The sequence below is a fragment of the Peromyscus maniculatus genome, chromosome 3 (genome assembly GCF_049852395.1).
Source record: "Peromyscus maniculatus bairdii isolate BWxNUB_F1_BW_parent chromosome 3, HU_Pman_BW_mat_3.1, whole genome shotgun sequence".
NCBI lineage: Eukaryota > Metazoa > Chordata > Mammalia > Rodentia > Cricetidae > Peromyscus > Peromyscus maniculatus.
The window spans coordinates 139,485,160-139,557,248 of NC_134854.1; the positions used below are offsets into that span (position 1 = coordinate 139,485,160).

At 44.6% G+C, this 72,089-nt stretch overlaps 1 long non-coding RNA gene across 2 annotated transcripts; it reads right to left on the reverse strand.

Moving 5' to 3' along the window:
- Nucleotides 1–11,521: 11,521 nt before the first annotated feature.
- Nucleotides 11,522–40,369, reverse strand: LOC143272481 (uncharacterized). 2 transcript variants are annotated; one of them, XR_013050097.1, is made up of 2 exons: nucleotides 39,560–40,369; nucleotides 11,522–14,191 (listed from the first exon to the last, which is right to left on the reverse strand). It is a non-coding gene; the product is annotated as an uncharacterized LOC143272481 (long non-coding RNA). The 2 variants fall into 2 exon arrangements; XR_013050098.1 differs by having other exon boundaries at nucleotides 39,536–39,623.
- Nucleotides 40,370–72,089: the final 31,720 nt, after the last annotated feature.

Here is a 72,089-nt window from a genome sequence, read left to right on the forward strand (position 1 = left end):
CATAGTTAAAATTCCTTGATTTCTATTACAAAGTAACCCTAAGAATGCTGTAGGAGACTCACAGACATTGCTTCCTAGGTGTGATCCTTCAGGCTCATCCTGATCTCTCCATCACTTATTCACTTGGCAAGGTTGAGGGCTTCATCTCTATCCAGCATCAGGACCATCCAAGGAACTCACAGGAGATGTAGGACTGTGATTTCATTTCTTGTAGTCAAAGGTCAGGTTGTGAGTATCCATACTACAGAGTGGCAAAAAATGGGGGGGGGGGGCGGGTGCCGGGGGCAGTGATGGCTTATAAATAGCCTCCAACCATCCTGTCAGGCTTCCCTCAGGAGAGACTGCCCATGGCCTCCCTGGGGCTGTTGGTCCTCATTCATGTCTCCGAGGGAAATAAATAGCAAACCACCACAGCAATAATAGAGCTCACATTCAGAACATTTCAGTAAGTAATTCGAATGCACAGGTACATAACATAGCATAGTCCTTGGTGAGAGATTAAACCTCACACTCACCATCCACAGGAAGATTTTTACCTCAAATACTCAACTCCTAAAGAGCTGAGCCTTTCAGAATCAGGTCACTGTGAAAATTCTTCTGGAATTCTTTCCAAGGTGCCAAAGCTGCTCTGAGAAAAGATTCAAAGTTTGGGTCAGACTCTGGGCAGGTGACTGCCTGGCCCCAGCCACCAGGTGGGCGCCAGCAGTGGGTAAGAGTGCTAGCAATCACCTGTGCATGTGCCAAACACCTGAGCTCTTTGTCCAGGGACAATGAAGGCCATGAATTATGTATGGCTCATGACGTCTCACCCCACCGTTCTGCAGTGGGAGAAAGGCAGGCACACTGTTGGGGAAAAGATTCACCTTGAGCTTCTCCTCTCTCCTTGGTCTCTTCGGGTTAGCATTTTCCTCAATTACAGTCATTATCACTCTCCCGCCCGGTGCTCTGCAAGGCCCTATGGCGGCTTAAAACCACATATGGAACCACACTCTCTATACAGTGCTTTTTCTGTGAACACACACACACACACACACACACACACACACACACACACACACACACACACGATAAAATTTGATTTACAAATATGGCAAATTAAGAGATTAACAATGAAGTAGAATAATAACAATAATCAATCAGTTGTAAGGAAAGTTATTTAACACTTGTGAATTCTTCATTTCTGGAATGTTCCATTTAATGTCTTTGGATCTTGGTTGACAGTGAGTAACTAAAATAACAGAAGGCTAAATGGGGGGTAAAGGAGAATTTTGCATAGAATTAGCACATTACCAGAGTCATGGGCTAAAATGACCCCTCCTCAAATTCATGGGTTGAATCCTAACACCCAGAGATCTCAGAGTGTGGGGGCATTTGGAAACAGGGTCCTTACAGAGGAAAGTAAACTACATTTGATTGTTAGGGATGGATCCTAATCCGATGTGACTAACGTCCTTATGAGAAGACAACCACCAGAGAGAGACTGTACCTGTTACTTTTCTCATTGCTGTGATTAAATACCAGATGAAAGCTACTTAAAGAAGGGAGGATTTTTCCTGTCTCATGGTGGAGACTGTGGGGGCATCCTGGCTGCAGGAGTGTGAGGTACCTGCCATCAAGAGCCAGAGAATGAGGAATGTGGTGCTTACGTCATTCTCTCCTTCCTGTTCAGGACCCCTGGACCCCACCCCACCCAACAGTGCCATTCAGTGCCACTCAGACTCAGGGTGAGTCTTCCTTCTTTAGGTAAACCTTCCTGGAAATGCCCTTATAGTCACCAGGCATGTTTCCATAGTGATTCTAAATTCAATTGAGTGGGCACTGAAGAGTAACTATGGAGACCAGGGCCAGGGATATGCATGCATATGCAAAAGACCATATGAACACAAGACACTCCATGTAGAGCTCCAACTGACAGCCAAGCGGAGAGACCACAGGGAGAGTAACTCTTCCCACACCTCCATTGTGGGCCTCCAAACCCTGAGACCTTGCACTTCTGATGCTTAAGCCACCAATATGTGATATGTAGCTATGGCATCCCTACTGACTAATGCAACTACCATGAAAAATTAAAAATACAGCCAAATTTAAAAGAATAAAGTAATTGCTCTAAATCTCTCCACAGTTAATATTTTAGTGTTTTTCTTAAGTAAATTTAAAAACCATATTGTATAAGGAGATAAATTAGCCAGTAATGGCAGCTAGAAGTAGAAGTCAACATCCAGCCTGCCTTCCTATTTTGTACCAAATGAATGCTGCCTCAGAGCAGTGTGTAGCCACCCACACAGCACCACGAGGCACTGTAACTCGAATACTGATCATGCTTTTCTAGACAGACCCTCATACTCAACTTTTTATTGTATGGATAAGTTTTCATATTAATAAATAGATGTTTATGAAATATGTAAAAACTGTGTTATATTTAAAAGAGATTACATGTTTCCCTTAATCTTAAATTGATAACCACTTAAAAGTATTTCTTTCCCTTTTTCAACTAAAAACTCACCCCAAAGCAAACAATGGCCACCCGCATGTAGCAATGTGCATGGTGGACCTCTTTCATAGACCAGGCCTGGGACAGTGGTCAGCTGGCTTCTGACATCCTTGCCATCATCCAGAATAGTGTGGTGACGCTGTTCCCAGCAGTTTAAGAGCAAGGACACCCAAATTCCATGGGGACATTCAGCATTAATTTTAGATTTAGCTGACAGAGCGCTGTCAGTCATGTCTCGGTCATTCCTTCCTGGTCATTTGCTTTTTATTTTATTTGAACTTTCTTCTGTATTCTCTCTTTGCTTTAGAAAATTGTGTTCTCTTTTCTTGCTGTTTAGCAAGACAGTACTAAGCAAAAGTACTGACAATTCCCCTCTTGGCCAACTTCTTCCCACCTCCCCCGTTTCCCGTGTATCTAAACTTCGTATATGGCAGGCTTCTGGTCTACTGCGAGGCACATTTTAAATTTTTATGTATTAACATCTATTAATCTTCCCTTATGTTAGTTCAGATTTTGATTTCATGCTTAGAAAGAACTTGGTCATACCATTTCTCACTCTGTATTTCACTCTATTGCCTTTACAATTTTTTATGTTAAAACCTTAAGAGCATCTGGAATTCATTTGAGAATGAGGGAAGAATGTAACACTTTCCCCCTAAGATGAATAGGAGGCTGACGTGGCACATTCATGGTTAATTTGTCCTTTTCCTGTACATTGAAAGAGATGTCTGTATGGAGCCGGGCCCTTGAGCATCTGTGGCCTGTCTCACAGGTGCCTCATCTCTGTGGCCCGCTGAGGTTCAGGAGCCCTGTTCGGACAGCCTCTCCAGATCTAGATCCTCAGTCCAGCAGACACGTGGCTATTTAGACAGCCATCAACTCAGATGCTCTTGGAAACACATGTCTTTGGAATATGAGCTTTGCTAAATTATGGATGAATTTGGGGAAAAAAAAGTTCTATGGTGCTGGTTTTGAGATTGAGCAAATGTTTTGTGCCTTCTTCTCCAGTATTTACATGAGAAACACGACACACCCTGATGACCAGCCCCACACTTTCCCCCGTGAAGTGGCCAGCACACAGTTGTCCAGCAATGCCGAGTCACCGTTCTGAGCACAGACATCCCCGCTTCACTCCCAGCCTTTCTGCCAGGCTCTCTTGTGCCTCACCATGGAGTATGATGCCAGCTGCACGTGTCTAACAAATGTTCTCTGTAATGTGAAGAGATCATAGGAACAACTGTTTATTTCCTTACAAGCCATTTAATCGGTACACTTGATAATTGCTTAGATTTTTCTCCCTTGGCAAATTACTATAAATTATACTAATATATTTCATGCTAATAACTTATTTCCACATTCCTAGTAATAAATCTTGGGTAGTTGATGGCACATTATCCTTTGAATTTATTCCTTTGTCCAACGTGAAAATATCTTATGAATATACCTTACAGTAATACTACACCAACACTCTCAAATGTAATAGTTCTGTAAGTGCATTTCATGGTTGTTTTTTTTTTTCTTTGTTAAGTTCAGGTTTAAGTGTGCTGCCAGCCTTGTATAACCAGTCGAAGGCAGCTCGTAGCCTTTCTGTGCTTTGGGATATTCGCACCACCCCAGCTCTTCCGTACTGGGGATCTTTGGTAGAAAGCCTGGTTTTGTATTCCCTGTGCTACAAACTCTTTCCCTTGGTCATTGCAGCCCAAGCCATTGCGTTGCAGTCTGGGCGCAAGGGTTTTAGAACTTCAGCTTTGCTCAAAATACCCCAAACTGTCAAAGGCTGAAATGGCTTATAAAGGTTACTTAGTAATCAACGTGTATGACTATTGCGTTGACTTGGGCTATTTTAAAGAACGTGTTTCATCCCCTTTGTAGTTTACAACATTGTGCCTGTAGCTGACATGTCAAGTTCACTCAGTCTGTTACTCGCCTCTTCAGGCTTGTTAATATTATTCAGGTCTCCTGTGTCTTTGTATTTTATTTCTTTGATATTCAAAATCCTGTTCAATGGGTTAAAATTCCTCAAAACCAAACAATTTTTTATCAGATTCCCTTGTGTGTTTTACTTTTGCCTACTTTCTTGGGGGCTAGTATTGGAAGTGCAGACACTCCTGACCACGCTGCCTCCACTGTGGATTGCACGTGCTGTTAAGAAAAATTACCCTTTGCCCCGTTCACTACATTTATTTTTTTTCTGGATTTGATACCAACACCTGCTGCACTGTTTATGCTTGCACTGTATCTGTTAGACTCTGACTCACTCCTGACGGCCAAAGCCTCACACTCCTGCATGCTTTTCCTGCAGACAACTCCTTGTTTGCCTTTCCAAGCACCCCACGGTACTTCGGGCTTGGACTTGGAAGGTCCATCCCTGTATTTTGGCCGTGTAATGACTGACATGTTCAGCCATGAACTCACTACCTTCCTTTTTCTTTTGCGTATATCACCTTTCGAGCACTTCCGGTCTTATCCCCACCTCTCCCCCAAACCCCCACCTCACAATGGCTGGCCCACTATCATCTTTCCTTTTGCTGTCTTCAAAATTTGGCAAGTTACATATCCAATTTCTGTTTTCCAGTAGTACCTTTCAGCTTTTTAAGATAAAATACAAAAACGTCCTTGACCTTATGTTTTGCTGTAATTGTTTCCATGCGGTAAGTTTTGAGAGAGAAAGCCTGTACTGGGTCTCCTCCCCCACGACCTTTCCTTATCAGCTGTGGAGAGCCCAGAGTCACAGCGATGGCCAGAGAGAAGTTTCAGTTTGCTCTTTCTGGCTTTGTTAGTGTGGCTTGGTCTGCGCCACAGAGTCTACTCAAGGAATGGAAAGTGGTGAGCTGAACACAGGAGCACAGGAAAAGGGTATTATTTGGTGCGGAGGGGAAGTGAACCCACACACTGAATGTTCCTTTCACTGATGTAGGTTTGAACTATAAAAGCTCTCTATTTCTGGATGGATGTGGTGAGCATGCATGGTAACGCCTGTGGTGCACGCTGGGTATTTGGCATGTGTGCTTTGCGGTCAGGTAATATGTTACATGATATGTTCTATCAAAGGCTTCTTGATAGCAGAGAACCCACTGGACTATTAATCAAAGTGACCTCTTTCCCTCTTTAGCAATGGAGAATGCTTTTGCTATTGTTTATTTCCATATTGTTTCCTCTGTATTCTCCACCATCTTACCTTTTGAGCTTCATTAGATATGTTGAAGACCTAGGCAATTATTCACACTCCTTAACTTTTAATCACCATGCACAACTTTCCCTTTTTGTTCCCTTCTGGGGATACTTCAGGATCCAACTTTTCTTTAGTTATACCCATGGATGGTGCAAGATGCTGCGTATGTATGCGACAACAGCAGTAGGCGGTGTGTGTGTGTGTGCATACAAACGCACACACATCCGCATCACGTATTTAAAGAACTGCGGCCCTCATTTTCATAACAGCCCGTGCAAGAATGCGATTTACGCCCCAACAACAATTCCTCGGTCTTGCTCTTGAACTTGACTCCCTTCTCACTGGGACTGTACTCCCCAATAGCTGGTGGGTTGGGGTGATTTCTAGCACTGTACTGCCCAATTTTTGATGGGTTTTGGTGTTTGATTGCCTTGAGATCTGGCATCCTTTATTCCACAGAACTTTTTTGCTATGACGCAGCAGGGGTCTTGGTGACTTCATACACCACGCTCCCGGGTGAGGGGCTTCCTAGCTCCTGCTGAAGGCTTCCAGATCTCAGACCATTACTCAACTCGTGGGTTCAAATCCACACTCACCATCTTCACTAACGACAGCAGTATGTGTGGGTTTATGTGAGTGTCTATCCTCCCGGCTGCCCTGCCATGCACACCCTGCCATTCCCCAGCTCCTTTCCTGCCCCTTCACTCTCCATGTTCAGGCCTGCAGCACCTACAGAGCCGCTCTCCATTTTTCAAGTCTTTCCCTGTGTGAATCTGATGGATGGTTTCCTTTTTCAAGTTGATCCCATCTGCTTTCTATCACGCAAGGCTTCTTCGGAGTTCATTTTATTGATGGGGTCTTGTTTCCAGTTGTATTATTGGTTTAATAAAATTCTTATCTTGGATTTGCCCAGATTCAGAGTGGGAGGTGGAAGCAGCAGAGCACAAGCCATGTTTCTCTCGTTCTTCTGTTGTCTTTAAGATGCGTCCAGGATCAGTTGCCTGAATCTGTTGGCCGAAGCTGGCCCTGCTCCTCTCGCTCGGAGCCACTTCACAGATGTAACATTTGCCTTCACTGAAAAATTTCCATTTCATAAGTTATAGAAGATTTATCTCTAATCTCTCCTCTCCCTCCTGTTTCTTGTTCTGTGTGAGTCAGATTTAGACTTTCTCTTGCATGGTTATTAATTAAAGTAGATTGGACAAATGTGGGTCTTATCTACCCTGGCCCAGTTGAGTGGAATACATATAACAATCCATGGAATTGAGCCAAACAGATACAGGCAGCACTGAGAGGAGGCGGTGTGTAATTGACAGGCTCAGAGGAAGGATGTCTGGCTGATGTCCTAAGTCCATTTTGAGTTGCTATGACAAATATCCAAGGCTGAGTAGTCTAAAGTGAAAAGGTTTATTTGACTCATGACCCCGGTGGTTGAAAGGTCTAGATAGCATGGCAGCATTCTGGCAGGGTTGTCTGACTGTGTCATATCACAGTGAGTAAGGAAGGTGTCAGCCACATGAAGAAGAATCCAAGACTGAGGTGGCTTATCTTTCTAATAACCCTCTGTTCTGAGAATGGACCTGGGCTTGTGATAACTCTATTGGTCCCTTCTGCTGCAATGATTGAATGCATGACCTAATCACCCCCCCACACACTCCCCCACCTCCCACGCCAGCTAAGCCATTCCTTAAAGTTCCTGCACCTCTCAACACTGTCACCCTGGGACCTCATTTCCAGCACACAAACCTTTGGGGACTAAACATAACCAAACCGTAGCAGTTGGATACGAGGAGCCACACCCAGGACAATGAGCTCATCGGTCTGTTCACAGATGCTGTGGCTTGGTGACTCACTAAGTACCACAACTAAGCATGATCTGGTTCCCACAGACTGTGTCTGGGCAGATGGCAGGGTCAGTAGTGAAAGCCTTGGTCTCTAACACAGTAGTTCTCAGACTTCACCATGCACCACAGTCACCTGCAGGGCATGCTGCTGCCGCAAACAGCTGACCCTGCCAGATTTTCTGAGTCTGTAGGTCTAGGATAGGGCCTAAGAATGTGTAGTTGTAACAAGTTCTCAGATGATATTGTCTCTGTTCATCAGGGACACACTTGCGAGCCACTGAGCCAGACTTGGTGGATATCAGATTCCCGCCCATTCCCAAACACTTCTTTTAAAAATTAGTTCATTATTTGATTGACAGCTGATAATGTATGTATTTCTAGCCTATAGTATAATATTTTGGTTTATGTGTGCATTATAATGACTGACTCAGGATATCTAGATTACCTATCATCTAAAACATGTATCATTTATTTGTGATGTTCTTCTAGCTATGTTGTCTTATATAACACTGTCAACTATATCACACTTATGTAACATCTCTTTATAACAGCTCACTGGCTATTGGTATTGGTGTGATGCCTTTAATCCCTTCTGATGGTGTTCTACCTATGATGCAATCATTTCTTAGAATCCAACCCTCCATCCGTTTGTGTCTCTGCAGTCTTTAACACATCTTCCCACCCTCCATCTCCCTGACCTCCCTACTCTGAATCCACGGTCAACTCCGTCTCCATTCATCTCCAGCATTCTCTACTAATGTGAGCTTGAGCAAGCTCCTGGATGTGACCCAGCCTCGGGTGCTTCACCAAGGCCCCAAATAGCCTAGAACAATAGAACTCCCCATACAGGGTTCGAATAAAAAACAAACAAAATTAGTGTTTGTAAAGCACTGAATGCATTACCAAGTTGCAAAAACCACTCACGTTGTTCTTTGACAAAGTTAAGGAAAATCATTTAGAATTTTAGAAATTTCATTTTTTCTGTTGCTGCCATGTAGCTTCAAATATTCATGAGGAAGGCTATTGACCTCATATCTAGCTAATGTGGTTCCTTCCCCTGTTTTCTTACCATCCTAAAACTGAAAAAAAAAATCAAAACTTGAAACATCTTAAATAGAGAACATCTATAGTTTCCTCTCTAAGATGTTCAGAGAAGTGCTCAAATGTTCTCACCTCCCAGCCTGCCTTGGAGAGGCAATGGGCCTCTATGTGTGGTCTGGACGTTCATGAGCAGGCCCTCACCCCACGTCTCAGAAGTTGGGCTACATCCTTGAACAGTGTTCTGTGTTTTAACAGCTTGCTATCTCTGGGTTGAGTGTGAAAATTGATCTGGGAAGGTAAGATCCTCCTTAAGTCAGGAAATCCACAGGGCAGCCAAGGAAAAAAGGAGAGAGGTGGTCACAGAGCACCGGGAATTCCTTGCTCCAGGAAGAGGGAGCTGAACAGTGTGGCACAGCTGGGCAGTGTGTGGCTTCTGCCTTGATCTTCAGCTTCATCTCTTACCATGTCAGGCCTTTGCGCCATGACAGACAGAGGCTCTGAAGCATGATGACAGTGACCCTTTGCTCCAGCCTGTCAGCTGATGGGTGGACCTGGGATCTCGACAGCTCTCCCCTCAGTGATGTACTGTAGTGTGTCCCTATTACTCTTATTCTGTGGGAGCCCTGCATCGTTTTGGAGAGGCCTCTGCAGCGGGAGGAAGTAGAAGGGGCACATGGAGCAGTAAGCTTCGACACTGAGGACTCTGGCTCCTACCTTGACCAGTCAGCAGAGCTCACCCTCGGCAACATGTGAGCGTCTAATTGGTAACCCCAGAGAAGTCATTTCTTGCCTGTTGGCAGTGTACAACACTGCTAATTGCTTCCTTCCTGTTTTCATCCTCCTGCCTAGCTTTGCCTCCTCTTAGATTGTCAGTGTTGATAATCCCCTAGTTCCACCCCTAGTTCCACATTCACGTGGATGCCACGTGATTATCTCGGGGATGCAAACAAGGTACATACTCCGAGAAGAGGTGATATATTTTAGGCTATTTGAGATAGGCTCAGAGAAACATCTGAAAGACCACATAGTCCAGCCAAGCAGGGGCCTGGGTAGTGTGTCTTGCCATGCATATCCAGCTGCACAGGATGGGTGGGGCTGGGGGATTTCATGCTCCCAGCCTGGGCTTCTAGGATGCATTCTTTGTGTCTCTCCACCCACAGATGTTCATCAACAACACAGAGAAGTTCGTGTTGACCAGTGCCAGGTGGGTGTACAAAGCAAAGCCTGAAAGATCTTTGTCATTTTTGCTGGTAGGTTCTTGACAGGTTTTTGACCGGCTTAGAACAATTTTCAAGGCACCAGTCCTTAGAACAATTTTCAAGGCACCAGTCCTCAGTTCAGCTTGAGAAATGGCAAGTTTGCGTGTTGTTTCATCAATACCTTATTATCCAGGCATGGCAATACGACTTCCGCTCAGGAGGAACCACTCCAGAGCACATGCCGAGCTCCTGGGCAGTGGACCATTTTGTTCATCAGCATGCTTTTTGTTGAGTTTTATGAGGCAGGCAGCATTCCACCCATTGCTTCCAAAAGCCGCAGCTCAGCATGTTTTCCAGAAATCATTTTAATAGAAGACACATGAAAAAGTATAAAACCTCTTTAGCAAGTGTGAAATGAAATTAAAAAAAAAAAAAAAACAGTTACAAAAACATCCAGGAATCTCATGGGTAGACTCACCATCAAGAAGACCCTAGGTCTTCTTCCTGGGTGAGATGTCAGCTTCCTATGTGGACACAGTGAGAGCTCCTTCCAGAAAGATTCATTATAAAGGGGAAGCAATGAATGCCAAGGCAAACAATTGGACTTGCTCTCATTAGCTCAGTTCAGTGTCCATTTTCCTTCTGTCATGACAGATAACTGATGGTTTCTGGTTCGAATCCTTATACCCTTCACTCCGCCACCATCTAAACTTGCAATGCTACAGATCCTGTAGGAAAATCTCCACCATGTGGGCCCACCAAGGATCCTGATGCCTTGTCTACACCGTACAAGTTCCTGCAGGTTGGCATTGGCTCTCTGAGTTTCTGGAAATGCCAAGCTGAAATTATCTTACCACCATCGGATCTATAAACTAGTGAAAAGTTTATGGAAGAAAAATGGCATCAAATCTCTTAAGATATAAAACTTCTACTCTCGCCAAGATTTCACTGTTAATGAGCTTATAATACAAAAGTGTGCTCTTAGGTCCAAAGAATGTGAAAATGCTGCTTGACTTACTTATTGATAAACCCACTGCAAATTGAAACTATCACACCAAAAAAGCCCAAACAAAACAAAAGCATTTAATACATAGCTTAGTGTACCTTAAATGTTCTTAGAACACCTATATTAGCCTAGAGTTAGGTAAAGTCAGGTTATACATTGCTTTATGTATAACTGTATGCTGAACTAGAAGCAAAAATGGTACCTTCTGCACTACTGTAAATTCAAAAGTCATAATCAAAATCATTGTGAGACGGGACTGTCTACATTACAGATACATTACAGACTTATTGGCAGATCATGAACTTTTCATGAATAGAGTACATGCTCAATAAATTGTAAACTAAGTTACAAATGAGCACTGGAACAATACAGAACACTATGAGGAATATTAAACGGTCTTAAGAGACTACCATGATTGATTTATATGGACTGCAGTGGGAAGATGCCAGTTGGATCTCAAGTGGAAAAACTCAGTTTTAGCGTAGCACACACAGTAGACATTATCTGCAGAAAGCAGAATATTTTCATAGCAATGCAGTGTGAAAGAATATGCCTTGAATGCTGGCGGTGGTTCTGAGAGCTAGGGAAAGGCATAGAGGGTTGTGGGGGATTTTCCCACTCCCAGTACATCTGAACAATTCTGCTGCTAGAATATGATCGTGTATTGGTTAACTCAGTCGGTAGAGCATAAGACTCTTAATCTCAGGGTTGTGGGTTTGTGCCCCACGTTAGGCGCCAGATATTGGTGAAATTATTATGGCCACTCCACATAGTTAAAAGGAAGATTTATTTAGTGGGTAACTTACAAAAAAGGGAAAGGTAGGTTGTGGGGTCTGGGGAAGGTGTATCGAAGTCCAACAGTGTTCTCTGGAGCTCTGCTCGGTCAACCTCCACCGTCTAGCGTTCTGAAACCGAGAGAGCACTGGCCCATCCAGATCTCCGGTTTCCAGGTGCCTCCCCTGGCCCTGCCTCATAGGTGTGACAGTTGCCAGAGTCTCAATGGGGGTTGGAACTTCTATATCAAAGCTGGAATGGCTACCCACTACAATCTTGTCAAGGTATTTCCACTCAGCTCTGCTCAACTGTTATGTAGGGACCCAGTCCAGAAATTTCGGCTGCCTTTCACATCCCTTCCCTGATGAAATAAGTATGTCTGAAAAGAAGAGGTAAAACCTGGAGGAGAGGGAAGGGACTGAGGAAGGAAGGCAAGCCGCTTGGATAAATAGTTCACATGTATGTTTACAATGTTTTGACCATTTTTAAAATCATCACAAAGATCAGAAAACAGAAACAAGAAGACAAAATAGAAACTGCTCATTTACAAATGATATGAGCAGTTTCCCTGGACACAGCCATCTCCAGTCTTGGTCCTCGCAGCCCTCCTGAGGAAGGATGGCCAAGGAGTCTACAGAGTAACTTTGCTGCACTACTATCCCTGGATTCTGCACCTGCAGATTCAGCCTGCCCCAAATACTCCAAACACATGTGCATGAACACAGTGGTTTACATCATTAGTGTTATGCCCAAACAACAGGATACAGCTAGTGTCTGAGCAGCACCCACATTGGATGAGGCTACACGTCCTCTAGGAGTGATTTGGAGTGTACATGAGCACACAGAGCCATCTTAGACCAGCCACTTGAGCCTCCTCAGGTTGGGGCATTTGTGGAAAGTGAGGACTAAAGTCAACCCCACGCAGATACTGAGGGGTGACTCTAATTTAAGCCCCAATCACATGAAGAATCCCATGAAGAAGATACCACCACCAAGGAAGTGAGTCACGGCAAACACCAGAGACCTGTGACACCAGGGGTAGGAAACCCAGAGCAAAGCTTTGACACAGTGAGTCTGTCGACAGGCCCTGGTGTCCAGGAATGTTAGAAGGCCAGAGGATCAGATCTGAGCATCAGGCTGTAGGCTCCTGGTGGGTGCTGGAAAAAGTCAGCGTACAAGGCTAGCCAGGCAGGAGACCCTTGAGGGGCTGCTGGGACTGGAAGAGTGCAGCGGTTGATGCAGGCGTGTGTCAAGAGTCCACTCTAGGAAACTCCCTCAGACAGGAGCTTCACCACATACTCACAGAGATGTACAAGCTTTAGGTGTCAGCCCAGCCAGTACGGCTGAAATATGCTGGTGTCAATAACACCCTTACCCATCACTCATCTCAGGGTCTCAGGACACCTGAGCCAACCTTCATGCCTTGTGATGGTGTCTCTGGTCTCCAAGTCCCCTTTCTGGCTTGGGGCAGGGGCACATATGCACCTGAGCAGTAAAAATTGTCTCAAGTTCATGTCCTGGCCCTTTTCCCTCCTGTGACTTCCTGCCATTCTTAGTTAGGCTACCATCTGATACCCCCCGAGTAACTGTTTGCATGTGTGGTCTGAGGCTTTGGCTCCCTATGTCCCTTTGTTTAAATTCAATGTCACATTGACGAAATCAGCATTTCTCTGAGAGAAATGTGCTCTCTCCACTTTTCATGAGATGTTCCTGCTTCTTGCACAGAGACTGTCACTCACACTGTTTTAGGTCAGTTTCTGCCTGTCAGCACAGTCTTTGCTAACACTAATCAGCCCAAAATTAAACAGACTTCCCATTTCCTTCAGGCTTTCTGCCATGAGATACTATGTAGCCAGTACAAGGAATGAGACGGAGTTTCCTGCCTAGAGAGGAAAAATGATCCCTGAACTGTGTTCATGTTAAAACAGAGCTGTGTGAGAGCATGTTCAGAAGGATCTTGTTTCCTCAATCTCCTCCTAGCACTCAAACCTGGGTGTCTTGATCTCTAAACTCTGGGGACAGGGTCCTGGGTAGTGCCTCCATGCACACTGTGGTGCTGTCTGGGTGGGCAGTTCGTTATGATGCTGGTCTGGGGCTGGACTTCGGGGCCAGATCGGGGGGCCGCTGTGTGATTTCATTTCTTTTCTCAGGGTTGTGCAGGCATGCAGGAGTAGGCCAGGGCAGTCCCCTTACCAGGTCAGGTTAGGCTCTGGTGGAGACGAAAGCTTTGCCCACCACAATAGTCTCCTGGGGTGGCTGTGAGAAATGGCCACAAGCTCAGCAGCCTGTGACAACGGATGCTTGTCCCTCGTAGTCCCTGAGGCCAGGAGAATGAAGTCAAGGTGTCGGCCGAGCCAGGCTTCCCACTGAGGCTGCTTTGGTGACTATCATTACACTCCTGGGCAGCAACTGCAATCACTCCAATGTCTGGCTGGATCTCCACAGGGCTGTGTTGGTCTAAGGACAGATTTGATGGCATTAGAGCCACCTGGTACCCTGGGGTGAGCTCCTCTCAAGGTCTTTCTTATGTCTTTAGTCACGCGGTGCTATTTACAGGCTATGGGGATCAGACACAGATGTATCGCTGGGAAGTTACAGTATACCTCAATACAACTCCTGTGACATCAATGCCGTGGTGTCGGAAACACAAGCCATACTAGGTCCCTAAAATAGAAAGTCCAGCAGTTAGTCAATGGCCAAATGAGTAATGCGTCCATGTGCTAAACACAGAGTTACCTGGACTCTGTCTTTCTTTGCTGCTCTGATCTCAGTGTGTCCCTGCTGGGCCAGTTCCAGATCTCTGTGCCAGGTCTGGCCCCAGTGGTACCCCAGAGGGAATGGTCACAGCTCTCTCTCTCTCTCTCTCTCTCTCTCTCTCTCTCTCTCTCTCTCTCTCTCTCTCTATCTCTCTGTAGAGGGGAATCCGGGCCTTAGGGATTTTGTAGGTACATTTTACCCTGGCGTTTGGCACAACACCCCCAGGTAGGAAGGCCAGGTGTTCTGACACTTGTCAGTGCCAACTCTGCTCTGACAGGCCTTGGCTTGCACTCTGAGCCCAATTCAGTTTGTGAAGTTCCAGGGATTCAACAGGCCCTTTCTCCTTTCCCTAATACAGCATGGGAGAGGGGTAAAAATCTGGATAAGAAGCTGGGTGCTAACAAAAATGTCCTGTGATGGGAGGTGACTTCTCCCTGTTTCCCAATTCTCTAATAAACTAAGTTGCGGGCCACCAGGTGGCCTGGAGAGCTGAAGCAGTAGTGTACATGTCGGTGATTGTTGCATCACTGAGACCAGAATTTCTGACAGAACATGAAAGGAGAAGAGTTTATTTTGTCTCAGGGTTTCAGTAGGCTCTGTCCGTGGCTGCTTGGTCTCAGGTGCCTGGGCAAAACATCAGATCATCAGTAGAGTGTGGCATGAGAGTCTCACTCCGGGTTGAAAGCAAGCAGAGGGCATACAGAGAGAGTCCAGGGCAAATCTAGCTCCCACATTTACCCTGGTGACCTACTTCCTTCACCTACTACCTCTCAGTAACTCTCAATAATGTCATCATATTATGAATTCATCAAAGGATTCGTTCATTGCTTAAGTCTGAGCCCTCATGATCCAGTTGTCTGTAAACACTGGGGTCCTTGACATGGCCATGCTAATGTCAACAATACACATTCATTCAGGATTTCATTGGCTTCCCACACTTGTGAGCTTAGATCAAGGGACTGATTTGCCCTTGCTTGCAAACCTTTCCCGTTTTGGTTACTACCTCTATCACCACTGTTACCATCATAATTGACACATTAACAGACTAGACACAGTGGTGGCGCACGCCTTTAATCCCAACACTTGGGAGGCAGAGCCAGGCGGATCTCTGTAAGTTCGAGGCCAGCCTGGTCTACAGGGCAAGATCCAGGACAGGCACCAAAACTACACAGAGAAACCCTGTCTCAAAAAACAACAACAACAAAAATAGACTGGATGTGGGACACAGACCTAAGAGGCAGTTGGCTTCCTTCTGCCTCACACCTCCACCTTTGAGGCCCTCTGGGAGCCTTTGTTTGGATGTTTGGAGTCCTCATCCAGCCCTACATCAGTCTACACACACTCTTGTATCTACCAGGCTTTCTGCAGGCCACCAGCATTAACTGAAACCAACCGAACCTGGTGTCAATAGGCAAAAGCCTTGGGGTATTTTGATTGAATCCAGACAGGATCTGTGGCTTATTTATGAACTCACATGGCTTTTGACTTCTGCCTTCTTCTTCTTTTTTTTTTTTTTTTTTTTTTTTTGCCAAATTGCTGACATGTTCTTAAATTACCCAGTTTGTATTTTCCTGTCTTCTTTGTTGCTTGGGAAGATAAAGCCTCAGGCATGTGGGCTTCCTTTGCTTACAACAGTGAAGGTTTCACAGGGCTACTGTTACCCACCCAGACCACAGGGATTCTTTGAGCTCAGCTTCTAGCTCCGAGGAGCATAGACAAGAGCATGGTGAAGAGGAGAGGCCATGTTTATTGTTTAATATGCATAACGATGTAATATAAACTTTTGTGAGAATTAAAAGAATTCCCAAACATCATTTGTGCCTTGGCAGGTTGACCTCTAATGGTCTACAGAGATCTAAAGAACTATCAGTTGCTTTAAGGGTTGACAAGATGGCGGGCACTGGAGATGCTTTTTTACAGTTATTTTACAGCACAGAAGTGGCCTATAGGTTCAGGGACAGTGAACTTTGTCTTCTTAAACACATTCCAAAAGATTTTGCCTGTGGCCTGTCATCTAAACTCCACCCAAGTCTCCATAACCCGACCCCTTCTGGAAGATACTAACCATTCCCAAATTTAGCACTCCTTCAAGGTTCAGACTGGGCCTGATTAACACATTGTAACTTTCTAATTAAAGACAGGGATTGCTCCGTCATCCTTCTGTTTCCACAGTTACTCAGTGCATTACTCACTAGAGAACATCAAAAGGAGGTAGAGAGAAGCAACCTCCCAACACTGTAGCTGGGATTGTCACTTCCTAAGAGGAAACTCACACTTGCTCTACGTAAGCCTCCTTAGTTGACTCTTGTGAGTTTGCTCTGGATGTTAAAAGCATCAGCCCTTGGCCTCATTTGCTTTGGATGTATCCACACAGCCCTAGGACATCCATTACTGGACTCTGATGGATCAAAATGGGTCCACAGATCTCAGGACATTCCCTTCAAATGGTGGATCCCTCCACTTATGAATGGACTTAGTAGTAACACACTTTGACCAGATAAAGAAAAGATGGAGTAACGGGTGTAACCTAGACAGTTATCAGCTGCGTAATGAATTGCCATGAATTCACCACAAATCTAAGGGGATTGTCTCACAGTTCTGTGAGCTGGAAATCCATGCACCATATGGCCAAGTCTTCTACCTAGAGACTCCCAAAGCTAAAGCCAGGTGCTGGTTAACACTGAGGTCTCCACTGTGTCTAGCTTGGATTATCAGTAGAATTTGGGTCCTACAGTTATAGTCTGACAGCTGCAGGAACTCTCGGCTCTCAGAACCTGCTCTTAGGACCTTGAGAGCTGAATCCCATGCACAACATGAACTTTGCTTATTGAATCAGCGCTTTTACCTTCAAATTCCTCTAGGTTGTGTAAAAAGGTTATCTACCAAAACAATCTCTCCTGGAGTATAGGGGGCTATCCTGGAACTCTGTTTGCCACAGTAAGTCACCAGGATCTCCAACTCTTGAGAAGAATAGCTGCCATACACTGAGGACATCCAAGCAGCCTTCTGGAGAGGCCCACACAGGTGCAGTCAACCTCTAATCAAAAGCCGTATGAGAAGCTTCTGGGAAACAAATTCTGTAATCCCTGCTAAGTCTGCAGATGGCCCTTCCTCAGCATCCATCCTCCCTGCACCCTCAGTACAGGCCCTCATCCCCAGCTACTCAGCCTGACTGCTTCCGGGTCCCTAGCCCATCAGCTCACGTGCAGCTATATGTACTTGCTGACTGGAGATGCCGTAGTTAGAGGTTACGCAGTACTAACTCAAGTACTGTCTTATGCTTTAGGGAAGCAATTGCTGGCATTGGGGAAATGCTGCATTGCAACACGGGAAGAAACATTTCAACAATAGTGCTGTCTTCCTGGACTCAAAGACAGAGGTCTCATCTGGACCTTTGTCACATTCTCAGTTATGCTGTGGTCACCACTGGCTCCCATCCCTCTTCTGTGGGAGATGACAAGCCATATTGCTAAATAACCAGCCCATTCCCTGGAGCCCTGCTGCCTCCTGGTTCATTCCAAAGTCTTCACAGCATCTTCCCTGGTTCTGATTTGTCCTTAGCTCCACACTGAGAACCGAGCTTACCATCTGGTTATCCTTCTGTGGGCTCCTTGCTCTCCTCTTACTGACGGTCCCTGCTTGTGCCATTGCGCATGGAATGTGAACTGCAGCCGGCATGATGAGTGAGAAGAAGAAGGCTGGGACCGCCTAGCCTTGGTTTGAGCGCCATGGCTTAATTTAAGTCATTTCACAATAGGAAGGGAAGCTCATGACCTCATGACGCTAGGCTGCTCCCCACCCCACCCCCAAGCTGTGGATGCAGCACAGGATACCAAATCACAGCATCTCCGTATCCTCCCTCCTCTGTCAGCTCCACACCCTCTAGAAATTTCCAGATAGTGTGGCGGATGCCTAGACTGTACCCTGTGCCTAGAAGAATGAATGCACAAGACTTGGCTTCAGGACGTCCCTCCTTACAGCCCAGTGGAAACCTCTGCCAGCCCTATGAAGAGCTGGGAACAAAGGACTCTTCAAGCTCCCCTTCCACCGTGCACAGAGCAGGGAGAAGCTGTCTTTCTGAGCAGTAGCAAGTCCATGTGACATGCCACTCCAGACAGAACAAAGCTAGGGCCAGGACCATTATTATTTCAGGTCAGTTCATCTTGAGCTGTCAGTGGCCAGAAGGCACCCGGTAACACAGTCCAGCTCTTGCCTCTGTGAATCATTAGCACTAACATGAGATGTGCCTGGATCTAATCTAGCCCAAGCTCAATTACTTCACTCAACTGATTGGAACCTGCCTGGATCCTATTCTTCCCACCTTGGCAGGTGTGTGGAAAGCACCAGGGACACACTCCCTGTCCAACTGGGACCATGTGTCTGGAAAGCAGCTACAGGAACCTGTGAGAAACTAGATTCTCCAGCTCATGAGTCACTTTCCTACCCACGACTCAACTAATTTTCAGGCCAGAAGTGGGATGCTGGGACACACACTGTTACAGGAAGAGAGAGGGAGGTCCCAAGACACAGCCACCCAGCTGTTCCTTCCCATGTCACTGAAATAGGGTGAGAATCAATGCCCAAGTACCCTGGAAGGAGGAGGCTGACCAACAGACAGAGGCTGTGCAGGAGGCCAAGTTCCATCTCTTAGCTACAACTGCACCTGCTCTTTCCCCCATCTGCACTTTCCAAGGCCAGCATCTACCTCTCCATGAGAATTTCCCTCTCACTTTACAGTAACCTGGCACCTTCTTTGAAACAACTCAAACACATCCCTTCACCTTCCTTCTGCACCGTCTAGCCTGGCTGTAGAGCATCTCTGCTCCGTCAAGTCTATCCTGAGCTTAGACCTTGTGGCCATGGAAAGCCCTTTAGCGCACATCCTGCTGGTGGATGTGCCCTGTCTGAGTCTGTACGAGCAATGTGGTGCTTTCTCCTTTGGGCACTACTGAGAGTGCTCGCAGGGAGCAGAGCCCAAGCAACCCTAGGTTCTCAGGGCTCAGGGCCTCCAGGTGAGTCCTGGCCTAGGCTCTGAAGCAAATGAGAATCTTCCAGGAGGGACCTGGAAGTCTCTGTGCCATCTATATGCTTCTGTGACATATAGGTACATGCAGGGTACAGTCATTGTCTGCTCCCTAGGGTTCCTGCCCTGAATTCCATATATGACTACACAGCAGGATTGTGCCCTACACTGACACAATAAAGACATATAGCTGGGGACTAAGAACATCCATTGGCACATTTGTTTTCTCAAAACTGTGACACATAGGCTAAGACGTTGTCAATGAGACACATCAAAATCATGCAAGTTGGAATCATTTAGAATAAAATATTGAAGGAATTAGTAACTTAGTCAATGTGATTCAGGCCAGTTAAACTCTCAGGCACCACATTCGATAAACTGTCATTTACATCACTTACTTCTTGTGCCTGGCTGTCCCCATCCATACAATGTGGACAAGGAAAGCACCTAGGTCACCTGGATGCTTTGAAGGTTGAGAGAATGTACAGGTGCAGCCTAGTACATAGCCTGATCCCATTGCATCCCCTAGGACATCTAAACTGGGATGTGGGGACAAGCAGTTGCATCAGAGATAGAGGCAAGTTCAAGACGATAGGTCAGCAGAGGATGTGACTGGCAGGGCTTTCCCAGGGAAAGATTAGGGCTGTCTTCAGGGAAACCTGGGCTCAGGAGTTATTAGGTAAGTGTATGCTGAGCTGTGGTGCATGGGGAACAATAGCAATCCATGGGGCTCAGCTTGGAGGCCAGCAGCTTCTCCATATATGCTAATAGAGATCAGGACTTGGAAAGATTAAGAATGTAAGACAAGGCCACAGAAAAGTGCTGCCTGCCCTACGCTAAGAAGAGGGTTGGTACCCTGCTGAGCTGGGAAGGTGAAATTCTTTGGGATGCTAGCACCCAGCCACAAGCATCTCAGAGGATACAAATCATCAGGGGTGAGACTCGATAAAGCAGAGGTTCTCAATCTGTGGGTTGCAACCCCTGTGGAGTCCAACCACCCTTTCACAGGGGTCGCCTAAGACCATCTTCATATCAGATGTTTACATTAAAATTCATAACAGTGGCAAAATTACAGTTATGAAGTAGCAACAAAAATAATTTTATGGTTGGGGGTTACCATAACATGTATTAAAAGGGTCACAGCATTAGGAAGGTTGAGAACCACTATTCCAGAGGACCTCTAGAGAGATGCCATCTTTGTATACAGACTTGAGATTTTCTCACTAGATACATGCCTGCTGTGGGATGTTCTGTATGTCTAATGTGTTGCTCTGATTGGTTAGTAAATAAAACACTGATTGACCAGTAGCCAGGCAGGAATAATAGGTGGGATGAGCAGAGAAGAGAATTGAGGGAAGTGGAAGGCTGAAGAGAGAGACACTGCCTGCCACCACCATGACAAGGGAGATGTAAGGTACCGGTAAGCCATGAGCCATGTGGCAACTTATAGACTAATAGAAATGGGTTGATTTAAGATATAAGAACAGCTAGCAAGAAGCCTGCCATGGCCATACAGTTTATAAGTAATATAAGTCTCTGTGTGTTTACTTGGTTGGGTCTGAGCAGCTGCGGGACTGGCGGATGAGAGAGATTTGTCCTGACCAAGGGCCAGGCAGGAACAAGAAAACTCTAGCTATCAATGGCACCCAATGTGTTGGCAAGAGTTTCCACCTAAAACCTGAGAAAAAAAGATTCTAAAACGGAGCTAAAAACAGCTTCCTAGTTGCCTCTCTCAAGTTAGCGGCAGCCTGAGGGTTTGAGCTGCTATGGTGGTTTCCTGGCATGTGCGTTTGACCTGCAGTATGGCAGGAATGAGGAGTCTACAAGTGGCACTTTACTCTGCTGCGTGGTGGATTTAGCCTTTGCTAGTTAAAAAAAAAAAAAAAAAGTTTCTGGGCTATGCGCTGCTTTGATAGAACTGCTTCTGATAGTTGATGGTACACATGGCTCCAGACCCAGAGCTGGCAGTAAACTGTACCACCACCATGTTGGGAAGCTGACAGGGGTGGAGCCAGCAGCCACAGCAGCCGTTTTGGTCTTACAAATGCTACAGTTTAAAGCAATAGGTTCACAATAAGACAGATTCAGATGGAATAGTTTACAATGTATATAAAATATACGCAGGCTTAAAAGAGAAAAGAAAAAGTTATATATACAGTTATATAAAGAAATAGATAGTTTTTAAAAATAAAGTTTTTAAAAAGACAATAAAGGTAGTATAAAAAATAAGCCATGTAAAGATGGATATCACACAGAGACTCTGGATTGTGTTGTCTTTGGTATTTTTAACTGAAGAGAGATATTTTATTGTAAAGGCAATGGAGTTAAACCAATATGTATATTTTAAAGATACCTTGACTTCAAAATTTGGATCTAAGGATATGTTGCTTTGGAAAAGAGGCTCTGCTTTTGTTTCCACAGAAAGCCAGAGGCTATGAATTTGTTCCAGATTAAGATATATCAGGTTTGACCAGCCAAGACCCCCAGAAAGGTCTCCAATGACACCATGGCCCAGATGATCCAACATCCAGAACAGTTTCAAGGCAACTGGCTCAGATGATACACCCTCACAGACTACTCCATAATCCTAAAATTTTCTTTGTGTCCCCATAAGATACAGCGCCCACCTCCAGCAGGAAGTAGTAAGAAAATTTATGCCCAAATTCCCAAATATGCCAAGCTGGCTTTGGAGATGGAATTGGCCCCTTCCTTTTCTAAACCCAAACATATTGCTACAAAAAAAAATGGTTAAAAGATTCTTCTGTCCCCTATCAGAAGAGTTCTCTGGTGTGGGACAGAGAAAAACCAATATTTTTATTTAAAACAGGTTGATTATAAATACAATCTCTTTCTAAAGAAGAAAATGGGATAGTTTAGATATGATATGATGAAAGGGTAGATTAATAAACCTACTTTTAAAGAGCAACAACTTGTTTGAAATGTTTTACATTGGTATAAATTTTAGTTTATTGATACAAGTTTAAACTTAATTTTGTTATTCTGTATATATATTTCTACACTCGTTTGAGGTATTATGTTTATGTAACTCATTTAGATTGTAATAGATAATTAAGAAATACAGATCAATTAGTCTTCTATGATAGTCAAACTTACAGCCATGTTAAGTTTTCTAGGTATACATAGATATATTTCAGATAGACAGGTAATCTTCAAACACTTCAAAGATCTACAGAATATGGCATTTAAAATATTTTTAAAAATTTAGACTTTCTGGACAGTGAGACATGTCTGCTCCTGGCAGCACTGATTTAGTTCAGAGAGGAGGATGGGCATTGAAGACACTCCATATGGAGTTTATCTTCATCTTGGCAAAAATAGCCATTTGGGCAAGAAACTGTTCTTGCCTGGACTGCTTGATCGACTAGACATGCAGGACCCATAGAACCATAGGTAACCACTGAACTTTGCTTGGGAAAATGGTCCTTCAGGTTCCTGCTTCACAGAGGAAACTGCCAGTCATTCTACAGGACACTGAGAAAAGTGACCGAGAGACTCTAGCCCTGTGGGCTGAAGACTGATGCCCCAACTTTACAAAGGAACATTAGGTGACTGTCCAGGCTGCCAGCTGTCTCTGTCTACCCTGCAAGACTCCCAAAAGTTGCTTACATCCTTCTTCCATTTCTCAGGTAATATTATATCCTTCTGAGGTCTTTGATGTAGTTGAAGACTAGTTATAATTTCCTCAGTTATGATAAAAGATAAGTTAAATATAAAACCTTAGACTCACAAATATAAGATAGATATCTTCTTTAATATTGTAACTGTAATTCTTGCTTGATAATTGTTTTGTTATATGTAATTTTACTATGTTAAAGTTAAAACCTTCCTTTAAAAAAAGAAAAAAGAAAAAGGGGAAGTGCTGTGGATGATTGTTTGATAAATAAAACACTGATTGGCCAATACCCGGGCAGGAAGTATAGGCAGGACTAACAAAGAAAAGAAAAGAAAGGGACAGGAAGGCAGAGAGGGGAGACGCCAGCTGCCATCCAGGGAGCATCATGTAAAGGCAACAGAAAAAGCCACGGAACATGTGGCGACACATAGATTAACAAAAATCGGCTTAGTGTAAGAGTAAGAGCTAGACGATGGTAGGCCTGAGCTAATGGCCGAACAGTTTAAATAATATAAGAGTCCGTGTGTTTATTTTTTAAGTGGGTTCCAGGACTAGCGGGGCTTGGCAGGAGCTGGAGAGAAACTCTCCAGCAACACATGCCAACCTTTGTTCTTCATTTTGTAGTCTTGAATTTGTAAAACTTAATGTTGGGTCCAGAGCTGGGTTCACCTCTGGCCATTGCTTACCTGTGGCTCCTTAAAACATGGAACTAGGTAATGGTAAGTACAATTTAAATTTAAATGTACATAGTTACATGTAGCTACTAGTTACCAGGTTGAACAGCGGTGTTTTGGCCAAAGTGGATTACAGAGAGATTGGACTTGTAGTCAACACTGGCTTATGCCTGAGTCTCAAATACAATATGTCTGTGCACATATGTTTGTGTACCTGGGGATCCTATAGGCTCAGGAGAGGGCCTCCTATTGGTCCCCCATGAGCTCTCACTTTCCTTACATGCTTAAAAAAAAAAAAAAGCATGCTTTAGCCACACTGTGCTCATCTAGCTGCAGATTTTCTTCATGGGCTGAGGCAGGTCCTTGAACATTCCAGGCAATGACAAAGGTATTTAGGTACCCCCAACCCCTCAGATCTTGGGGGACATAAATAAGAGATAGTTGCCATTGTTTAACTTGATTAACTCTATAGGATGGGGATATCTTTGTCACCCACGTGGGCATGGCTCTGGCTCCAAAGGAGCCTTGTGTTTGGTTGGTCATTTTACCAAGAGGCACCTGACATTAGAAGATAATTCTGAGGCAGGAATAAACATCTCTTAGACTGGATGAATAAGTTTTGGGGACATGGCACAGCCTCACCCAGGTAGACAATGGCTCTCTTGGATTTTGCTATGAATTCACAGGTCTTGGAATTCTGAAACAGGGATGTGGATAACCATGCCTTTTTTTTTTTTTTGCAGTTTTCTGGAAATTAAAAATGTCATACCTTATAAGGCAATCATGGAAACCAAATGTTTAACACCCTGTCACAATGTATGAGACCAGAGAAGATGCTGGGATAGTTCCTGTATAAAGAGAACCAAACCCATGGTATGCTAAGTAAGTGATTGCAGGAATCATAATGTGCTCATGATCCCAGTGGCCAAGCATCAAAGGCTGTTGGCTCTATAAATCATTCCCCAAATTCATGTTGTCAAGTCCAGAGGTCACCTGTTCCATCTACCTCCTTCTCCAACATCTCTGAGGACTCTCCAGCCTCAATGAACTCTAGAAGAAGGTTTGGATCAAGTTGAAAATACATCCACATGAAGCCTCACTGATCTCACAGCTGATCCATCATGCTCTGTGTCTCCTCTGCCTGCCCTTTCTCTCGGGGCGACGCATCTGCGACACAAAGACAGTCTGCTGAGAGAGGTGCTTCTCTCAAATCCAAATCCATAGCTAGAGTTAGCCCCCAAAGTGGTGGCAGTGGACTTTCCACAAGATGGGGCTTGTTGGAATTCCAAGGACAGAAGTGCTAAACACAAAGGTGATCAGTCTAAAGAATTTGTTAGGGGAACCCACACACCACTGTGTTTTATCCTCACAAAGGACAGACAGTAAGATAAAAGAGATGTTCTGGATTACCTACAGCCAGAGGCCACAGTTGGGGTTCACATGGGGGTGTAAGGAACTTGGATTTGGTGTTGGTACCAGCTGCTTTCGGTGTCTTGGGCGATGGCCCAAACACCTTCGTCAGTTGCCTGGAATGTTCGAGGCCCTGGCTCAGGCCGTGGGGAAAACCTGCAGCTAGCGAGTGACAGAGTGGCCGAAGCCCGCTCTTTTCCTCAGCATGTGGAAGGGAAGTGAGAGTACTTGAGAGGCCGGTGGGAGGCCCTCTGCTGAGCCTCAGGATGAGCCAGCACGGCTGTCAGAGTGAGTCCCCACTTGCTCAACAGGGCCTGGCAGCTTCCAAGGCCCTTGCTCTGAGGCACTGTGTGGCCTCACTCCCAGTTTAGAAATCTGGAGACACTGGAGAAAGACAAGTGATGTTTCCATAAGCAGAGTCCTGACAGTGGTACATTAAAGGTTCTGATGAGGGGTGTGTGATCCATAGACAAACCCAGCCTGTCTCTTGACTGTGCCCTTCTCAACAAGAATCCTACCTGAGAGAGAGGCTGTGTTGTGTGATGTGCTAGGCTGCTCCAGCTACTGTAACAAAAAATCCAGGAGGCTCACCAGTAACTAAAATAAGTCTCCTTGACTGGGAACCCAAGATGAAGGCACCAGCCAAGTTGGTGTCGATCGAAGGCCCTGTTTCTGTTTCCATTGGGTTCTAACTGTCCTTACATGGCAGAAGTGAGACAGTTTCCTGGGATCCCTTTTACAAAGGCACTCATGTCAAACGTAAAGAACTCTGTTCTCTAGACCTAAGCACACACTGGAGGCACATCTCTTACCACCCTCACCTGGAGGAGGTAATAAACCTTGGGTTTTGATGGAGCACAAACTGCCAGCCTGTTCATCTGCGGTCACCACTTGCCAGGACACAGCCATGCTCAATGCCTCTTAGATCTCACCAGCACACACCTCTGAGAAATACGCTATTACAGATGTGAGCACGGGGCCCCTTGTGGTCATGGTGGCCATGCCAAAGAGTGACGCATGGCAGATTTGTATAGATACACTTACACATGTACACATACAATGAACATATTCATAACTAGGAAAGCCTAAATAGGGCCACGGAAGCATTGATGTCAGTCTTCTGATCATGACAGTGCACTGTTCTTATGCAGGATGCTACCACTGTGGGAGAACAGAGATTTCTCTGTATTAGCTCTTAGAACTCTATGAGGTCCTATAAATATCTTTTTTTAAAAAATTGAAAATCAATCCTTATAGTCTGATGTGTGTTTAGATAACGATTTTAAGAAACAGATAGTGAGGCCCAGGAAGACCACCTGCTCTTTATCTCCCTCCAGCCTGCAGGTCTCGGGATTCAGACCTGTAGCAGGAATCTTAAAAGTTCTTATTAATAAAATCAAACCTGAGGCGAGTTATTGGGGTCCATGCTGGTAGATCAGAGAGACAGAACAAGTCACAGCTATCTCACCTTGCCAGTTCCTCAGCTGGTCCTGTTTCCTCAGACTGGAAGCCTCTGAGTCCTCATCCAGAATGAATCTCAGCTGAACTGTGCTGCTCGAAAGCCTGAAGCTTAACCAGCCACATGCTTAACCAGCCAACTGTCCTTTCCCCCAGCACCCTGTGCTGCACAGCTGAGGCCCGCTTTGCCTGACACAGGGCGGAGATGGACAGGACGCCTGCTGCTGCTGCTACAGTTATCACCTAGAGTGTAAGATGAGCGCTTAACAATTCAACCCTGGGGCAACAGGGAAGGAGTTGGCTGGACACTGTTGAGGGTCTTAAAGCAGAGAACTGTGGGGACGGAAGCTGGGAAATTGAGGGGTAAGACTGAATCTTTAAGGGAGTTCCATGAAGGCAGATAGATACAACACAGTATCCCTCTCGCACTAGGCCATGCGACCTGACTCCACACAGGGAGACGAGACGAACCAGGGGCCATTTCCATCCACCCGGCTGGGGACCAGTCCTCTGAGCCACCCAATGAAGGTCGCTTTAGACCTTCACCAGTGCTGAGATTGAGAAGAAGAAGACGAAGAAGAAAGAGTCATAGAACAAGCATCCCCAAGGCTAAATCACAGAAAGTCTATTTCTATTAATGTGGTGTTTTCCCTTTTGGAGAACCCCCAAATTAAAATCTTGACATTTCCTACTTTACAGCAAGCATGTGGCCTGTCTCATTTGTTGCTATTGATGTTTTATCAACATGCTGTCATTTTAAGAGCACCCCATGGTCAGATACAGAGGAGATGCTGACAGCATGAGAGAAACCAACAGTGGCCTGCCTTCAGGGTGTTTCTGTCCTCAGGTTCTTTCCTGCTCAAGGCCTTGTTTTTCTCACGGCACTTGTTCCCTGTGTAACTGTTCCAATTAGACAGGGTCCTGATGGTCACAGTGGTGTGAGGTGGGGCTGTGGGGGCCATTCAAGCACACTTTAGTTCTCACTGCTCAGTCTTGAGAGTACAAGGGATAGTGACTGAAAAATCAAGCATCCATCTGTTCTAAAAGCCAGAATTCTCTAACTGTGCTTAATGGTGCATGCTTTTCCCTGTGGATGCTATTGCCGCTGATGTGTGTGTGTGTGTGCAACACACACGTGCTGCATTCTGTTTTGTTTGGAATTATGTTTCAAGCAGCAATCAGGAGGATCAGATTGCATTTCCTTTCTTGGAGAGTTATTCAAGCTTGATTCCTTCCCCAAGGTATGTCCTTTCTCAATTGCTCAAGGCAAAACCTCTCCAGTTGAGTGTTAGTGGGTTGTTGAGAAATATAAACAGAATGCAAATGGGAATGGGAATCTTGGCTTGACTACATTAGCTACAATTTATTTGCATAACCACTAACAATTAGAAACTTTAAATATTTCCCAGATGTTCACACCTGATCATATTACAAGACAGCTATTTTAAAACTGCTTCAAGGCCAACATCCTAAGCAAAGAAATCAACCTATGAAATCAAGAGCAATGTATATTGGAATCACATGTATATGATGGACATGGGGGTGTCGGTAACATACAGAAACTGACGGGTAATTGGAATGGGTAACTGGGAACATGATAAGTTTAGGTTACAGTTTGTGTTCATTTAGACACCTGAACTGTACAGAAATGTAGTTTCCTAGCCTTGATCTTTGTTATAAGCAACCATTTTACATAAAATGTGAAAATTACCTACAGTGTCCATGCATGATAAGGAGCTGAAACTCCACCATGAAGACTCCCAGATTACAAGACAAGAAACAGGCAGTCTCTATTTTTAGCAAACAACTTTCTCAACTTTCTTGAAGACATGATTCAGGGAATTTTTAAACCCCACTTGGTTCCTGTAGGGCTTTGTATTTGAGATTCAAGAGGGACCCTGGAAAATGAAGGATCCTCGCTCTGGGAAGATGTCACAGGACACAGGCTTGCTTTGGGGACACTTGCACGTGCTTGCCAGGAATGGACTGTTGAAGATGTCTTTGGCACATTTACGTCCGGCCTCTCCCAGATCCTGTTAGTCAGGTCACCTACAGAGGAGTTCAGTCATGAAGGCTGAACAAACCATACCAGAGTAGGAGGAGCCAGGGGCAATGGTTCAATCTAGATATCCAGGAATCGAGGAGTTTAATAGAACTCACGGGAGGCTCTGATAGGCTCATCAGCAAGACACACAGCCAGTTTCCAAGCAAAGAGAAAACTCTGAATCCCAATGAGAATGTTGGGAATAACAGTGGAAAGTAGTAGGTTGTAGGGCACATGGTGCTGGATAAGCCAAGGGGACTTAAAGTTGTCAGAGCAAGCACACAGTTGAGATCGAGATCTTTGTTTAGCTCCAACACTTGTTTATATTTTCAGAGCAGAGCAGGACCCTGCCGTTATAGAGCTCTCTGCTCTGATATTACACATTTCTGTTTATTGTGGGATAGACTCTGAGATGGGCTCTTGGTAAGCAGTGGCAAATAAGACTTAGAACCTGACTTGAAGGAAGTGGTAACTGAGTAATGGGGGTAACAAGTGGAAAAGCAAGTGCAATATGGGGTCTCAAGTTCTGTGATACTGGAAGGTTCTGGTTACAATTGATGTGTCTAAAAAATTATCCTAATAAGAGGAGAGGGAAGTGTAACCAAGGAGATATTAGAGCAGTAGATCTCAATCTGTGGGTTGCAACCCCTTTGGGGGCCACCCCCTAAGACCACTGGAAGACACAGATATTTACATTATGATTCAGAGCAATAGCAAAATTACAGTTAGGAAATAACAAGAATAACTTTATGGTTGGGGTCAGCACAACATGAAGAACCGTATTAAAGGGTCTCAGCATTAGGAAGGTTGAGAACCTCTGTATTAGTGTATTAAAGTAATTGAACCCGTGGGAAATACATCCCAAGAAGAGACTCAGCATGGACACTAGGAGACTTTTTCTTTGCTGCCCCTTGGGGCCAGTGCTCCCTTCCTTGGCCTGGATGTCCTTCTCATACTCCCACCCCACAATCACACAGAAGACATGGTGGTTAGTTCTGAAATGTTCCCTGAAGGGCTCATGTGTTGAAAGACTGGCCTCCTAAACAGCAATGTTTACAGATAGGATTTGGGGACTTGATTAGCTGGGTCACAAGAACTCTGACCGACAGTGGATCATCCCATTGATGGGATCCTAACTTGATGTGATATTGGGATGCCTTGGAAACTAAGTGGGTGGAACCTTCTTGGAACTTAGGAGCATGCTCTTGGGGACTGTCTTGTTCCTGGCCCCTTCTTTCCATTCATTCATTCATTCTCTCTGTGTTTGTCTGTCTCTCTCTGTCTCTGTCTCTCTGTCTCTCTCCACCCCCTCCCTCTCTCCCTCTCTCTGTCTTTATGTCTCTGTGTTCCCTCACTGTGCACATGTCTATTGGTGTTCTGGGTCATCATAGGCCCCAAACCTTCAAGAAAGAACAACCATGGACTGAAACCTCTGGAAATCTTACAGATGACAAACCTTGGCTTCTTTCTTTATGATAACTGTGTAGCTAGAGTTTTCCTGGTCCTGCCTGGCCCACAGTCAGGACAAATCTCTCTCACCCGCCAGTCCCACAGCTACTCAGACCCAACCAAGTAAACACAGAGACTTATATTGCTTACAAACTGTATAGCCGCAGCAGGTTTCTTGTTATCTAGTTCTTCTATCTTAAATTAACCCATTTCTATTAATCTATACTTTGCCATGTGGCTCGTGGCTTACCGGTACCTTACATCTTCCTTGTCCTGGCAGCAGCTGGCAGTGTCTCTCTCTGCCTTCCTGTTCTCTCAATTCTCCTCTCTGTTAGTCCCTCCTATACTTCCTGTCTGGCTACTGGCCAATCGGTGTTTTATTTATTGACCAATCAGAGCAACACATTTGCCATACAGACCATCCCCCAGCAAGCCGTCTTGAGTGTCTCCTCGCAGTGAGTGAACACTGACACACAGAGCAGATGTCCTGCAGCTTTGCAGTGCCAGCTCCCCCCAGATGAGCCAACGCTCACCAAAGGCACTGACCATTTCCCCAAATCAGCTTACAGCTGTGATTTTATCAGTTATTAAAGTTAGGTAGGTTTATTAAAATTAATCAATTATGGGTGCCACCCCCACCCTCGATATTTCTGAAAACAAAAACCTCAGTTCCGAGTGTGCAGATATGTTGCAGGTGGACCAGTAAAACAGCACTGCTTGTTTCTGAGAAGCTGTGAAATACTGAGGGAACACAGAGATGAAAGTCATTTGAAGACCACAGTCAGAATCCCAAGTCTTTCCTAAATCACCCGACTGTGAGATTCGTGGAGACGTGCTGTACATGTCACTCCTGTGAGAAAGACATTGTGGGACCTCCACAAGGGCCGGCAGCCCACAGGAGGCTTTGGTTTCATGTCAAAAGATTAATGAGATGCTCATGTTTATTTTTAAAAAACAAAATCAAATATTTAAAATACCCAAATATTGTTTTTGTGGGTTTCCTCTCTAATTGACTTTTTGATTAACAAATCAGCAACAGAATTCTAAGCTGCTGGATTGCAGGATCCTAGGCCAGAGGGGGCCATTCATGTTGCTCACAGTAAAACTCTGAGAGGGACTGGAGAGATGGCTCAGTGGTTAAGAGCACTGATTGCTCTTCCAGATTCAATTCCCAGCACCCACATAGCAACAACAACCATTTGTAACTCCAGTTCCAGGAGACCCCACTTCCTCTTCTGACCTCTGTGGGTATACAGATAAATACAGGCAAAACACCCACATACATAAAATAAAAATAAATAAATCTAAAAATATCTCAGAGATAGCATATAAATAACCCAGTGATGCATTTCAAGTCTCCTGAATAAACAACAAGCAACCAGTCACAATTCTAATAGATGGCATGAAATAATGGAGATTGGATATGAGAGAGACTGAAAGAACAATACATAAAACCAACCAAAGAGTTGGGCTCTGAAAAGTCAATAGGACTGAGAAACCCCTACACAATCTGACAAAAAAAAAAGAGGGAGAAGAAACTAAAATTGGAGATAAAGAATATCATTACAGGGATTCCAATAAACTCAGAACATTACTAAAGGTTAAATTTTAAACTTATTCTCTAAAATGCTAGAAAAATTAGATGAAGCAGAAGAATTTTTAAGTGTGTATCATCTACCAAAATTAAAACCAGAAGCTATAAGTAACCTAAAGAGACCTATTACATGAAATGTGATTGAAGCTGTAATCAGACTTCTGCCCGCCAAGACAAGCTCAGGACTGGATGGAGTCAATGCTGAATTCTACCAAATTTTCATGGAAATTCTTCCTAATTCATTCTTCCTAATTTCATGGAATTTATCCTAATTTTTCTTAACTTGTTCCACAGCACACAATGTGAAGGAATACTACAACATCAGTGAAGCCAGTATTATAGTGATACCAAAATCAGGTTCAAAAAAAATTAACAAAAACCTCACCCCTGTCAGAATGGCTACCACCAAGAAATCCAATGACAGATGTTGGAGAAGTACAGAGAGGGAAATCCTTGTTCACCACTGGTGTAGTACAAATTAACACAGTGTGGAAATCATTCTGGAGGCTCTTCATTAATTGAAAACAGAACCACCACATGACCCATCTATTCCACTCATGTGCATAAACCCAGAGAACTCCATGCCTTACCCTGCTACAGAGATATTTACACCCCCACACTTTCTGTTGCTTTATTCACTATAGCAAAGAATTGTAATCAGCCTACTTATCTATCAACAGATCAATGGACAATAAAAATCTGGTACATATTCAAAATGGAATAGTATTTAGCCCTAAAATGAAATCATCCATGGCCCATCTGATGCCGGTTGACTCAGGAGGGTGATCTACAGGCCAGCCCAACACCTTGTAGAGCCAGGGAAGTAGGTCCCAGTATGATGAGCAAGTGTGTTGTAGAGATATGGGAGAGAAAGCGAAGCAGAATGGCTCATGAGCTGTGGAAAGAGGAAGAATGGAAGAAATGAAGGTGATAAGGAGTAGTCTGATGTGGAAGGCCTGCTTGCTACCCAGACCAGGGTGACGTCCAGGCCCAGGCTGCTGCCAAGGGCCATGTCTGGGTCCATGGTCCTACCACAGCCAGGGTCTGTGTAGCTATTCATGGCCCATGTTGCCACCAAAGGCCACAAAGGCTGCCCAGTGTCTGGACTGTCACCTGTGGCCATGTAGGTGGCCATGCTGCCACCAAAGCCATGTTGATCTGGATGGCCTGTGTTGTCATCAGGGCCATGGTGTTGTCCAGACCCAAGCTGCTGCCAAGGGTCATGTCTGGGTCTGTGGTCCTACTGCAGCTGGGACCTGTGCTGATGTCTGTGGCCCATGTCACCTCAGGGGGCCATAGGAACCATGAGTGATGAAATCAGAAGACCATGCGGAGCCCATGATGGACACTGTTGGAAGAAAGCTGGCCCTGACCCTCATGGGAGAGCTGCCCCTCCCCACCACACACATACTCAGGTGAGATGGCCCCGCCCCTCACCATGGGTGAGGAAGAACTGACCCTGATGGCGTGGGCTTAGGGGAGCTGGCTCAGTTCCTCGCCTGAGGGGGCAGCTCCAGTGGCCTGGACTGAACAGCTCAACTACTGGCCAGGCCCACCCTAACACCTACCCCATCTAGGTTCTGCTAGAGCTCGGGAAGGTACTGGTCCTGTGAACCAATACCCCACAGGATCTCCATGGCTCGGGGTGGCTGCAGGATATCCCAGAGGAGTTCTGGTGAGGATGCAGTGGTGATGGTGTACCAGAAACCAGAGGCCTTGAACCAGACCAGGGACGAACTGCAGTGAACATTTGCAAGTACAGCTGACTGGACAGAAGGGTAGACTGTGGGACACACTGCGGCTCCCAATATCACCAGGACGGATGGAGAGGTGTTGGAGAGGTGGGAAAACTGGAGGAATGAAGAGGTTTTTCTGTTTTGTTGTTTTTCTTTTTGGTTTATGTTTGTTTGCTGTTTTGTTTTGGATTGGTTGGGTTTCTTTTTAATTTTCCTTTGTGGGGGCATGGCAGGGGTGAGGGGAGGAGATGGAAGGACTAGGAGGTGAGTGAACTTAGGGTGCATGATGTGAAATTCCTAAAGATTCAATAAAGAAATTATGTAAATTTAAATAAATAAACAAATAAATAAATAAATAAAGTTAAAAAAAGAAAAATGAAATCACAAAATTTGTAGGAATGTGAATGGAATTAGAATGAATAATAGTAAGCAAGGACACCCAATCTCAGAGAAAAAAATCATCACCTGCTCTTGCTCATATGTGGCTCTTAGCCTAAAATGTGTACACATGTTAATATAAACATTGTACATGTGGGTCTAGGAGAACAAGAATGGGTGATTTAAAAAAAAAAAAGACAAAATGCTTGCTAATGAGTTCGCATATATCATACACTCTATGTGAGTCCTTTGCATGCTCTCTCACAGCACAACACATTCTCAGTGCAAAATACATCCTTAAATAGGCAATGTCCACTTGTGACTCCAGGAGGCCTGTGACTTTACCGGAAGATACGCATTTTAAATTATGCTTTCACTGGATATCCCAGGAGGATGGAGTTTTTCATATATACCAATAAACTTTTTAAATTTTTTTCTTTAAACAAGAAGTTTTGCTATTCAAATTATAGAGTGTGAAGGTTGTTAGAAAAATGTGTGAAATACCACAGTTTTGAAAAATCTGAGAATACCTGGAAATGTTGATTTATTGTCCTTGAATCTCAAAGAATAACATGCCAGGAATTTGAAATGTGTTTGTTTTTATTTGTCATGGTTTTTTATAATTCTAAATTGCATTATTGTTGATGAAAGAAAGTACTTTTTGAAAAATAATACAGTAAAACAAAATATGGAGTTCCCCAGGAGAGCCATGTAAAAGGATATGGAGCTTTAAACATATCCTCAGTTCCCAGACTTGGGACTTGTTATGGTTTGGATCATAGCCTTAGAGTCATATAAATGTACAATCAGTCATAATAGCCATCCATCTATGTGCATGCTGTCTGTATTGTTCTCCAGCTTATCCTTTGAAACAACACACTTTCAAATAAAACATATACAATCCATGAGAAAGTTGAGGATCACCTAGACATAAAATAGCACAGGACCTAAATTTCAGTCCCTGAACAAATAAGATTGTTCATAGACTAAGTTCTGCATCATGCCCGTGGTCCAGTGCGACAGGCCCAGCAGCTTTGGCCTGCTGTTTCCCTGAGTGGCTGCCAGACTAGATGGTTAGAGCTTCTTCAGAATACTTGGGTTATCCCAAATGGTACCTGAACTTCATGTCTGTGAGTTCTCAGAATACAGGGAACCCAATACAAACACCTGAAGAGGAAAAAGGGGGAAGGGGGTGGGTAGGCAAGGAAGAGGGAGAGAAAAGTGTGAAAACCCCAATCAAACCTCATCAGTTGGGAACAGCAATGATAGAATGACTTGCGTTTGTCATTGATTTTAGTTGTCAGTGATTCAACTAAAAATGTGAAATTGAGGATGCGATGATGCTTATCAATCATCATCAGAATAACCTTGAGGACATGATGCCAGGTGAAGACAGACTGACAGACAGACAGACAGACAGACACATACACCACACACACACACACACACACACACACACACACACACCACACAAAATAAAAAAATAAATATTTTAAAGATAAAATAAAATGGTAAATTTCTCATTATGTATCTTTTACTACTATTAAAACTTTGAAAGCACACTCTGGGAAGATGACTCCATCAGTCAAGGGCCACAGAAGACTGAAAATCAGAGTTCCATCTCTGGAGACGTGTCAGCGTGTGTACTCAGCACAGGGAAGGCCAAGACAGGCAGGTCCGTAAAGCTGGCTGGCCAGCCTGTGCAGCTGAGTCAGTGAGCTTCCAGTTCAGTGTCTGGCTGTCTCATAAAAGTAAGGTGACAAGGGACTGAGGAAGCCACCTGACTGGCCTCTACACATGGATGCATGCATGTGCACCCCTACACACACACGAATACACACATATATGCACATTAAAAACCTTTCAAGACATAAAAAGAAAAAAGAAGTGGAAGAGAAGGGACCAGGCTTGTGTACTGTGCTACCCCGGTCCCCTTTCCATTAGCAGGGTCCCTGAATAGCCTTGGTTTCTGAGGACAGTCCTGTCTCACACCTGTTGCCCTTGTGAAGTGTTTACATCCTCCTCTCTTGTGACCTGAAGTCATTTAAGGATTTGAGAACAGAGCTCTGTCTTCCAAATCACTTGAGATCTCTGAATCCAGGAAGGGTAGGTAGTCTTAATGTGTCCCCACGCCCTGCCTGACCCCCCTCCATCCCTCCCCATCCTTCTCCTACTTCCTCCTCCTTCAGCTCCTTCCACTCCTCCATATCCTCCCCTCCTTCCTCCCTCCTCCCCTACACTGGATTTAGGAGCCTGAGTCCTAGGACAGTGGGAGGAGAAGCCGGCAGAGGAGTGCTAAGCAAATGTTAATGAACCAGCAGGTTCCGCTGGGTGGAATGTCTTTCAGGGATTTCAGGCCTGTTTTGACAAACTAAGCCCTACATCTGGATGGCGTTTGGATGAAGCAGCATCAAGAGGGCTCAGTGATCCCTCAGTCGGCCCTGCTGCTGGCCATCATTTTTCTTAGTCTTCTCAAAACAACATTACTTTTGTTTATCCTCTCTAGGGTACTTTTTTCTGTTTTATTAACTTCTGTTCTCATCTGTGTTGTTTTCTTTCTTTTACAGATAGTCCCAGTGTCTCCAGATGGAACTTCAATACCTTTATTGTAAATGTTCTAGGGCATGGTGCTTCTTTTACTTTGCATTGTCAGGTTCCTTTAGGAGCCATAGATGTGTGCTGTGGGGCAGTCAACAGATAGTTTAAAGATGGCGTCATCAGCCCTGAGTCTTAAGAAGGCCCTTTTTTAGAAAGAAGATTGGACAATATGTGTTAAGTATGAAATGAATGATCCAGGAGCATCAACTCTAAGGCTTCAGAGGCATGTTGATTGGCCAAGCTCAGAGATGCAGGAGGGACCATGTCAGTGAGGATAACTGATCTCCAGGTCCTCACTTGGAGGGTCCTGGAGAAAGTCAGCAGGAAGCATATTCAGAAGCCCACTGTGGGGAAATGCTTCTCTTGAGGCAAGTAGCCCATGAAAGATGGAACCAGCATGCCACTGTGGAACATCTGGGAAAGGTTGATGCCCAAGAGCATCCTTGTCAGCATTCAGGGAGGCACTGGGGCATCCAAACATTTGTAGGACCACAGTGAGGTTAAAATAAAAGGGTATAAGGGGAGATGTCAGAAGCAAGGACACAGCATCAGGAAGGAACAGTGTATAAGATCTCAAATCAGATGACACAAGAGGGGACAGATTTGGATGACTTTGCACCTGAACTTCCAGGGGAGGGCAGGCAAGGGCATCTATGGTTTTTTTTTTTCCATTTCTAATCATCTCCCAGGTCAGGTACAGACAGGGACATTGATCCAAGGACATCTCTATAAGAAAGCTGTGAGTCCAGCTCTGGGTAGCAATGGAGGCAAGGCCTTGCTGGAGCCATATGGAGAATGAAGCTGAGCTGGGCTGGTCCCCAGGACTGGACACTGTGCTTATTTTAGGGTACCCAATAGGCAAGGTCCTAAGTGTCCACAGGAGCTGCTGGACTCCCTTCTCCCGGGTGGTCCTCGTAACTCGGAGCCCAAGCACGTGGGTACCTTGTTCCACTGTCACTGTTCTCTACTGCCCCCTCCCAAAGCCAGGCAGTCTTTCCCATGGTCTGGCGGCCCTGAGAGTTTGCTCACCGCCCCTAACTGCAACAGTCTTAATCTTCAAGTCCTGAGAAACTGTCCTACCGTACAGGACAGACACACTTATCTGAGAAAAGAACAGCTTTCTGCTTTGAAGGCGGCTTCTCCAGGCTTGGACCTCTTGAGGAGGATGAGTAGGCCTTGGCCTTGATAAATCCCCAAATCCCACCTGGCCCACGTCCCTTACCGTCACACAGATGAATGTGGCTCTTGGGTAGGTGGACTAGGGCCCCTGGCCTGACAGGGAGGTTTCTAGGCCCAGGAAATGAGGGGTTTTCCTAGGACTGAGGAGCCTGGAGACTCATGACCAGAGAAATCTGTGCTCGAATCCTCTATTGGCGTCAAGCCTTTGTGGCCCAGGTGTCCTCAACAGCAGGTCCCAGTCTCTCCTTGAGTCCCTGCCATCCCCACACCCCAGGAATTCACTCTAAACCCCCGGGCTCAGTCCACTCAAATCAGAGTCCTCCCAACCCACTCCAGGAATCCCTGTCCTGCGGGAAGTTCGTTCAGTCCTCTTCTTTCATGTCTCTCTCCCCACTGCTCTCCTTTTTATCTCTTTAGTTTCTTCCCTTCTCGCCTTTTCTATTGCTTCTTTTCCTGTCTCTTCCCTTCCTTCCTCCCCTCCCTTCCTTTTCCAGTCTCCTCCCTCCCCTCCTTCTCTCCCTTTCTCGTTCTTCCTCCTCCCTGGTCTTTCCTGCCTATTCTCTTCTTTCATTTCCCTTTCATGAGTCTCAGAAGGAAGAAGTCATTTTCACTGAGCTCCTCAGGAGATTAAACTCTGAAGGCATTCAAGAACCCACCCCTTCCCTCACATGTGCCTACCCTGTGAGATCTCTGTCCACCAAGCCTCATTCAGTTTAGCAGTTGGATCCATCCCATCTGTGGCTCCTCTGTGTGCACTCTTTTTAATGAATCTATCTATCTATCTATCTATCTATCTATCTATCTATCTATCTATCTATCTATCTATCTATCAATTATCCACCCATCCACCTGTCCATCTGTCTATCTATCTATCTATCTATCTATCTATCTATCTATCTATCTATCTATCTATCTATCTATTATCTCCCTCTCCCTCTGCTTACTTTTCCTCATTGCCACTGGATCTTTTTAGTCTCCAAGCCTGCATTTCAGGTAAGATTGTTGTGTTTGGTCTAGGCGGTACCTCATATCTGGGACATTTTTGAAGGTGTCCTTGACATGGGAGCTGGGAAGCCACTACAGTCAACACATTCAATTGTTATCACCTCACGTCAACGACCTCTGTGGGACAAATCAGTTCCCCTGCTGCAGAAGTGTTTACCTGGCCTTAGAAACCACATCTTCTTTGTCCTGTGGCAAATATGAGAAAACTCTGGGTCTTTAGACAGCAAACCACACATCTGCTCACACACCAGGTCAGCCATGGCATTAATAAATCTGCACCAGGCAGGGCATGCAGCCCAGAGCAGGCAGGTTGGTGTACTGAGTTGAATAAAGAACTGAAGTTTCTAGAGGCCTTCCAATCCAATCACAGCTGGACCCTGGACTTGGTCACTTTCTATGTCACCTCTCCTGATTTCCTCCACAGAGTTTACCACATTCGGGAATCATTTCCATACTTAGCTCACCATCTCTAGTCTGCCTGCATCCTCCATTGTGCCCAGTCCACATTAGCATACCCAGCTTAAAGGTAAAACGTGTGTTGAGACATATCAGCACACATTAATGCCAGAATCTCCACTTATGGCTTGTGCAGAGTTGGAGGCAGCACAGTGAAGCGGAAGGCTGGGTCTTTACGCCAGGAAGCCACAGGTGGATTCTGACTCCTTTAACTGGCACCACGACCGTGGCCTGCCTTGGGAAAGTGGGGACCTTCACCTTACAGGGCTCTCGTGAAAATGACACAAGGCAGTGAAAGTGCCCCAGCAGATGGCCACTGGTAAGGTAATTGCTGCTGTCAATGTACCTGATGATCTCGATGGGCCTTTGGTCTGTCGCTTTGTTTTGTTCTACTTACTCAGTTTCCCTAAAAGGAAAGTGACCTTGGTGTAGCTAGAGTTTTCCTGCCTTGCCTACAGTCAGGACAAATCTTTGTCACCCGCCAGTCCCACAGCTGCTCAGACCCGACCAAGTAAACACAGAGACTTATATTGCTTACAAACTGTATGACCGTGGCAGGCTTCTTGCTAACTGTTCTTATAGCTTAAATTAATCCATTTCCATAAATCTGTACCTTGCCACATGGCTTGTGGCTTACCGGCATCTTCACATGCTGCTTGTCCTGGCGGCGGCTGGCAGTGACTCCTTCTGCCTTCCTGTTCTTTCTTTTCTCCTCTCTGTTAGTCCCTTCTATACTTCCTGCCTAGCCACTGGCCAATCAGTGTTTTATTTATTGACCAACCAGAGTAACACATTTGCCATACAGAACATCCCACAGCACCTTGGTCGCTCAGAAACTCAGAGCTGGTGGCCTTGGAGAGGAAACAGAAATCCAGGTCCCCCAGAGCCTCTGTTTAAGACCCAGGCATAGTCTGCAGAGAACTGAGATGACATAGAGGTGTGTTGTACTGGGCCTCACGGAGGTTCCCTTGGCACTTTTCAGATCTGCTGCAATTTAGAATGTCTCACTGGGAATCTAACTGGCCTTACTCGGGAGCAAGACATAGAAAGAGAAAGTGGCCCCTGCAGCAGGCACCCAGAGTTCTCTCAATTTCAGCACCACGGTCTTCTCACGCCCCACTTCCCTTTGTACAGCTACTTCTCGTCATGTAGCTGACAATTCCTGGGCTCCGTTTTAGTTTTGTCCTTTTCTTCTCTGGGGGCACTCTTCACCCACCCACAACTTGGTCTGCACCTGTCACTGTGGTTGCCTGCTGCTCGCTTGGCCTACCTCATGGTCCAGCCAGCCCTCCATTCTGTGATTTCAAGCAGCTCAAACGCAACATGCTTCACAACACAACCCCCCCTACCCTCCCCCTCTGGCTTTCCCTCTCCACGTTCATTGATTTAGCCTGTGACTCCCTCATCCTCTAGGGCCCAGGACAGAAGCCAAGGACTCAGCTCTGGACTTTCCACCCCACTGTAAACAGTTACCAGTCTCCTGACTAGGGACAGGCGTCCAGCTATATAAATACATAGAAGCCCAACAAGGAATTAACTGACTATTCCGCCCTTCACTCTGCAAATGACATGTCAAAAAATAAAGATGGGTCATTTCCACGTCTACATAAACCATTGAACAGATAAAAGTAAAACTAAAAAGTCTAGCAGGGGCTCTAATTCTTTCTTAGGATGGAAATGAAATGGGTTAGCCTGGCTGTGTTTGGTGGCCATCCTGGGTCACCCAGCCATCTTTGTTCAGTTCACGCTTCACTACTGCGGTCAACTTTCGGGGTGAATTCAGGGCCTTGAGGCTTGCTAGGCAAGCAGGGACCTACATCCCCAAACCTCCTTTTACTCTTTATTTTTGAGTCAGAGTCTCACAAAGTAGGTTGGCTTCGAACTCCCTACATAGTCGAAGCAGTTCTTGATCTGTGATCCTCCTGCCTCAGCCTCCCAAGTAGCTGGGGTTATAAATCTGTGCCACCAGATGCAGCTTTCAGAAGCTATTCTTTTTTCTTTCTTTTTTTTTTTTTAAAGACATTTATTTATTATGTGTACAGTATTCTATCTACAGGTATCCCTGCTCACCAGAAGAGGGCAGCAGATCTCATTATAGATGGTTGTGAGCCACCATGTGGTTGCCGGGAACTGAACTCAGGACTTCTGGAAGAACAGCCAGTGCTCTTAACCTCTGAGCCATCTCTCCAGCCGCCCAGGTGCTATTCCTAATAACCCCAGTTGGAATCATGGATTGTGTGGCCACTTCCCTCCTACCTCAGACGGCCCCACTGGTCCCTCAGGCAGGAACAGGCTGTGTTCTCCACCCAGACGATGATCCGTTTTTGTCACTTTCTCTGAATTGCTCTCTTATTTTTTTCCAAAACTGTCTATGTTAGGCAAAGTCCCTGCATTGACTGCATCAAGAGTACCCCTCCTTCACTGTGCCAAGATACCTGGTGGCAGGTTGGTGAGGGACTGTCTTTTCTGTTTGAATAGTAGCTGAGATGTGTCTACCTTTTACCCTGTTACAGGACACAGCAAGCCCAAATCTGCAAGTATGTAGATGAGAGGCCTCAAAGGTCCTAAGAGACTCCAGCAGAGTGACCTAGTCAATCAGTGCCAGAACTAGCATCAGAACCTACTGTAACCTAGATTCTACACAATCTATTGTAATAAATAGACTACTTGGCAGGGTAGATTGTGAATCAGGACATGATTTCCAATTCCTTGACACAGGCCTATCGATAACTCAGTGTATAGAAGACTTGACTAAAAGTCTGTAGCCTTATATGCTATACTGAAAGTTTACATTTTTTTTTTTTTTAAAAAAAGGTTTTACAGTGAATAAAAAATCCTATTGGCTGAGAGTTCTGAGCATTGAGTCTCTCTCTTTTAGGTATAGGCTAGAAGTTAAAGGTGTCTACATCTCATCAACTGGGTGTTTGTCCACTATTAATACACTCATATGGGTCAATGGGTCCACCGTACTGTAGCACCCTGTGTAAACACAGACAACAGAACAATCACAGGGTTGTGTATGACTCTGTAGTCACACTGTCCTGCTGGCCCAGCTCAGTCCCCAGTGCCCCTGGATGCACCACCCTTGGGGGAAGTTACCAGATCTCTCCAGACCTGAGTTTTCCTTCCCTCTGAATGTATGGAGTGTACTGCTCACCTTTAGGACTGGGTGGTCACAAATGATAATCCATGAGAAATGGTTAACCTCATAAGCACTCCTCATCCCTCTCCTCCTCCTGTCCTCCCCCTCCTCATCCCTCTCCTCCTCCTGCCCTCCCCCTCCTCATCCCTCTCCTCCTCCTGTCCTCCTCCTCCCCCTCCTTCTCCTTTTAACTCTCCAGTCTTCCTCGGTCACTTCCCCACCAACCACTCCCTGGCTTTGCCTTGTCTCCTACTCTCTTCCTATTTTCTCTCCCCTCCCTGTTCTTTCTAATGATAGTTCTGATAATCCTTCCTACTTTTCAGTCAAGAAAAAAAAAAAAAAAGCACCACGCTGCACGAAACAAGAAGTGGTGGGCGTAAGAAATGGGGTGTATTTCATATCAGCTCACGGTGTGAGCCTCTCAAGGTCTAAAGTGTTTTGACTCACTGTCATTTTTACGTCCTTCTAAAATACGGCTATCAGAGCTAAAACATCTCAGTGGGTTCTGTTCAAAACAGAAAAGGCAAAATTATTACCAACTTTCCCTGGGGACCTACTAGGCTTCTTATGGAAGAATCACAAATAGCAAGCTTTGGGGTCACAAGAACACTTGTTGATTCAGACTGAGCTTGTGGGAAACCTGTGCAACATGAGCGAGCTCAAAACCCGAGCTGAGGGCAAGGTTGCTAAGGTCAGCTTGTGCTAGCAGACTTGGACCTCCACACAAGAGCAAAGTTCAAATGCAGCTCTTATGGTAAATATTTGCCCGGGCTTTGCTATTGCCTCCATCTTTCTTTGTTTATCTGGGGGTCACATAGCTTTTCACTTTCCCATCTGACTGGCAGCCAGAGGTCATGGTGACCACACAGCTGGGCAGATGTTAGGAATCTGGGCTGAGATGCGTAAGTGAGAGAGTCAGAGCGGAGTCCTTGTGGAACACTGTGGGAGCCATGAACAAAGCTCCCTGGGAGCTCATGCCTTCCCTACCCATCCCTAGAGCAGCTCAGCAATGGAGCTGTGTTGGCCTTAAAGCTCGATGGCATTGACCACTGGAAGGTGATGGCAATGACCACTGGAAGGTGATGGCAATGACCACCCAGCACAACAGACACTTGGAGCTCTTCGGCTGGTAACTTTCCAGAGTCAGCACAGCATTGGAAAAGCATTTTGCAATATTTCTGGCTGGGATGAAGATGTAGCCTTGACCCTATCCACCATGTGTTTTAAATCCCTGTATTTATTGATGCCAGCTCTGAGTGTTGCCCCAGTGCTCTGTGGGAGGGACCTTGGCCCTTAACATCATTAGTAACCACCAGAGCAGTTTAACTCTTCCTAGAACAGACATCTAAGATACACAGACATACACCCAGGAAGGGGGAGAAGTGCCTAGAGAGGAAGGCCTAGACAATCAGCTCCCCGTCCTTTAAAAAAATTCTTTCTGCTGTTGTTACCGGTTTTACGAATCTACACATGTATGCCTTGCACACCACTCACCTTGACATCCCGTCTGCCTACCTTCCCTGTCCACACTCACCGCTCCCACAAATCTCTCACTCATGTTCATATCTATGTGGTATTGTGACCCACCAAGATTAACCAGGACCATCTGTGTGACTGTGACTTTTGAACGGTCCATTGGAGCCTTGTCAGCTCAGCAGAGGCTACACAATGATTCCCCCCTCCAAAAATCTATAGAGGGCCGATAGCTTAAAGTCCTGTGGACCTCTCCCCCTCCCCTCTCCCCTCCCCTCTCTTCTCCCCTCCCTCTCCCCTATTTCTCTTCCCTCTCCCTTCCCTTCCCCTTTTCTCCCCCTTCCCACCCCCTCTTTCCTTCCACTCTCCTCCTCCCCTCTCCCTAGTTGGTTATTGACAGGAATGGTCTTGTGTGGGCCTAGTGTAGGTAACTACAGTTGATAGGAGTTAATGAATACAGTAGTTGGATCAGCCTACCATCAGGTTCTTACGTACTTCTCAGCCCTCTTCCACGATGTTCCCTGAGCCTTAGAAGGGTGGTATCAATGACTTGTTTAGGGCTGGGCCCACATACACTCCTTATTTTCGGCATCTTGGCCAGTCACGCGCTTCTGCAATCACCTCCGTTCACAGTAAAAAGAGGTTGCGCTAATTAAGGCTGGAACAGCTTTTGTCAAGGGGCATAAGCTCAGGTATTTAGAAGGCAATTTCTTGCTATGTCAGTTTAGTTGGTTGACAGAAATACGGTCCCAAACATTCACCAGTTCTTTGTGCTAGAAAGTCCTAATACAAGGAAAATACACAATTAAATGGCAGGCGCACTCACTCTACTACGCATCACTCCAGCTGTATGTTCCCGTCAAACCACCTCTCTCCAGCCTTCCTTCCTTCATCTTCTCAGACTCAATAGGTCACCAGTGGGCTTTTTAATTCAAAAAATGATTTGTGTTTTCATCTTTTATTTGTGTATAAGTGTGTGTGCTTGCTTAAGTTTATGTGTACTAAGTGCATGCAGGTGCCTACAGATGCCACAAGAGGGCATCAGTTCCTCTAGAGTCAGTTACAGGCAATTGCGAGGCACAAATGTGGGTGCTGGGAAACAAACCCCAGGTCCTCTACAAAAACAGTACATGCTTTTAGCCACTGAGCCATCTCTCCAGACTCCTAGAAAGATCAATTTCAACCTAAGTTCATCGAGTTAACTTGAGCACCTTATTCAAAGGCGTGGCACTTCGTTGTTGGGGACTGAAGCATTACCCTTAGTGAGGCAACTGTAGCTGTTACACCTGCCTATGACCGTGATACCTGATTTTGGGGTATGGCCACTGGGGACCCTTAAGACCCGGGATGCACATATGCCCTTCTCTCTTCTCTACCTAGTGGATTTTGGATGTTGGGACAAATCAGGGCAGAGAACAACTTGAACCTTGCCTCACTCTTCCAGGATCTTGCTACAATCCCTTATTTCTGTCTTGTAAGTTAATCCCCAAATAAATTCCTTTGATCATTGAGCTGATTCCATGGATCGATAGCGATTTAATTGCAATAGGTGCTGTAGAAATGACTGCAGCTCTGAAGGGGAGACACTGCCCTCCTTCTCCTGAAGCTGAAAAGCAATGAGAAGGACTAGGAATTGGGCAGTGAGTCTAGGATATTGGATATGCATACTGCCTACCCTTTGCTTGTGCTATCTGGATGTATGTACCTGTGTGGAGTTAGTCTGCCCATTTTGAATGAAATGCCTTAACTCCTGTTTTCTCTATTTTGGCACTATATTGAAGAATATACTGTTTGCAAATATGAAAAGCAAGAGTGTCCAGCTAATTAAATTTTACAAAGCAAACATATCTGTATAATCATCAACAAAATGAGCAAAACCCACTAAGGGAGCCTTGGGGTCTCTCACCGTTATCCCATCTCCTACCAAGGAGAAGGAAACAGTGCTGTGCTGGCTGCTTTACCTCCTGGCGCTTTTGCTCAGCCTCAGTCTGCAGCCTCAGCAGCAGTGATCCTGTTATCACTATCTGGTCCTTCAAGATCATTATCTATTGGCTCATTCTGCTATGAATGGATGCTTTGCTCCTGTTATTTCTTGTTATTGCAAATACATTAGAGGAAACGCTCCTTGAGAATCTTCCAGAGTGCATGTAGGTATTTTTGTTGCACCTAGAAATGATACTATTGGTACCTTCATTTTAGCTCCTCTTTTCTGACCTTCCTCATGTTTTCCTGATGACTCATGAAATTGAGCACTTTTCTATATGTCCACTGGGCAATTTAATTATCATTTTTATGAAATGCTTTTTCAATACTTACACCCTTAAAAAAACTATTGTTTTATTTATATGAGTTATTTACATATTGAGAATCAAGAACATGATAAACAATAGTTAGATCATATACTCTCAACATGGCAGCTTTGCTACATCTAATGGTATGTTTTGATAAACAAATTCCTAATTATACAGTCTTATTTAGTCTTCCCTCTTTTTTTTTTTTTTTTTTTTTTTTTTTATTTTTCGAGACAGGGTTTCTCTGTGTAGCTTTGCGCCTTTCCTGGGACTCACTTGGTAGCCCAGGCTGGCCTCGAACTCACAGAGATCCGCCTGCCTCTGCCTCCCGAGTGCTGGGATTAAAGGCGTGCGCCACCACCGCCCGGCTAGTCTTCCCTCTTTTTATTGTCAATAATTTTTGCATTCTGGTTAAGACATGCTTCCTAATCCATTTTTATGATAAAATAAATGTAAATCTTTTCTACAAATCTGTGGTGTTTCAGATAAATCTTTAGCCTATCTAAAACTATTATATAAAGTTGTGATCAAGATATACTTATACTTTATATGGTACACTCCAAATTTTTACCACATAGATTTTTTTTTAAAAATATGGAAAGTTTTATCTTTTAAATAGACTAGACCACTAACATTCATTATTGTTATTTTTCTACTTTTTATGAATAATAGGTTTAAATTTCCCTATTTCTATGACATGTTTTAGTTTAATTGAAATTATTCAGTTTTTCTTCTATTACCCTTTTCATAATACTGTCTTTCACTACTTTTTTTTTTTGGCTTTTTGAGACAGGGTTTCTCTGTGTAGCTTTGCACCTTTCCTGGATCTCACTCTATAGCCCAGGCTGGTCTGGAACTCAGAGATCTACCTGCCTCTGCCCCCCGAGTGCTGGGATTAAAGGTGTGCGCCACCACTGCCCAGCGTCTTTCGCTATTTTTAGTGGTTACCATAGAGACTGAAGCATCCAAACCTCTGACTCATATACAAAAATTTTACTTTTTTGCCAGTAATTTAATTTGCCTTTATTTCATCATACTCAACTTAGCTCATTTACATTATCTTATATTAATTTTATTGTTTTATAGTTTAATTTTGTATTTTAATTTTTATCCAATCATAAATCTGAATTTTATATTTTGTATCCTCTTCTCTATATAGTCTTTCCATATGAGACAGTTTTGCCTCTGCTGTTGATATTATTTCTAAAGGTGATAATGAATTCTTTCAGATTTTTGAATGGAAATATCTTTATTTAGCTTTTGAATCTTGAAATATATTTTGGTTTTTGAAATCTATAATAGCTATAATTATATGATAGCTATAAACTTCTAGGCTGACATTTTTTCTCAGTTCTTATGCTATCATTTCCAATTCTAAGCCGTCTTTTACTTCTGTGGAGGTCAGCTGTCAGTCATATTTTGCTCCATTTTGTATTACTCTTAAGTTTTTTAAGTTTTCACAAAAGTCTGTATATTGAACGCAGCCCCTCCACATCCCCATATCTTCCCTTCTTTTTCCTTCCCTTCCCTTCCCTTCCCTTCCCTTCCCTTCCCTTCCCTTCCCTTCCCTTCCCTTCCCTTCCCTTCCCTTCCCTTCCTTCCCTTTCCTTCTCTTTCCTTTCCTTTCCTCTCCCATTAGCCCTCTTTGCTCCCTCAGACAGCTTCAAGTCTACTCTTAAGGGGGAACCACAGACGAGAGCAAACGTACATTATTTGTCTTTCTTAGCATGGCTGAGCTTGGTATGATTGTCTTCAGTTGCATTCATTTTCCTGAAAATCATGTAGCTTCATTCATCTTTATGGCTGAAAACCATTCCACTGTGCATACACCACATGTTCCTTATCCACTCCTCAGCTGGTGGACACCTAGCTATTGTGAAGAGTGCTGCAGTGCACATGGATGCCTCTGTGATGTGCTGGCATGGAGTCCTTTGGATAAATGCCAGGAGCACCTGCTCACATGCAAGATCTATTTCTAGCTTTTTGAGAAGCAGCCACACTGGCTTCTGTAAAGGTTGGACTAGTTTACATTCCCACTGGTAGTACAGAAGAGTTCTATTTTGTCCACCTCCCTGCCAGTATTTGTTACTTGTTTTCTTAGTGATTGCAGTTTTGACTGAGGCAAGATGCATTCTCAGTGTAGTCTGACATTTCTCTGCAGGCTAGTGAGAGTCACCATCTTCTCATACCTTTTTTATTGACCATTTGATTTCATCTTCTGGGAATTGCTCATTTCACTAATAAGCAAGAAATCAAATGAACCTAATCAGATTAACTTTTCCACTGGGTGCTTTCCAGAACTTCTTTTCCCCCATATTTACTGTGATATGTTGAGGTACATTTTATCTATTTACTCTGAGCTATGCACACATAAATTTTACAGCTAACTGTCTTTTATTTTGCAAAATTCTTAGCCATTATGCCTCCTGACTTTCCTCGGTCTCACTGTCTTTCCTGCTCTTCTTACATGTCTTGTAAGTCTGATCACTTCTATTTCAGATCCAATGATCTGCTGACTTTCCTGAATAGACGAGGTTGTGGTGTGTGGGCACTGGCTACGTGTGCTCTCTCCAAGTCTGTTCAGCTACCAACAGTTTAACAGGAAATTCTACCAAATCCACGAAGACCACCAGTTGATTCTTACCAGCTGGTAGGGATCAACCAGCACAGCACTGATTCGGCTTGTGCATTGAGTGTCAAGGGTCAGTTATGCGCCTTCTGTGTTTTTCATCTAGTTTTCTTTGTGCTGCTGGAGACCTTTCTGTGGACCAACCCTCCAGCTTATTGCTGTGAAGGAATTAGAGGTATTACAGGTAATTTTGAAGGAGTTGTGTGTCACTGATAGACCCACATCATTCCATGACACAGGAAGGAGTAAGCAGTGTCCTTCATCAACAGAATAAGGCACAAAAGAGTCTCCAAGGAAGTGAAAACCCAGGTGAATGTGACGTCACACAAGCTGGGGAAGAGGACGGTGACAAAAGACAAGGTGAGGGAGACCAGGGCCAACTGGATTTGACACTTGTTGAAAACCTTGACAAGAACAATTCAGTAGGTTCTGTGAGCAATAAAGGAGTCTGCTAAGCCAGGAGACAGCGGGAAGTGCGGTAATGCTGGGAAAATCTTCATGGTGCACATCCCGAACCCATCCCTTTTCACTCCCGAGCTTTGGCACCCCCTCGATCTCAGTGCTGTTTGTTTTTCCTTCATCTTTCCCCAAGCCCTTCCTCTTGCTGATCAACCACACAGTCAGTCCCAGATTCCTTGTACAGAACAACAGGCGCCATGATGGTGAGGCTGCTCTGTTCGCAGCTGAGATGCAGTTCTTGCTTTTTGTCTTTATTTAAAGAGTGTTTCAGGTGCAGTTTCTCTAGCTGAGTTAGGTGAGTTTTCATATGTTTTGTTTAAACCCGTAAAACTCTGTTCTAAACAATGTACTATATAGAGTTTCTTGGCCGAATCAAAGGAAATAAATTATAGGTAAAGTGACATCTGCAGGAGTTGGAGCCAGAGAACCCCAAGTTCATATAAAAGCTTTGCATGTCATCTAGAACAACTTTTTAATTTCTTAACATTTGCTTTGCTATTTATACATGGATGATTTACATAGATCTTTTAAAAGCATGATATACATAGCTTACATATAAATTACAAATTTATATATACTTTAAGATATATACTACTAATTTAATCTTTATGTAAGTGCACATATATACTTATAAAAATATTAATATAGATTATCTGTATCCATCTATCTACCTACCTACATACTTTCATGCAGATGAATAGAAAGGTCTTAATGGGGCTGAGAATTTGTAAATGCAATATCACTGTATACTTAATACTTACATTACTTTATATTCACTTATTTAAATTTCTCATCACATACAGGATGAAAGAACAACCATCTTCATTGCAGAGAGAGAACAGAAGTTTGCAGAAGTTAAGGAGATGGCTGGGAGCCAGATGTTGGCCACCAGACCTTCTCCCTTTGCCTTCTGCAAGTGCTAAGCACTTTAAACTCAAGGGCATAGGAGTGGATCAAAAGAAGACATTTGCCAAGACTCACCAAGAAAGTGCTCCGAACCATCAACAAGAGCAGAATTGCTGTTGGTGACTGGGTGCTGTGGAATGTCATTCTGTGTGCTGTGGATGTGTGTTGTTCTGATTGATTGGTAAATAAAATGCTGATTGGCCAGTAGCCAGGCAGGAAGTATAGATGGAATAAGCAGACAAGGAGAATTCTGGGAAGGTTGAATCAGGAGTCACCAGCCAGACACAGAGGAGGCAAGATGATAAGGCAGAACAGAGAAAAGATACCAAGCCATGTGGCTAAACATAGATAAGAATTGTGGGTTAAGTTAAGTGTAAGAGTAAGCTCAGTAATAAGCCTAAGCTAATGGCCGAGCAGTTATAATTAATATAACCCTCTGTGTGTTTACTTGGAGGATGCAAGTGGGAGAGATTTGTCCTGATCATCGGCCGGCCGGGACACAGGAAAACTTCCAGCTACAACTGGACTCTTCCACTTTTGGCTAGAGATTAAACTGAGTACTTGCTGGACAAGTGCTCTGCCATTTGGCTTATATCCCCCTTGAAAATTGCTCTGTTTTGAGACAAGCTCTTGCTAACTGTTCTGGCAGGCCTTGAACTTATTCTGGAGCCTGCCAGGTCTGAAAGTACAATCGCCCTGCCTCAGCCTCCCAAGAAGCTAGAATTGCAGATCTATGTCTCTAGACCTGGCTCAAACTGGGGCTTCTGAGTCACATGGCAGACTGTCCCAGGGTCCCTGACTTGAGCTTCAGCATGATTTGAATTCTGTACCTGATGTCTGACCTCACACACACGTGTCTTCACTGTGTACACCTTGCTAAAAATGAAGGTCCTGCCTGAGTTGTTGCATCCCAAGGCTACTCTGGCAGGACCGGTCACCACTCCCCATTGGGTCTACTGGAAAAAAGAGATTCATTACACATGAAAAATACCTTCAAGATATTTGGATGATAGTAAGCCAGGATCTACTGCTTAGCAATTGTGGCTCTGATCATGCATCATGACTTCTGTAAGACATGGGTTTCTTAATTACCACATGCAAACAATGGCATTTTCCTTCTAGCATCATGTGAAGTTAAGGATGATGGATGGAAGAATTCCTAGGACAGAGCCTGGCACACTGATGGGAACTAATAATGGATCACTGCTATTGTTAGCATTTATCTCAGGTTTGCTCGGGTGTAATTGACAGAAATTGCATGTGGTTAAGGTGATGCTTTGATGTGTGTAAACATTATGACTCAGTTACCACAATCAAGCTAATGAACACATCCACCACTATCTTAGGCACTTATCATTTAACACACTGATGCCGGCTGGAGACGGCTCAGCAGGTACAAGCACTGGTTATGTACACTTGGCAACCTCAGTTCAATTTCAGAGCTTGCAAGCAGGAGAGAACTGACTCTTGAAATTGTCCTCTGCTGTCTACACACGCATCATGGAGTGTGCATGCCTCTTCCACACACACGCTACAGGGCCATATTGTGTATGTCTGTTTCTTCTCAAGGAGAATGAGAAGTAACAACTGGAGCAGGGATGATGGCCCAGTGTAACAGGGCAAGAGGACTTCGGGTCCAATTGAGTGGACTCTCTACTGCATGTGTACTGGCCTGACCCGAGTGAATTATTTATTACTAGAAAGAAAATTTCAAATAAAGAGAGCCGATCACTAAAAAACATGGAAAAATTCAAGATTGGGTGTGTCATCACATCATCTTCCTTGAGTGTGCCTGTTGCTGTGTTGGGGAATGTAACCTTTTTATAAAAATATCAGTCATACTGGATTAGGATCCAGCCAAAGGAGCTCATTTTAACATAATTATATCTGTAAAGAGCCTGTTTCTAATAAACTCAAATTCTGAGGTGCTAAAGGTTAGCCTTCCAGTTTCTAAACCCCACCCTTAACAGAGCTCTTCCTTTTCATGTGTAAATCCCACCTAAATGCCTCAGGATCTGGGTCCAGGGTGATAAGAAAAACCTGGCATCCAGGAAGAACTTTCCCTATGATCCATGACCAGCTTCTCCACTCTGAAGTCACAATGGTGAGAAATTCTTGAATCTTAGACACAGGAAAAGGTGCAAGAGGTGAATCCCGCTCCAGAGATCTCATGCTCTGGCCTTTCTACCTCAATTCCTCTTAACTTCAGTTAGGGAGAACACAGTGTATGGGTTAACCACTAGTAAAGAGGATTGGACTCAGGCTTCTGACTATGTGAGCTCACTCTGCTTTGGTGAGACAGTGCTTCCGAGACCCAAGAGCCAGGAAGAGCCATGCTGCCCTGAACATTTCCAGATACTAAGTTCAAGGATTGCACATGAGTGGCCCAGTGATGGGAACCCATATATACCCTTGCCTCCTCCTTTGGTAGCTCCATCTTTTGCCCTACCTTGTTTGTGAGTAGCCACCCAACTTGGTTCCTCAAAGAAAGAAAATGTGAGGCTATTCGGTACCCTTGGCTACACCAAACACAATGTTCTGAATAATGGGACAGAGAGTGCTCAAACCACTCAGAACACAGTCTAGGAGCCATTAAGATTCATTTGGTGTCAGTGTCCCTGGAGGTAAAAGGTCACAGCTCTTCAAAGTAAATGAAGATCATGAAGTAGAGGGCCAAACCCAATGGACAACTGTGTCAAGGACAAAAATACTGTTTTTTTTTTTTTAATCAGGTGTGGCTGATTTCCCAAAAGAGAAAAACACCCCTTCCGTGTGCATGCTGACTTTTTACTGTGTCAGGGGGACACCTGCTTGGGGATGGAGTAGGGCCTGAGAAGGCTGTGTGTGATTGTCTCACTTATTCCCACTTGCTGGTACATTTCTTTTTCTATGACTACATTTCTTCACATTCTGCTTTTTCCCATATGACTACTCCATAAACACCCCCCCTTAACTGATGGCTAGGTGGTCTTCACTTTCTGCCATGAAGTCACTTACCAAGGTACAATATGGAAACTCCTTGAGGAGGGTTGTCCTTCAGGAAGATACCCCCCGGAACTGAGAACTCATGGTCAAGTTCCAAGCTGTTCTCATTCAAATTAGCATACTAGACAATACACGACCTTCCTATGCCTTACTCTAGCCCTCTCCGGGTTCCCCAACACAACACACCTCCCCTGGTGCTACCCATGTCTGTGTCCACAGACACCGGCTGTAGAAAAGCCACCATTTTAAGAAAAATTTTCCTGCTTGTGAATTCATTTGATGCTGGGATAGTATGGATGCAGGGCTTCTGGGAACAGAGCTCAGATAGGAGGGAATTCCCTAGCCCTTGGTGTCAATCCTATTCCCATTCCATTATTGCCTGGAAACCAGGCACTATATGCTACATGAAGGCATATAAGATATAAGGACCCCTTGCCGAATACAAAAACCAGAGGGACATCTGCTTTCTCCTTTCCGCTGCACTAAGGCATTCCTCCTTCCTTCCTTCCTGCCCTCTGGCCTTCTACTTAGGAAAAAGCAAGATGACAGAAAAAAGAGTACTCTGCTGCTCAGCTCAGCTAGGTCCGTAGCATCCACGGGCAGCTCGTCAAGTCACTACTCAAATTTGCTGGCACCTGTGCCACCTGCAGGGACTTCCACATATGCACTGGGCCAGGAAGAAGGGAAGGCACATATGGGTGGGTGCTTTCTCAAGGAAGGGAGGGACCAGCCTCCTCAACCTTCCCACCCACCCCCACCCACGACACAGGAAGCCCCCAAGGCTGCTGTGGAGGAAGGGGAGGCACAGGGCATGGTACTCACTGCCATTAATGGTAAGCCTATAGGTTGAGGCAAGTCCACATTCCCATCATCCCTCAGCAAGACAGCAGGGTCGGTCGGTGAGAGCCAGTAACAGCCATTTCTAAGAGACCCGGGATTAGTGACTTTTGAAGTCAGGGATTAGCTGTCCCCAAACTTCAAAACCTTACTCTTTGTTTGCTTGTTTGTTTGTTTGCTTTGAAAGAAGATGCCAGTCTATAGCCTCTGTTGGCCTGGAACTCATTATGTAACCCAAGTTTGTCTCAAACTCCATTCTTCTACCTCAGCCTCCCAAGTTCCATGATTATAAGCATTAGCCTCTCTGCCTGGACGCAGAGTGTACTCTTTGTGATGTGGAAAGCAACTTAGCTCTTGCATTTCCCGCAGGATCACTGGGGACTTTCTAGCCCTAGTGGGTCTTCCCCTTTACCCCCACAGTTGTGTTGAGCATAAGATAGTGGGGGGGGCAGGCAAATAACTGGGGAACTAAGCACCAGCACTGGGGTTGTGTTTCTCAGTTTTACAAATCTCAGGATGTTTCTATAATAGTTCTCCCATTGTATTTTTTCTCTAATGAAAGTTTTAGAAATAGCTTACGTATTTTAAAAACAGATTATGGAAATGAGTCTACAAAGTCCCTTGCAATCTGGCCATTTTCTGTTGCTGACATAAGACATAGGCTGGGAAATTATAAAGAAGAGCTTTACTTTGGGCTCTTGGTTCCACTACAAGTTTTAAAGGCTGCAATAAACAATGGTATTACAGCTGACACACTCTCAAGATAACCTGGTAATCCGCAAATCCATTAGTCACACAAATGGGCCAGTTACCTCGGGAAGGACCTGTCTCCTAACAGCTCATGATGAAGATGAAGCTTCAGTTATGAGATTTGGAGGGAAGAAAGGATATTCAAACCCTACCTTTCTTGGCACTGCTATGCTTGGCAGTCTCTACAGGCAGAAAAAGATCCCAGTGCAGTCTGAGCTTGAACTTCCATAGACACCCAGCTCCTGGCTACCCTGAGCCTGGCTCCCATAACAGCATGAGTAGAGGACATCTCTTCCTCTAATGCTTTCCTGAGAAGACACAAATAGACTTGAAGTCTCCTGGATTCTAAGTGGCAGAGAGCATCCTCTTTGGAGCATTTCTAAAATTTCTCATATAAGATAGGGATGTTTTGGGGAGTGAAATTTCCTTCATATGAGAAGATGGGCAAAGACTTTTTGATTAACCTGACAGTACTCTATAGGAGCAGCTTGCAGAGTGGTGACGTCCTGCTGATGCTCCAAGCCCAATGGCAAGCTTCATGTGGACCCCTAGAGGGTTCCTGGGATCTTGGGGACAAGGAAGACCACATAGCTCTGGGGCATCAGTTTTCTGGCGTACCTGCTTCTCCCTTTTTTGGAAGTTCTTAGAACCTGCGGGAACATGCACGTATATGACCTCACCTTGTGCTTGCTCAGGGCTGGGCCAGCTGAGTGTCTTTCATGCGAAAGATGTCAAAAGTCAAGAACATGCTAAGGGAAGATAAGAGGCAGCAGCTTCATTTGCGTGGTGAGATGCGATCCAGTGTCTCTTCCGGTCAGGACGATGGGGGATCTTTGATTCTGCACATCTGGAAGAGTCCAGTGAGCCTGCACCATAGGAAAGGCAGCAGTGAGATGTGCTAACACAGAGAACTAACATGCCCAGGGAACTGAGTCTGTCATTTGTGGTCTCCTCAATGACCAATTGAGCCAGCTGCCTCTGCACATCCCTCTCCCTCAACCCCTGCTCTCCACTGCCTCCTGACTCTCACTCACCTCTGCTGGTCTTGCATCTCGTCATCTCTGTGCCAGATACTATGCTAAGCACGTCAGAAGACGGGACTTATGTGTGGAATTAAAATAATGATCACATAAAAGCATAGAGCAGAATGATAGTAACCGCGGGCTGGGGAGAGCAAGGAAAGCCACAGAGACTGGTCAAAGATAAAAAAAAGTTTCAAACCAGACAGGGGAAATAAGTTTAAAAGGTCTGTTGTTCAAAACCAGTGGCAACAGTCAATTACATGTATGGTTTTGTGCTCTTGAAAAATGCTGAATGAGTGGATATAATATGTTCTCACCACAAAAATCACACCTGTGTCAAGTAATACATATTTTAATAAGCTAAATATAGGCATTTTATAGATATTTGATTCAAAACATCATATTGAACATGATACACATAATTTTATATGTTGATTTTAATTAAAGCATAAAATCATAAAAAGAAAAGAACTATTAATTCAATGAATTTTCCTATGGAGCTCTTGTCAGAATTGGTACCGTAGCTCTCCTTTGGGGATGAGATAATTCAGTGATCCAAAGGATGAAAACCTCAATGGAAGTTTCACTACTGACTGGTCCCTCTCACCCATCCACAAGATTATCTGTTGTATACCTCCACCTTCATGTCACAGAGGAAGAGATTTAATTATGACCTAGCAAGGAAAAGGTGCCTTCCTCCCACATACAGAGCACTATGGGTTAAATTGTGTCCCCATCTCCAGGACTTCTTAATTCCCATTAGAATGTAACTGGATTTAAAGATGCAAGCAAGGGGGTGGTTGTCTTTATGGGTGATGTAAATTAAAATTAGGTCACAGGAGCAAGTCCTAACCAACATAATGGTGGGCTTCTAAGAAAGGTAATCAGAGGCTAGGTAGCTCAGAAGTTAAAAATATTCATTGCTCTCTCAGAAGAGCCAGATTCAGTTCCCCCCACTCACATCTGGCACCTTTTTATGGCCCCTGAAGACACCTGCAAACATGTGATGTACACAACCTCCTGTAGGCACACAGACACATACATAAAATTAATCGATTAGCTAATTAATTAATGAATTATAAAGGGAAAAGGTGATCAGATCACAGACACAAAGAAAGATGAGCATGTGACACAAAGGATGTTGACAGACACCTGTGAACTACAGAGACCTAATTCAGGGGCAGGAGTTCTGCTTAATTCCTTCATCTCAGATTTCCAGTCTCCCAAACTGGGACAATACAATTTTGTTAATGCTGCACTGTGTAGGTATCATGGCCCTAGTGGACTCACACACCCTGACTCACACAGTGGGATGTGACATGGAGACACTCCCACTCACTCTGCCTTATTCTCCTATGGGTGGATTTCCTTTCTCTGCTGAGGTGCATCCAGTGTACACACATCTGGAGTCTGAAAGACATCTGAGCAGGCATTAAGTTCTAGGCCTCATGGTAGAGGGCATGTTCTGTATGAGATCCTCAAGCTCAACCCCAGACCCAGAACACATTACTAAGTATACTTATACATATATATGTGCATGTGCTTATTAATGTATGTACCTATGTACGAGGAAATAGTTCTGGTAACCATAGGTGACTGCCAGCCCATTTGGGACTCGGAAGAGGTGGTGATTCTGGAAATCACATGAGGAGGAGGCAGATTGGGGCAAAGGGCACATCTGGCTTCTCAAGGAAGGATATGGATCTTTATTCCTAGAATAGCAACTACCCCAAAGGATTTTATGGGGGAGTTTTGTGACCAGGTTTATTCTCACAGATGTTTTGGGCAACTGAAATTTGGCTTCTTATGGTAAAATGATTTCTTTGGTCCCCATCAATGACAGTGAGAAAACCTGGGTTGGCAACTTGACAATTTGTTAGTTACTTTCCCCTGCTGCCCACCCGAGAGCAGGGAATAATATGGCCTAGCAAGAGGCAAATGAGTCCTTCAATCACACTGCAGAGGAGCTTGCCCAAACCCTAGCTGGCAGAAAGGGTTCAGCCCTGGAATTGATTCCCTAACTACTGGAGATGAGGAGCAAAGCCGTGCACTTGAAAATGGTCCTACAGCAAAGCAGAGGAGGCAGCAGCGTCCTTGTTGCTAAGCAACTGCTCTCAGATACCATCCAGAGTCTATTGCATCCTTTATCCAGGCTGTTAGCTCATTACAGATACTGAGATAGATAGAGGCCTAGCTAATCTCATTATAACATCGTTTCATTTGGAGCACGTTCTTCGTTCTTAGTCTAAAAGGTGACTGAAGGAAAGATCTGGAAAGAGGCATTAAGGGTCTGGGTGGTTAGCATGAAGACAGAAGTAGGAACCCACAGCACTCCATATCTAGCATGGTTACGAAAACAGGATAAATGTGTATCCAACGGGACTTTTATTAATTTTCAGTAATGTGATAACGTTCCTATAAAAGTAATTTATAGACAGACTTGAGGCAGCTCTGGGAATGGAGCTTGTGGGATTAGGGAAGAGCCGCAGGCCTCGGTGGGGAGTTGCGTTGAGTTTGTGTTTCATGGTTGAGGTTGCTGCTCTTTGCTCTCAAATTTCAAAATTACAGCCACTCACTGTACTGCAGCAGCCCGGCTGTGAACCCTGAGTCAGGAAGGATATGGCGAGACTCTGCCCGCCCCCAGGTTCAAAACTGAGCAGGGGGGGGGTGATTGTTGAAGTTTTGTTTTCTCTGAGGTGACCTTGTGAGGGTTGTGGCTGGGACCCTGTAAATGAGGACCTTGGGGAGGGGACAGAGACAGGCCAGGCAGGTGACACCGGCGTTTACTGAGACCTACGGGAGACTTTGGGGTGGTTTTCAAATGAGACAAAGTATAGAGGTAAGCTTCCCTTCCTGTTTTGTTCCAGCTTTCTTGGGATTCTAAAAGAACACTTGTGGCTGAAGCCAAGGGATTAAATGCAGCTTGTGGATGGGGGAAAGGAAAGACCCACTCCTCAGTGAGAGGTACTTCGAATCCACAGAGCAAGAGGAGGAGCCGAGGAGCCGAGGAGAGCATTCCAGCCATATCAGTTGCATGTGTAAGGTCCTCAAACAGCAAGGACCCTGGCTGGGTTCACACAAGAGAGAACATTGGGAGTGGGGGACAGAGCTGACAGAGGGGGCCCAACCTTATCATTCAGGGGCCCTGACAAGAGCCAAAGAACGTCCTCACCCCTGCGGGCAGTACAGATGATGTTTGTCTTCAGGGTCATGGATATGTAGTTTCCCTACATATCCCTGTGTCCTACCTATTAGCAACAGGAGACCACACCCCTCACACACTCCTCACCCCCACCCCAATCCCCCACCCCACACCCCCAATCCTCCACCCCATACCCCCAATCCTCCACCCACACCCCCAATCCTCCACCCCCACACCCCCACTCCTCCCCTCCCACTGCCCCCCCCCCCAAAGTCTCAGTCCAGTGCTTTCCTGAAATGGCTTCTGGACACTCCCGATCGGGTCTTCATCACTGTCCCTCTTCATGCCCACCTAACCTAGAGAAGCATTCTTCTCATTTGCCCATCATCCTTCCTTCGCCCACTCTGCCTTCCTTTCCCCCTTTGCTCACCTCTCCTCCCCCTTTTTTTCTGTTTTATTTGACTTTAAAAACAGGCTACCATTTTGGAGCACTTTGAGGTTCCCTGAGCAGAAGTTGCCTTTTTCCACACACCTTCTGCAGCACACGCATGCGGCTTCTCTGTGTCACACCCCTCCACAGTGTTGGCTTTCAATAGCAGGCGAGCCTGCCTCGGAAACTCAGCCCACTTTGTCCTTAGTTTGAGGGGTCCTTGGTCTGTTACACGTGTGGGACTCAAACAATGTCTGTGTCTGCCACTATAGAACCACATGGAATAGTTCCACTGCCTTAAAACCCCTCCAGGCTACGTCTGTTGGTCCCTCCCTTTCCTAAAATCCTGCCAACCACAGAACCTTTTACCATATCCATATTTTTGCTTTTCCAGAAAACCACATTGTTGGAATTAAATTGACTTTACACAATACTATCCATGGAGGTTCTTCATGTATTTGTATTCAGAACTGACTTCTTACTATTAATGATACTCCGTTGTCTGGACTTAACACTGTTTGTTTATACTTTTACCAATTGAGACAATTTGGTTGCACCAAAACTTGGGCAATTATGACAAAAACTGCTATAAACACCCATGTGTGATTCTTTGTGTGGATATAGTTTTTACCTCCTTAGGCAAATAGCAGGGAGTGAAAGGTCGGGATCATACCGAAGAGTGGATATGTCTCTGGATACTCAAGACAAACTCTAACTGTAAGACTGTATTTAAAAAAAAAAAAAAATTCATATGGTTCTGATATACAATCACTAAGAGCACACATTTCCACTTCAAAGAAGAGGGATTATATGGCTGATAGCAAAGAAAAACCAGGAAGACCCAAGCCAACTCTAAACCAGCAGGGCAAACACCAGATCCCACAGATCCTCATCCACCATCTGAGTGTGTGGTGGCATCATTCGATTTCCAGTGGGATCCTGGAGACTTGTCCTTGGGTCCTGCTATACACACACACACACACACACACACACACACACACACACACACACACACGGCTCTTTCTTGAGATAGCTCCGTTCAGTTCCTGCAGCTTTCTTCAGTAGACAACCCACATTCTTGGAATCCCTCAAATATTAGAATCTCTGATGATACTTAAGCTTCTTCACAGCTTCACGCATTGGTCCACTCAGGGTTTCCTTACAGAGACTCCAGTCCTACTCCCACACTGCCTGGCCTCATGGACTTCTTCTGGCTCTTTGCCATCACTTCCATGACCTTGTAACTCTCATATGTTGCATGCCCATGAAATGAACAGCCACCACATAGTCAACAACAAGTTCCCTTGCAAGCTCTGAATGCAGCCAGCCCCATCAGACCACAGCTTTAGTAGTCTGTGAACGTTTGCATGACTGAATCAAAGAAAGCACTTTGCTAGAAAGTCCTCTTCAGTTAGGACAACCCTAAAACAGTATTCTTTTTAATGAAAACCTTTCAAATGGGATTTCAGTTTTTCACCTTAGAGCTTTGAGTGGAGTCTTGCTCTCAAGGTATCTTTCCTATAGTTTCTTTTTAATAATACCAATATCTCCAACAACTAGGGCTGTTTTGTTTGCAGCTTCAAGCAAAAGCAAGCATCTTTCCTCAGCAGACTGCATTTTCCATATATTTCTGCTATTCTGTTTTGAATTCTTACTACAAATCAGTCTAAAACCAGCAAGTCATAACCATGCCACAGCCTACATGCAGTGGTATCTGAAAATTTCCTGCACCAAACAAATTTGTTTATTACATTTAATTTTTATCTCTCAATTTTTTTTAGGATGCAGAGAGAATAAAGCTATCTGCTCTTTGCTGCAATGTAGTATGGATTGCCCTCCAGTCCAATTTCTGACAGCAGCTTTCCTCCCCCTCTGAAATTTCACAATCACAGGTCTCTTTTGTCCCCATTTCTATCAGCATTCTTAACACCTCCCAAGGTGGCCCATTAGTCTGTGATAATAGTATCCCAGTGTTCCTCTAGCCTCCAGCCTCAAACAAACCCTTCCACATTCCCCCTACAGTTTCAAAGGCCTATGAGCCACATGGTCAGGTTCATCACAGGGACAGCTGCACTTCTCGTGCTAATTTCTCATTGCTGTGATGGAAGAAACGTAAGGAATGTGGCTGCAAGGGCTCCTGGTTTTCAGCCCAGCACTGAAGGGCGGGCAGGGCAGCAAGAGCGGGTGGAGGGAGGGCCCCTCACACCTTAGCCTAGGAAGCAAAGAGCTGCACTAGCAATGGCCTAGAACTCCCAATGGCCTGCCTAGTTCACCAGCTTGGCACCATGTCCTAGAGGTTTTGTAACCTCCCCAAATAACCTCTGCCTGCTGAGGATCAAGTGTTTATATGCAGGTGCCTGTCAAATGCAAACCATAGCAGCAATACACAGCCATCTATTAAGAACAAGTTGTACCTCTTCAGTTATTTATGCCTTTTAAAATCTCATTTAGTAATATTTCTCGAATTTTCATATGTTGGGTCTTTATATCTTTCATCAAATTTGTTACCAAGTAGTCAATATGCTTGATATTGTAAACTATTTTAAAATATTTTATCATTTGCTGTTGGCATTGTATGCTACAAATGTACTTAACTCTCTTATTAGTTCTGGTCACTTTCTGTGGATTCCATCAAAATTTCTACTCAGAGGTTAAACAATCCGTAATAAAACACCCAAACTAGTGAGTGCAGTGGTGCACACCTGGAATCCCAGCTTCCCGAGAGGCAAGTGTGAAGCCATCCTGAACAACGTGGTAGGATCTCCCACACAATCAAAAAGACAGAAGACACAGTTAAGTGGCAGAGGCATCCTGGCCTCAGTTCCCAGTATTAAAACAGTTGATTCTTTTTTTCCAACGTGGATGTTCAGACTAGAATCCTCAGTGCAGGCCTTGTGCCATGATCCCAGGAGGAAACCACTGAGTTCTTCTCTAATTGGGATGATAGCTTTAGGCTTATTGTTCTTAATTATTGAACATTTCTCTCCTGCTCCATTTTACTGAAACATTATTGGAAATGGGTATAATATTTTAAAAAACAAAATAAACAAGAAAGAAAGAACAGAAAAGGGAAGGAGGAAGAGGGAGGGAAGAAAGGGAGCTGTTTGAATAATTACATGGCTTTTCTCTCCTGACAACTGGGATGGAAAGCCGCAGGGATAATTTTCAAATGTAGCCAAGCTTATATTCCCAGGTTAAATGTCATATCATTGACCATAATGCATAGCATACATTATGTATAGCATTGATTTCAATCTACTGTATACACCCCTTATCTCATTTCAAGGGGTGGGGGGATATCAGTCTGTAGTTTTCTTTTCTTCTCATGTTTTTGGGTTGATGTAAGGATTATGTTTACTTCAAAGACTGAAAATGGTTTTTGCTTGTTAATAATAAAAGACCCACTGCTTCTTCTCTGGTGGAATTTTTCAGGGCCTGGGCTTTTCTTTGTGAAAAGGTTTTCACCACACCTTCAATTTCTTTGTTAGCTTTGGGGATTTTCATCTTAGGAATTTTTTTTCCTGAGGGAGCTTTGGTGATGGGTGAGCTATGATGCTGTAAGAAGATTCGAAAGGAGGTTTGAACGGCAGAGGAGGAATGGGTGAGGGATGGAGGGAGGAACGAAGGACATTGTTTGAAGACAGGGTTTATAGATCTACTTGGAGTAAGGTGGCAAAGAGGACTGTGGTGGAGAAGAAAGTCTCCTGGCTGAGAGTCTCTGAGGCAGCAAAGTCAATGCCCATTATGAAGGTATCAGGGTTTTTGCTGAGCTGTAGTAAGTGTCTACAAGGTGCTAACCCAAGCCCCTTTTCATTCTTTAAGAACTCTGCATCCACCAGTAACAGGGTCTAGGGATGCCTCCTAACTAGCGTGAACATTCCTCCGGTGCCCAGGCCATGGAGATCCATAGGACCATGGCAGTGGTGACCCATGGGGTTGTGGGACACCTTGGAAAGTCTCATGCCTTGCCACTGGTTACACACACTGCATTTTGGAGAACCAAGCAGCATCCCCATCCTTTCCATTTTCCTGCAGTTTCCTTTCTCAATAAAGCTTATGATGGCAGACGCAGGCAGAGGAGTGCCCTGAAAAGACCGCAGGGGCCACTTTTGTCTCTGGCTTTGCAGCAAACAGTTGTCCGAGCACCAGGACTGATAGGCGGGCAGAATAAGCTGGGTGGGGTGAACTGTGTTAGAGGCAGTTCTTGGGCAACACAAGGAGCTGACAAATAACAGCAAACATCTTGAGGCTACTTCAGACTGTCGCTCCCTTGATCTGAGTTCACAGTGAACTCTCCAGCTCTCCGCCTAAGGCCCAACCTGGATACCACTCAACCTGTGACTCTGAGATCTACAATGATCACAATGGTCTGTGCTTGAAGGAACAACCTCTTAACAGCTTCAGCCAGACTGGCACTCTTAAAGAAACCACAGCCAGAATCTTTTTGTGATGTGTATAGAAATGGAGAAACTCAAAGAAACAAACAAACCAAAAACAAAAAACAAAAAAACAAACAAACAAAAAAAAAAAACAACTGCCTATGGAGACATCACTTAAAATAAACACAAACCAGGCACAAGATGCATGGCCCACTCTGCATCCTACCCCAGGACAGCTGGCAGATTGTCGATAAAATGATGTCCATCCCTCAAGCAGCTCTTCCTGGCCATGACACTGGGCTTTGCATTGATGAGTAAACCACCCACTGGGCTTGACTTCCTCATTAAAATACAAAAGCTACAGATCGAGCCAAGGCTTGAGATGGGAAAGGGCATCATCCTGGACTAGCCGGGGTAGGGTCTCCGGAGGGACTTGCAAACATTTTCCCATCTTGCAACACACAGCCCTCACTTGGCCAATGTCCGCTCCCTCTTCACATGCAATTCTCTGAAAAGGTCCTTCTCTTGAGCAGAATGAGATCAGCTTGCTATGCTGATCTTTCTCCATTTGTTGGGTTGCCATGAGTTGACATTGTATCCCGAATGTTCTGCCAGGGAGCTTAATGGACAATTAGCTGAACACAGGGATCATGGTAACCAGCCCTGGCAGATACGTACTGAAGGTTGCAAAGCCACAGAGCTTCTTATACAAATATTTCAAAATGTTCCCTCTCCTCTCCCACAGATAAATAACAGCACAAATGAGCTGATTCAGCGTACATTGGGCTCAATCTCTCCCACTTCGACATGGATCAGATCAGCCAATGATTTGACCCTGAATTTTCTATCACACCCACTTCACACTTGCATACATGTGGGGTGAGGTACAGGTTAAATATATTAATTGGGTTTTTTTTCTTCATGTCATCTTTTAGAACAATCAAACCACAGTGAGTAATCTCAGAGGAATTGAATTCATTGCATTCATGATGGGACCTAAAAGAAATTTCTTTTTTTTTTTTTCCCCAAATATTTTCTTGACTGCCCACCAATTTCAACACATTTGCTTTGGCCTTCTTCCTGTGATATGATTTCTTCTTTTGTAAGACAGAAATTCCCCCCTATTCTCCTGAGACATGGAGATGAGCATGAGAGATGGAGAGGTTGATCCCTGATTGCAAATTTCACTTGGGATGAACTCCTGAGGGAGTTCTAGAAGTATCCATTCCTTCTCTACTGGCTGGTCATGGCTTTGCCTCTGCATGGTGCGCCCATCTTCCTTTCCTCCATTCCCCAATTTCCTCCCTTTCTCGTACCCTCACCTCCTTCACTGTTCCTTCCTCGCTCCTTTTTTTTTCCAATCCACTTGACACTCCAGGGTGAACCATCCTAGCCCTCCATTGTCAAGCTGCTCTCTGATAAGAATGCCCCCCAACACTGTTTAAGGATAAGCTTTGGGGATGGCTTTGGGGATCTTCCACTGCACGCCCTCAACACCTTGTCAAAGGTGATGGCAGGCTGAGGGCTTCTCCATGACTGAAAATGTCAATAAACGCCTGCTTCTATAGTCTCTGTCCATGTTAAGAGGAATGGGCACAGACGCCTGGAGTGGAGTCTGCAGAGGAAAGGCAGCCTACAAAGCACACCCCAAGATGCCCCCCTGCTTTGTCACAACTCCTTCCCTAGCCCTCCTGGGCTCCCACAAAGACAGCATGCCCTTGTTGTCTTATTCCAGATTGTGCCAGTATTTTTTGTTTTCATTTTTGTTTAGCTTTTCAAGACTTGGCCTATCTACACTTCTCCTGAGTTGTTTGAGAGTGTGAGTGTGTGAGTGTGTGTGTGCATATGTGTGTGTGTGTGTGTGTGTGTGTGTGTGTGTGTGTGAGCGTGTGTGTGTGTGTTCGTTTGCTTGCTTGCTTATTTTGCTTTTTCTCCTTTTATACAGCAGACCTTTCCTGGAAACCTCACTGCTGCCTGATGGAACTTCTGCTTTCCTCTCTCTGTGTCCTTCAGGCTGTCCTCTCCATAGCCCTCGCATATAGGCTAAGATGTCTTCCTGGAGCCACAGTGCCAACCCCAGGGTTTGCTGCTCCAGTCCCAGCATCCCAGTGAAGGCTGCATGATGGGACCTGGAAGCACACGGGAGGAGGCAGTGGTAGTGCAGGGTGAGACACAGTGAACACAGATGCAGGGAATCAGCAGAAAGCCACACTCACTTTTCTAGCCTCCACCCACTCCCCCTCTTACCAAGCTGTGCCTCTGAAAGACAGTCTTTGACCGGCCGGGGAACTCATGTGGGCATGGAATGGATAGTGTGTTTCATTATAGCCAAAGTTACTCTCTTGTTTTTAAACAGTATTTTTATTGATCATTTAAGAATATCATGCATTGTCTTTTGAACATATTCAAGCCCAACTTCTTCCGTAACCACCTTTCACCCTTCCCTTTTCCTTGCCACTCAACTTTGAGATTTCTTCTGTCTCTGGCCCATATTAAGTCCACTTTATGTTGCCCAACTAGTCTTGGGATTGGGGTCTGCCCTGGCATGTAATCTACCTACCAGTGGTTACCTCGTTAAAGAAAACCAACTCTCCCTCACCCAGAAGCTACCAAATGACAATATCTAGTGAGCGAGTGGTGAGATGTCATGCCCACCTTCCCACCTCTCTGTTGGAATTTGGTCTGGCTGGAGCTCTCCCAGGTCTTGCCCATGCTGTCACAGTCACTGTGAGTTCCTATTTGCAACTTCTCCTTTGTGTCTAAAAAACACAACGTGTGTTTGTTTTTATGATGTCATGGACCACCTCTGGCTTTTAGAATCTTTCCACCCCTCTTCCGAGAAGATCCCTAAACCTTATGGGGAGGGGTGCCATATGAATGTTCCATGTGGGGCTACGTATCCCCACAGTCTTCTCTTCATATTAAGAAGTTGCAGGGGATCTCTGTGTTAACTGACATCTACTGTAAGGAGAAGTTTCTCCGAAGAGGGCTGAAAGATGTTCTGCTCTATAGGTATAGCAATAAGTCATTGGGAGTCATTTTAATACCATGCCCATTTAGCAGAATCATAGTAGTGGGCTCTTCCCTAGGGCCTAAGAGCTATTTAGTCACAGGTTCTCGGCCCTTTTAACAATGCCAGGTATGGAGTCCATCTCATGGAGCAAGCCTTAGATTTCAGCAGAGAGTGGTTGTTTACCCCCATAACATTTGTACCACTACTGTACCAGTGGTCTCGTCAGACAGTAGTTGTTTTAACTAGCAAGGCTCACAGCTAGGTGAGACTGAAGATTATTTCTCTGCTTCAAATGGGTGCTTAAAAACTTTCAACACCATGAACACTAACCAGGAGGAATGAAACTCCCCAGGTGAGGACTAACTTGATTTCTCCATGCTCTGTGACTCTGGAATGTCCTCAGCAATAGGATCTTACTGTGAAGTTCTAGAGGACAGCCAAAAGGCCAAAAGTATTGATTATAACCTGTTACTGCTTGAAGTGGGAGTGTCTAGGTGACTTCACTGGTCAGCAGCTCAAAAGCAGATAGCCTCTTTCTGGTACTGTAGTTTCTGTTTGCTAACATGAGATATCTAGTTGGGGTATTGTCCCTCTGTTGCAGGATAACTCCATTACAAAATTGTTTTCTTTTGTGAGAATTATATAGGTTGCTTTCCCCAACAAGTGCCAAGACTACTGGATCTGACAATGTTAGAGCACAGAGAGTGACACCTCAGGACAGCTCTAAACCAGACTGCCTGGGCTCAGCAATCAGTTAGTTGGTGACTCAGGCAGAGTGTTTATGCTTTCTGAGACCCAGTCTTTCTGTTTCCAAAATCACAATGATGTGTACTCCATAGGCTTGCTATGACAAGTGACTATGTAAGTACCAGAGAAGCAACTTCCTCACCAAGAATCCACTAACAGTTGATCTGCTGCCTCGAGAAACAAAAGTCCAGCAGAGTCACATGGCCTCTTCCAACTTTGATCGGAGCACTTTCTCCATGTCCTAGAAACCTTGACCAAATGCTTGGGAAGCCACATTAAGCAACAGGCACCAATGTAAATAACTTTGCTTTGACTTTTTACAAAACACATACTATTGTGCCAACCAAGTTCATGAAAACAGTTGTTCAGGATGTCTGTTTTCTTCAGCTTCTAAATAATAGTTCTCTATTGCATGGAAGAATGTTATTTACATTCAGAGATTGAAGGTTTGTGAAAAACTTTGCCATAACAGAATCTGAAAGGTCAGCAAGTTCTTAGTTTTGTGTCCAGTTTTTGACATTTCCTTCAACATTGCACAAAACTGTCTCCCACGTCCTAATGCAAACAGCTCTGTGCAGAAATAAAATGGTTATGCTGCTGTTTCAGATCTGCCTCTGCTTGTGAGCCAAGTGTTTTCAACTCCTACAGGGGACCAAAGGACCTTGTCTCTGCTTTTCATATACCTCTAAAGAGACTTAAATGCACATGCTATAGAAAAGGACACCAAGACAAAAACAGAGTCACTTAGAGGTGCCAGGAAGGTTTTGCAGGTCCATGCAGGTGTCAGGTAGATTGGCCTAACACAAACTGACCTAAATTTAAGTTATAAAACATGGCAAGTCAATCAATCTTCTCCTGGGTCACAAACAAACGTCTAATCACTGGGTCTCTTTGGATGTATCTGGGTAAGGGATTTTGTAAACAGGGCTCTATCTCTCTGTGAACAGCATACTGAATAGTTTATGTGATGTTCTTAAGACATAAAATACTTCTGTGAGCTCAGATCTGTGGGGTTTCACCTGTGCACCTCAGAAATGTGTCCTTTCATTCCATTCCATTTTGACACTGTCTACCTGGAGTTGGTGCCAGATCACACAGGCCGTGGACTCAGTCCCCAAGACTGATCCCACATATTTCAGATGCCTCAAATTATCTTGTGTTTCTGGAAGACTGGCTGTGGACAGGATTTCCACAACCTCTGCTTTGGCTTATTAACTTGTTAGAATGGCCCCAGAAGGCCGGAAACAAAAAATATTAAAGGTGCATAGGGAATGGTCTCAGAGCTCCCACACACTTAGTGCTTACCATTCTGCTGGCACTTCCAAGCCTTTGGCCGTCAGAGAACCCTCTGATCTCGTCCTTTTGAGTTAATGGAAACTTCAGTAGATGACCAAGACTGATTAAGTAATGTCCACATCTGCCACCTTATCCTTCAGCATCCTCCTGCTCACCAGGATGGGGACGGAGCTAAATGTCCCAATACTCTCTTCTTGCCTGTTTTTATGGTGACTAGCTTCCTACTGATGTTTTTTGGGGGGGCTGCCAGCTAACTTTCAATCTTTGACATATAGCGAGAATCACATCTTCCTGAAGATTTCCATGTGTTTAGGAGTTGTTTGGCAACCGAATATATTTTACACTATCACTAAAGACTTTTGTTGGCTTTTCAGCACATTTTCTAGTTTACAAAAAGGATTAAATTTTTGCTTTCTCTCCATCTGAGAACATTTAGTGGTGAAAAGAAAACAATAAATGGTGCTCCCCAACGTAAGACTTTATGAAATAATTTCTCAAACAATGGTAATCTGTATAATTTGATCTTTTCTAAGAGAGATAAGCAAAGACATAAATCATTGTAAAGTTCAATGAACATCCTAAGGTGCACGAAACTATGTTTCCTTTTCTGCTCTTTCCTCATCCCCTTAGTGAATTCAATTTTTGTTTTAGAAAAAAAAAACAAACAGACATGCAGAATATGGAATATTCGGAAATGCTTCAAGAACATCTTCTTTAAGGAATGCAGAATTCATTATAAGCCGGTGTTTATGAATCCTGGGGAACTGAGGTGGAGGTGCAGCAGGTACATAGCAAGTGCTTTGACTAGAAAGCACTGACTCCTCCCTTGGTCCCACAAGGTAACGACAAGCAGGAAAGAGCCTGACCTCTCTCCTTCATTTGTCTCTGTCTCCATGAGCATCTTCCTGTCAGGTTAAACACCCTGTTCCAGATCCCCCAACCATGTTTGAAGATGTCTAGTCATTGTCTGGCACTTGCAGTCACTTTAGGTTCTGAGAACAATAGGGTTGGTCAATAAACACAAATAAATAAAACTACCACCAGACAGACGACCCCTAAGTGAGGGTCACTGTTGGCTGTGATGGGGCTGTCACCTGCAGTGATCACCTCATGAGAACCAGATTGCTCCCCTCAAGTGATGATGGCAGTGACATCTTCAGACCATGCTGCAGAACCAGAGCCGAGCAAGGATCAACCATCTCACACCTGTATCAAAACTGCTTAATTTTGCACACCTTTCACTCCTGCTCAATTCTTTTGTTTAAACCTAAAATGCACGAACCCCTTTATCAATTCCTCTTTTCGATGTGGTCACACTTTTATTAGATCTCCTTTCTTGGTTAATCATGTCTCTAATTATTATTTTGGATGGTGGCTGTCTCACCGTTAGCACTCTGGGAGCCCTGGCTTTTGCTCTAGGACTTAAGCCAGAGGTGGACTTGGGCAGGGTTTGGAGGAGGCAGGCGGAGCTTCTGGCTACCCCTTTTCTCCTCTGTCATTTGACAGAAGCCAGTGTTACTGCTGGATAGATGGAGATTTGGAGTCATGTTCTAGGGATTTATATGCATGCTTTCTCACTGTTCAAATCCAGTAGGAATGCATTTGCGGTCCTGCAAAGAGAGGAAAGAAGAAACCTCACAGGCTTTGCTGTGTTTAGTCATAGTTTTTTTTTCTCATGACAATGCACAGCACTTGCAAAAGAAGCAGCTAGCAAGAATTGGAGGCCATAAGAAGATAAGGAAATGAAGAGAGATGTAGAGAACTAAGCTTTCTCCTTTTATTTGGCTCTCGAAACACAGTTCAGAGCCCTCACAGCAAGGCAGTTATCTGTGACACTGTGAACAAAGACATCACACTCTCCACTGGCTTCTAGCTGCCTTGTGTTTTTCCCACCCGGCTACACGTGGTAATTAGTCATGGGCTTGGGTTATTGCGGTAGTTTTTCTGAAAGTGTGGGCTGATTAAGACATTCCTTCTGATGAATGCATCCGAGGGTGGTGTTTTCTTGATTAAATTTATTTCTTTCAGTTCTACAAAATTCTGAGCTCCGTGGGGTCATTGCAGAAGTGCAGCAAGCTGAATGAGCATGCTTTTGAACTTGGGAGCTCAGAAAGATTTGGCAATATTGGTATTTTCTTTTCTCAGCTTTCCCGGATTTTTAGCTGAGGCATGTGTGCCCTTCATCTGCTCCTCATTAGAATATCATCGTCCCTCATTTGAGAGTTCTCGGTGCCTTAGTCAGAACTAAGAATATTCTTTCCTCCGGATACCAGCCGTAGACTTCCCAGAGCTATGACAGAAAGGGAAGGGGCCAAGCTCTTGAGAGACTGACAGAGGCCACTTTATGGTGTCATGGGAAAGACAGAGCCCGTGGCATTTGACAGGACACTAATTCAGATGACTGGCTGACACGGACTCTCAAGAAGAGAACCAACCAACCTTCAGGCATTGTTGTTTCTGACACACGTGAGTCATCAGACACAAATGTGTCTGAGGGAGGCTGCAAGCATGGGCATCACCTTGAATTTGGAAGGGCAAAGCCTGTTCGTCCCTCCTCTTGGTATCCACACACCCTTTCATTCACTAGTACACAAACTTGGTTTCATCATCAATAAACGGTAAACTTATAAGCACAGCAAAGAGTTGCTTTTCAATAAATGTCTTCGTGATTTATTATGAGTAAACACTACAGTTGTGTACCTATTTTATGTATCTATACACCTGGGGCTGTGTAAAAATTTCTCGGGCAGAAAGGGTTCATGAGTGGAAAAAGCTTAAGAAGTTTGTGGATGAAGTCATGAACATTGATGTCTCACTTTCTGGAGGCTGGAGATCCAAGATCAAGGTGTGAATGTGACTACCTTCCTCCCGAGGCCTCTCTTGGTGGCTGAAGATGGCATCTTCAACCTGTGTCATCCGTGATCTTTCTTGCGTGTCTGTGTCATTATGTCCTCTTCTTATACTTGATTAGCATTGACACAAAAGTCCCCATTTTAATTTAATTACTTCCTTAAAGACCTTGACTTCCTGGGAGCCTGGAGTGACAGCTTAGCAGTTAAGAGCACTGGCTGCTCTTCCAAAGGACCCAGATCCAATTCCCAGCACCCACAGGACAGCTCACAACTGTCTGTAACTCCAGTTCCAGGGGATCTGACATCCTCATGCGGGCAAAACTCCAATGTACATAAAAATAAATAAATAAATAAATAAATAAATAAATAAATAAATAAATAAATAAATAAATAAAGAAGGAAGGAAGGAAGGAAGAAAGGAAGGAAAGAAGGAAGGAAGGAAGGAAGGAAGGAAGGAAAGAAGGAAGGAAGGAAGGAAAGAAGGAAGGAAGGAAAGAAGGAAGGAAGGAAGGAAGGAAGGAAGGAAGGAAGGAAGGAAGGAAGGAAAGAAGGAAGGAAGGAAGGAAAGAAGGAAAGAAGGAAAGAAGAAGGAAAGAAGGAAGTCTTTTAAAAAATACCTTGACTTGCTGGTCATGGTGGCCCACACCTTTTACCGAGCACCAGGAGGCAGAGACAAGACAACACTGAGTTTGAGACCCACCTGGACTACAGTGTAAATCACAGGCCAGTCAGGGCCACCTCGTGATTAGATTTAGCACATGAATGAGGAAAACACTATTTAGCTCGTAACAAAAGAGAAAGAGGAGCTAAACAG